Source organism: Homo sapiens, chromosome 4 (genome assembly GCF_000001405.40).
Source record: "Homo sapiens chromosome 4, GRCh38.p14 Primary Assembly".
NCBI classification, from domain to species: Eukaryota; Metazoa; Chordata; class Mammalia; order Primates; family Hominidae; genus Homo; species Homo sapiens.
This window is the reverse complement of record NC_000004.12, coordinates 180,887,763-180,959,851: the sequence shown is the minus strand read 5'-3', so window position 1 is coordinate 180,959,851 and position 72,089 is coordinate 180,887,763. Positions and strand designations below refer to the sequence as shown.

The window sequence follows — 72,089 nt, the reverse complement described above, 5'->3', positions numbered from 1 at the left end:
CATATTCATTAATATCTGTGTTTTTACTCAATTAGTTATTTAGTAAATATTTTTTGAGCATCTGGGTTAAATATTGGGGATACAGTGGTAACAAAACAGACTAAGTACCTGCCCTTATTGGAATTTACATTCTGTGGGGAGCCAAATTCACGAAAGTATTTAAATAGTATAAAGTCATGTAAACTACCACCAAACAACATAAATTAAAAATAGCACAAAAGAAAAACCTGGATTTCACAAGAAGCCAGGAATAAAACTGAAAAACAATTTCATTCTAATCTGTATTATTTCTAGGGTTTTTAGGGAGAATCAAAGTTATATGTCATATACTTTGTACAATACCTAGTATATAACAGTGTTTATAAAAGATGTTTAATATATTGATTATATTAACGTTTTAGTTATGAAGATTATTATTGTTACTATGTATGGATGCCACATACATTTCTGTGCTTCCAAATAGTCAGTGCAAAGACATAGATAAATTTAGTAACTCAAACTTTTGCAATTGCTGTCATATAGTAAAATAAACAATTACTCTTGAAAAGCATAAGTAGTATTCTTGGCCCTCAGACTACACTGTAATTTCTCCCACTATTCAAAGGAACGAAGACAGTGGTTGATTAAAACATGACATCTTCTTAATGTTAGAGGCCATAATGAGTTGATGTTTTTCATAACACCCCTCAAAAATACTGAAAGGCACCAAGTAACTATAATCAGGGAGGATATGACAGGATGCACTAAAATGGGTGTGTTATGCAGCTCCCTACATTGTTTAAGAGGTAGATTTGATCATATTTTACAGTACATGGACTACGTGCCCTTTAAGAAAAATCTCTAAAAAAAATTCTGGCTCAGAAATTAATAAAAATACAAGAGCTCAAAATGGCCATGAATAAAAATACCTGGATTACAGTTCTTTGTTGCCAGCTAAGTAGAGGTCCACACGATGTCATAGATCATTTATCCAGGGACACAATCAATGTTCCCTTTGAAACGTGTGGTATCCAAAAGTTCCCATGACAAAAGAAAGAACTTTGAATGTGTCTGTGCTGAGAAGGCTAAAAGTCTCCTTAAAATATAATTTTAAATCCACAACTAATAAATAGTAAATTCTGGATTTCAACCCAGGCCTGTCTGATGCCCAAGCTGATTTTTTATCTACTATACCTACATGCAAAATTCAGTGTTAGGACAGCAAATGACACAATAGTTTTTACTTTGTCCAATGGTTTTTACTTTTTAAAATATATTTTTCTTCTGAGTATGATTTTAACCACCTAAAACTTTCAACAGTAGTATAAAAAATTTAGTGAGAGATAAAGTTGTAGTTATAAAGTGTTAAGCATATAATTATATGTCTTTAATATATACAACATATTTTATATCTATTTTTTATTTAAATAAATAAGTCAAATATTTGACTTATTTGAAGCATACATGCATTAATTTATATCTAAGGAAAAGATAAAATTGATAGTGAATGAAAGTATTTTTTGATAATACATAATTAGTCCCTCTGTTTTTGAAAATAAAAACAAGGGAGAGCTTTTCTATATTTATATAGAATGGATTGGTAGTGATATTTTTAAATTACTTATTAAATTTTATTGAAGGCCAGTCTAATGGATAATTTTATGTACCAATATGCCTGGACCACTGTGCTCACATATTTGGTAAAACATGATCCTGGATGTTTCCGTGAAGGTGTTTTTGGATGAGATCAACATTTAAATCAGTGGACTTGAGTAAAACAGATGACCTTCTGTAACAGAAGTGGGCTTCATCCCATCAGTTGGAGACCTTAATAGAACAAAGGCTGACTACCCCTGAATAAGAATGAATTCTGCAGCATACTGTCTTTGGACTCAAAGTGCAATTCCTTCCTGGGTCTCCAGCCAGTTGGCCCACTCTGCAGATTATAGATGCATCAAGACTCTTCACTTACATGAGCCAATTCCTTAAAATAAATCTCTCTTGCTTTATAGATACATACATGTGTCATGTTGGTTCTGTTTATCTGAAAAACCCCAACTAATACAATCACAAAAATAATTTGCAGAAGAATCCAAATGTATCAGAGTTTCTTGAACCAAGAAATCTAAACACATAGTGTATAATGTCTTGGAGAATTTAGGTGAGTTGGTGGTATGAGTAAACATGAATATAAACTAAATATAATAGGATAATTAAATTACCTGAAAAGATACAAATTAAGTATTATATACAAATTTATATCAAGATCAGTGGGTCTAGAGTGGACTGACTACCAAGAGAGAAGAGTTAATGAATGAATAAAAAATGGACTGTTATTTATACTATCAGGTTTGACCAATAGAAAAATGTAAGTAGGTAATATTTAAACTACATTGAGCATGAAATGGTTCTTAGTATTGAGATGAGAAAAATCAGAAAAGATGAAGAATGAGATGAAAATATTTCCATAGAAAAGTTTTATTAGATACAAAACTTGAAACTAGCCACATTTTTGTACTTATAGGGGTTTCTATAAACCACTGGTCATAAAACATGCAAAAATATTTTCCCCAAACATTAAATTTGGCTCCATTATTGAGTGCCTGGTGTGTTGCAGATGCGGTAGTGAGTGCACCCTGCAATCCTATGCAATAGGAATCACATCTCCTTTCACAACTGGGTAACATGCAAGCCAAGCAACTAGCTCATGTCTACGTAGCTAGAAAGTGCTGTAGAGTTGCCATTGCTTTTGGTGTTTTGGACATGAAGTCCTTGCCCACGCCTATGTCCTGAATGGTAATGCCTAGGTTTTCTTCTAGGGTTTTTATGGTTTTAGGTTTAACGTTTAAATCTTTAATCCATCTTGAATTGATTTTTGTATAAGGTGTAAGGAAGGGATCCAGTTTCAGCTTTCTACATATGGCTAGCCAGTTTTCCCAGCACCATTTATTAAATAGGGAATCCTTTCCCCATTGCTTGTTTTTCTCAGGTTTGTCAAAGATCAGATAGTTGTAGATATGCGGCATTATTTCTGAGGGCTCTGTTCTGTTCCATTGATCTATATCTCTGTTTTGGTACCAGTACCATGCTGTTTTGGTTACTGTAGCCTTGTAGTATAGTTTGAAGTCAGGTAGTGTGATGCCTCCAGACAAAATTGACAAATGGGATCTAATTAAACTAAAGAGCTTCTGCACAGCAAAAGAAACTACCATCAGAGTGAACAGGCAACCTACAACATGGGAGAAAATTTTTGCAACCTACTCATCTGACAAAGGGCTAATATCCAGAATCTACAATGAACTCAAACAAATTTACAAGAAAAAAACAAACAACCCCATCAAAAAGTGGGCGAAGGACATGAACAGACACTTCTCAAAAGAAGACATTTATGCAGCCAAAAAACACATGAAGAAATGCTCATCATCACTGGCCATCAGAGAAATGCAAATCAAAACCACTATGAGATATCATCTCACACCAGTTAGAATGGCAATCATTAAAAAGTCAGGAAACAACAGGTGCTGGAGAGGATGCGGAGAAATAGGAACACTTTTACACTGTTGGTGGGACTGTAAACTAGTTCAACCATTGTGGAAGTCAGTGTGGCGATTCCTCAGGGATCTAGAACTAGAAATACCATTTGACCCAGCCATCCCATTACTGGGTATATACCCAAATGAGTATAAATCATGCTGCTATAAAGACACATGCACACGTATGTTTATTGCGGCACTATTCACAATAGCAAAGACTTGGAACCAACCCAAATGCCCAACAATGATAGACTGGATTAAGAAAATGTGGCACATATACACCATGGAATACTATGCAGCCATAAAAAATGATGAGTTCATATCCTTTGTAGGGACATGGATGAAATTGGAAACCATCATTCTCAGTAAACTATCGCAAGAACAAAAAACCAAACACCGCATATTCTCACTCATAGGTGGGAATTGAACAATGAGATCACATGGACACAGGAAGGGGAATATCACACTCTGGGGACTGTGGTGGGGTCGGGGGAGGGGGGAGGGATAGCATTGGGAGATATACCTAATGCTAGATGACACATTAGTGGGTGCAGTGCACCAGCATGGCACATGTATACATATGTAACTAACCTGCACAATGTGCACATGTACCCTAAAACTTAGAGTATAATAAAAAAAAAAAAAAAAAAAAAAAGAATTGTAAAAAAAAAAAAAAAAAAAAAAAAAAAAAGAAAGTGCTGTAGAGAACGTTGAAATTCAAATCTGACCAGCTTCCAATCAATCCTCCCAACGTGCTATGATGAAAAGTATACAAGTTACCAGAAAAGAGGTTTTGGATTCTCAGCCTTGAGTGATGCTTAAATAGGTGAACAACCATCGTCTGTCCTGTTTGAAATTAGGTCTTTCTGATAAGAGCATAGGAAACAGCTAATTTCCTGAGACCTTTTCCAGGTTTACTAGCGTCTAATTTTTCCTGCAACAGTTAGTTTTAGTGATTTATTATAACCTCCAAGATAATGCAAAATGAATTCTTTTTTCTTTCTAGATAAATGTGCTCAGGATATTTAAACTGGCAACAAAAGTTATCAAAATTATGCTATGAAAAAGTAATTTTATTTGTAGTTATGAAAAAGGTTTTTGTATATAAAGAGAATCTTCATACTATAGAGTACATGTTTTAATTTTTGCATACGTGTTCCATCATTAATCATGAAACTGCATTTTAAATCTGTTTTCTAAGAAACACTCCGATTTTGAAAATAGAACTGCCTTTGTTCTCATCATGGAAATAGTTTTCACTAACATCCACATAAACAATAAACAAATGTGAGTTTCAATATCATATACTGAAATAACTATTGCTGTCACAAGGATAACTGTAAAGGAGTTTATTCTACTTGTCATTAAAAATCAAAACAGGTCCAAACATTCATATACATGAAAGATGTAAGTCCATTTTATATAAACTGTATGTGCCAATACCTGCACAGATAACTGATCTTATTATACACAAAGGTAAGTTTTTAATATATTTTTTAAAATATCTGTTAATAACATATTTTAAAATATAACTTGTCCTCTTAACTATCTCAACGTTTTGTTTTATATTAAATTAATATATTTATTAACCTCCATTGGGTCACAGCAAGTAGGGACGAACACCATAGAAATAGCTTTTTTGTAATGTCTCACTGCTACAGGAGGGCAAGATTTGGTGAGATACTAAAATATCTAAAGAATTGAATAAGTTGCTTTGCAGAGTCAGGGTAACAGCAGATGTTAACATCAGTTTTTGTGTAATTCTGTTTTCCTGATAGAGTATGATCAAATAACCTAACATATATAAAGGTGGAGAAAGTGGTGAGGCATGGATATCATTAGAATTTCTGTATGACAGAAGCTTGGATGTCATTTTCCTATACACAAAATAAATGAGGAGGAATTGATTTAGAGGAGAGATAATGTATCCCCTTTGAGCACTTATAATTGGAAACTCTTATGAGATTACCAGATAAAGTTCAGTTGAGAGTTTGGAGTTGAATTATATATTAGGCTGAATCCCATGAAATTATGGATATTTGACCATTTGACCTATAAAAATGACAATTTTGGGGTTTCAACCTATGTGCAGATTTGAGAGAATCAGCATATGGCTTAGGAAGCATGGGTAAAATGGTGAAAGAAGAACTCAGGAGGAGAAATATTTGCATTTAAGAGGTTTCCGTTTGCATCGTGTTGGTTTTGTATACTACTCTCGGAATTATTTTTTAGTAGTAAATGAACCTGAAGCACACACTTTAGATTTTTTATATCAGTCAATAACCATCAAACCTAAAATTGAATTAACATGATTTCTTTAGCAATTAATCTCCATTGGGTCACAGCAAGCAGAGACGAACACCATAGAAACCGTTTTTTCGTAATGTCTCACTGCTATGGGAGGGCAGGATTTGGTGAGATACTAAAACTTCTAAATGGGAAAACTTTGGTTTACCACTTGGCCGGAGACGAGGAAAGGTGGCAAGGCTTGCTGGATATTTGTAGCTTTTGAAGTTCAGCCTTCCTTCAGAATCCTCTCCCATTTGCAGGCTCAGAACAAGCCCCTTAGGTGGAGCTAATGCCTCCTCCTGTTCCAGGATGGTTATATAATATAGGACTGGCCAATTTGACAATTGCCCCAATCTGGCTACAGTGATTGATTGTAGAAAGTTGTATGATCAAATTTAGGTCATGTAAATTAGGCCCAAGACTTTAGTTCACATTCTTGGGAAACAAGTATTACTCTGCTAGACTTGAACCTGGGAGGAGGCAGATCCGGAGACGTTGCAGTCTTGATTAATATGCAGAAAGCAAGAAGTTGATGAATAGAAGCAAGTAGGAAGTTATTAATTGAGTTCCTTCTAGATATGATCTCTAGGACCAAAAACTTCATGGGAGATCTCCGCATTGGGGATACCACGAGCAGACTTAAGCTATTTATCTTTCATTGGGCATAGTCTTACAAACTAAAAGCATCTTTACCCTTTAAAATCAAGAGAAAAGTCATTGTGAAATCAGACGTCCTTTTAGACCATATTTCAAACTGCACCTGCATAAGGACTGTAATGGAGATAAATGCAACTTCTATTGCATTCAGAGATCTCCATCATTTTTCAGAATCTCTTACTGAAAAATTCTATTTCCACATATACATTTCACAAATATATTCAAAACTTACCTAAATTTGAAAATCTTTCTCTATAAGAAAATAAATCATTTTTATAGCCTATACTTTCACTCATTCTGCTATCTGAAATGTACCTTTTCTCATAATTTTTCCATAAAAATCTCTTCTTTTAAACCCAGCTTAGAAACCAACAGTCAGTGAGATCTGGGTGGTTTTCGTTGTGGTTGTTTGTTTTGTTTTTAGCATATTCTAATCTCCCCCTCCAAATCCATCCCCCAAAGCCTCTGGAAATCATCATTCTACCGTCTGCTTCTACGTCAACAAGATTTTGAGTAGCATCTTTCTCAATCCACATCATAAAACATGTTTATATTAACTTGTTTTTTCTGTCCAAAATATTAATTAAATATTTATTAATGTGTCAAATACTGTGTTCATTAGTGAAGGTTTTTTTAAAATGCTAGAATATATCCCTGATCTAAAGGAACGTTTTGTCCTGGGGGAATGACAAGTATGTTAAGAATTCATTAACCTCTGAAAATAACTTCCAGTACATAATTACAAGTGAGAAAATCAGAAGAAAACGAGGTGTGTGAGGGCAAGAAAAAGAGGTAAAACCTGGTGAAGAGAGATTCTGTTAAGCAGAGAAGAGACAGATACAGATCATGAAAATACCTTCATACTCAAGTAAAAGGCTGGATTTTATCATAAAGAGTAATGGAGAACCATTAAATGATTTTAAGTAAGAGTGCATCAATAACCAGGTTGCATTTTAAATGCTCACTTTGGCATCAGGATGGAGTACGAATAAAGTTATCTTTCATTTTTATTTGCCTCAGACAGTTCTGGTTCATATCTATTGTATTGTTGTAATTACTAATTGTCCTCCTTCATTCTTAGATATGTCCTGGTTTAGATAGTAAATTATGTGTTCACCCTAAGAGTGGCCCAGGATTAGGATAAAGGAGGCAAGAGAAGCTAGTTAGTGGCCAGGGAGATGGGGGGAAAAGATGGAAGCATTTTATTCAACCATAGCCAATTACTTGTACCTTGATTTAGCACTTAATGCATTTTATTTTGTGTTAGGATTCATTATTTATATGTTTATTTTCCCCGTTCAATCTGAAATTCCTTGAGGGCAAGGACTACATCTTCCAGGCCTTTTTGTCTTCAGAGATTAGTAACAAACTGTTCACTGAATGAATACATATTGACTTGAAGTAATACAATTTTACTGGTACATTTTCTGAAGAGAAATACGTTATTAAAGCCTTTGGTTATTTTTCATGGGAAATGAAACTATAGCCACACAAGTTAATGATATGTAGCAATGCATAGTGTTAATCCTTTCCTCTTGTTCTACTGAATGACTTCTTCATATTAGACTATCAAATGAGGTCTCCATTAATTAAAAATAACTCAGAGTTAACAAGAGATGGGGTAGCTATAACCGATTAATGGCAGGGGGGCATTGGGCCTGGTAAAAGAGTCTCAAGAAAAAGCATTTGAATAAATAACTAAATTCTCCATTTTTGTGTCGTTGGCACAGATAAGTCTTTGCTGCTTCTTAACTCTCTTTCCAAACTATCTTAGACATTCTGTTTCATAGTTTATAATGTTGTATGATAATTACTTGGTCATGTGTCCTTGAGCTGCTCAAGGCAAGAACTATAGCTTATGTATCATTAAATCACCATTGCCTAGAAAAATTCCTGGTACTCAGCCAGGTTTTTAATCCTCTGGAAGCACTGACATTTAAGTGATTACCTTTGTAGAAATGGTGCTTTCGATTAAATCACCAAAATAACAGTTATTCTTTAAAACACTGTCCAAGTAAAAAGGATGTTATTTAGGAATAGTAAATTTGTTATTACATATAAAAAAAGGTGAACATCAAATAAGGTGGTCTGTCTACCGTTCACTGCATAAGTGGATCCCCATGTACTGCTGTAATTAACACACAATATGAACTTAAAGTGTTCAGTTTAAGCTTTTTTCCTCAAATTAAATTGCTTTATGGTTTCCTGGAGAATTGCTGTCTAAAGTTTATCAGCAAGATAACTATGATTCCATACACAGAATCCTACATTAAACAGCAAATTTGCTGCTACAGCTTTCAACATTTTTGCTTCTTTCACTATTGCAATTTTTCTCACTCAAATATATAAAATTCAACAATGGGCATGCTAGGTCATATGTAATTTGTAATGCTAGCAGCATTGGCAGGTATCCTCAGTGTAAATGATGCTGACACCCACTCTTTACATTTTATAACCACATTTATTTTCTGTCTGATTTTTCCAAAACTCAATAAAAATTATTTATGCCAAAAACTGCATGATAGATTTACAACTCCCTCATATTTTGACCTACTTTTCCCCAATAACCCCAAAAGGTCTTGACCTCTATTATCAAAATCTTGATGCAGATGGAAGCTCTGATGAGATTCTAATTAAGTGAAAACCTTTCTGTAATTATACATGTTCACTGTTTAATGAGAATCTTTCTATAATTAGAAATTTATTTGGACACTTTAAGATTTCACAGGCTGTTGCTGTGGTGTCCTAATTCAAACATGTTTCATTCATGTGGGGGCAAAGTTCTCTCGCCCACAAATGTATCAATGCCAAGGGAAATTTCTCCTTTAATTAAGTGTACTATATTGTTGACTGATGACTCACACAACTTATTTTCACTCTTCTTTTTCTCTTCTTTTACACATGGTCAAAACTGGTGCCCTAAGAGGTACAATAATTCAATATTTGTGGTTAAGTGTTAAGTGTTTATTAGTGTCCTAATACATTTCTAACTATGATTTTTTAAAAATTTGGTCAAATTTTACCTTAGAAAGAGCCACAAAAGCTTTTGAGTGTGTTGGGAATAATAAGGACAGTCAAAAGAGAGAAACACGAGGAGGCTGCATGGACAAATATCTTCGGTGGATAATGACGGGACCTGGGGATGGGGAGGCAGGAAGCCTGAGAAATTCAATTTACCGTGAAGATCCCTCCAGAGCTCTAGTTTCTTTTGGGTTCCTCTCTATATTGTAGAATGTTTCTTATTAATTCAGTGTTGTTAAATAGCTTGTCCTTGCTCCCGCCTTCTCAATACACTAGAGAAATCACGTTCCTACCAGAACTGTGCATCACAGGAAACCAAGTTTTACTCACAGGTAGAAAGTTCCATACTGTGAGTCAGACAGTAAGAAAGGGCAAAACCTGTGGCTGGGAAGAAAGCTGCTGGCATCATCCCAACCAACCAACTGGGCGGTGTCTGGGAGTAGCCTTTTCCATACTCTCAAAAACATATTTAGCACTTGCGTTTGTTAGCCTGTAATTGTTTAAAGTCAACGCTTTCCTCCCTGACTGGGAGGATATTGAACCTCTTTCTGTTCACTTAGAGAATCATAACATTTCCCATCATTAAGGATAAACTTTAGAAACTTTAGTGCAGTATCTGAGGGAGTGACTATCAGAGATCCAATAATTTGCTCCAAATCTCAAAGCTGCCCGTTCAATGGGACCAGAAGTCTGTGACACTCAGTTCAGCTGTGTTGAGAACTCTTGTTTTCTCAACACAGACTGATGAGGGAGCATACCAGCATTAAGCATGAGCTGACCTAACATTGGGCTTGTCTTTTGAAGATTCAGTCATCACACTGGTATCCGTGGCATAAAATGTAAATAGATGTAAATAGTTTGTGTAACTTTCTAGTAAATATAAACACTGATAACTTTCAGAAAATGTTGTCTTAATTTCCAGCAAAATAAACATTAACAAGTGCTGTGTGAAGATTTAAATAATATGGTGGTTGTATTAATCAAAATCCTTTCAAAATTGTATATTGAAATTCAAAATGAAATAAAATGTTTTATTCTTAAGACCATACTTAAAATATTCAGGAGAATAAATAAGTAAATGAACTATGCAAAAGCCTCCTTTATAAAATATATAGCATGAAATTAGAACACTTAGAGATATTTCTGGCAGTGCTTATGAACTTAAATTCTACTTGTTTATCAGGTTTTTTTGTTTGTTTTCTAGGCATTGGCCTATAGTATTTTACTTTTGATTTGCTATGACACTTTGCTATTTGTATCAAGTGTTTACTCTTTTCAATTCGATTCTTAAATCATTTGAGAAAGAGGATGTGCATTCTTTTATATCTTTCACAGAATCAAAGACAGAGTGATGGGAGTACAGAGATCGTCTATATTAGATGATAGTCGGGTAATTTTAAAGTGTCCTTTTTCAATATATTGCTTCACAGAACTCAACCATGTGAGAACAGAAATGGCATTCTAGTGAAAGCAAGTGTTTATTTCACATATTTTTCAATCCATCGGAGATTTCTTAATGTTTAGATGTTTTGATTATTCTAAATGCAAGTACATAGTACCCTATATTAGAGCTTTCGAAAAATTCTCAAACTAAAATACTGTCCCTATTATCAATCCTGGAGTATTTAAAGAGACTATTTAAATTCTTTACCTTTCAATTTACTTTCTTCAATGACTAGTATTTACTCCCAGAGAAAGTTCAAGTTTACGGATAACATCAATTTATTTATGACACAATAAATCTTTTAAATCTGATAAAAATTACAACGTTATAAAGTATATTAAGTTCCTCTAACAGATGACTTAACTTCTACACTTTCTGACATTTTCCGCAATAACATTTTATTTTAAATGCCAACCATACATAAATTCAATCTCGTCACAGACATAGAGATGTTCAAAAGTTCTCAATTTTAGACAGGGGTGGGGGATTGGAAGGAAGCAGGCCAGAGAGAGAGAAAGAGAGAATAACTTTAAAAGTCTGTATCTGAAAATGCCTCAAAATGTTCATCCCTGCTGTAACTTAAAAAAAAAGAAACAGCCTGAAATGTGGCAATAAATTATGCAATGCTTCATAAATTTTGAATTGCCGATTGTAACTGTGGCATAATGTTTCAGAACAATGTCATAGAGAAAGAAACTTCTAATACCGCTTCTTCCTGTGTTTGCAATATAATTTCTCTACTTTTAAAGAAAAAGGATACCACAAATTTAAATTAAACCAATCTATCAATATTTTAGGGTGAGATGATTCCTGAGATAGTCAAATAAACACATTCACCTCTGACTTCATAAAGTTTAGGGGTCCCCAAAATTAATTCATTTTAAGAGCTATAAGACCTTATATCAAGTTCTGATATGTAACAGAACAGAATCAGTTATATACTATTTTTAACTACTATAACATTGCTGATGTTTTGGACATACACAGTTCATAAATGAGCCATTTTTAATTAATTTCAGTTTTCAATATTATCTATATAAAATAATGTTTAAGATACTTTGTCTTAAAAATGTAGATGATTACAAAATACAGAACCAACTTAACAGCTGGCTTCTTTCTGAGAGCATGTTTATTTTTAAGACTGCTTTTTGACAATGTGTACAGTTTCTCGTACTCATATTCATTACTTTTTAGATGAATTGCTAGAATAGATCTCTATTTCTATTCTCTTTTTTCCCTGCTGGGGGCAATGTCCCTCCATTACTATTTAGGAAATGACTAGAAAGTACTTACAGGGAAACAGAACGTTCTTTTAAGCAACAGTCTCAGTCACTAAAGTGAAATGAGGGCAGTATGCCAAATATACGTCCTAATAAAACATTTTAACAATTGCGAATGCATAAAGTTTTATAGCGTATTTCTACAGTCTGCATAGTAAATTTTTTAAAATGATGCAATAATGAATAGAAATGAATTCTTTTTCCCACCTGCACAATAATTTTATATAGGAAGTGTTTATTACTAGAATTCTTAGAGTCCCCTAAAACTAGCTATACATTTTCTTTTTGGTACTTCTTATATCATAATTCATAAGTTGAAAAGATATAAGACAAGAAATGAATAACTGTAAAACTAGATCCATGTATTTTCTTTTTGGTACTCCTTATATGATAACCCATAAGTTGAAGAGATATAAGACAAGAAATGAGTAACAGATTGGAAAGAATAATCTTATTTAGCTACAAAATTATGATAATGTATGTAGTCACATTCTTATTTCATAAGTTGAAATTAGTACTTTGTTAAATTCAGTTGTATTCCTTTAAAATTCATTTTGAAATGTTCATAGTTATTCAAGAACTACGTACAGTGATAAAAGTGCAATCTATTTTTTAAATCTATGCCAAGAAAATTATAAAAAGTTATGATAAAATGCATTTCTTATTTGATATACCTGAAGTATTTTAACTTTGTTCGCATTTAATTTTGTATACAGAAACAACCATTAAACTCTTACTGTAGAATCATTAAATACACACACACAACTAAACACAGAGAAAAGTGGCAGAGCGCCGTGCCTCACAATTTCCAAAACCTCAATTAGCTGGAATTCAAACAACAAGAAGAATATTTTCTTTTTATCCATTAGTTCTTCCCCGACAATTTTGGCCTGGGGTTGTCTCTCTTCTTTTTGACCCACAAAAACATGAATTTCTGGAATTACGTATATGATCAATTGTAGTCCACCCTGTATTCCCATTCCTTCTGTTCATATTTGTCCTTAAACACATCTGTGATATATTCAGTTATTTTTCTTATTTTTCTCCTGTGATTTCCCCAATGCTTGCAAATGTGATAGTAGACATATGTTTTAAAAATATTTTTCAACAAACAAGATATGAAACAAGGTATGAACAAATCATCATTTTCTCATGACATTTTAGTAAGCACGCATTTCATTTAACAGAATGGCTGAGCACTCCAAAGGACAAGCAATTTCTTTTACATGCATTTAATATATGACATCACCACTTTAATTTTCTTAGTACTTGGGTAGTTTCTGGTTAGGAGAGGGAGGTGACAATGAGATGGAACCATTCTAGACATGGAAATAAAGAGAATTAAAGTGTCTTCTCAGAATCAATCCGCATGTGTTTGTGCTTGTGTGCGTGCGCACACACACACATACACAACTAGGTCAAAATTTGAAAAAAAAAATGTAATAAAGACAGAATGAACAACAGAAAAGAATGAGACTAAGAAATTAAAAATTACTACTAACAACAGTAACAGTAACAATCAGCCCTATGTGGGAACATTTGCATTACGACTCACAAGAAAAAGCAAGAATCAAATCAGATGCCTGTGACATTCTCTGGCTATTGTATCTATCTTCCAATTAATGATGGAGATTATTGTTGCCAGATCTGGCTGGCCTAGATTGTTCCCTCAATAAATTAGATTCTTGGTCAAAGGGGAGGAATTTGTCAGCCAAAAGGAGCTAGCTATTCAGTTACTGGACTATGAGGAACCAGAGTCCTATTTCTGGACCCTCTAAACAAACTTTTAAGTTCTGAATGCAAGAGTGTATGAGGATTACTGTCACAACATACATCAGGGTTCTGTCTAGGGAAATGTTTGTCCTAATGAATGAATTTGAGTCTTTAAGACATTGTGATGGTATAATGCATTGTGGAAATGAAAATGAAGTTATTAAATATTTGGATAATCTAATTAGCTTTTCTTGTTTTCAATACCATGCTGAAAAATGAACCATCTGATGTTTTTAAAAAATAAATATTTTTTCAACAGGATCCCAAGGCAGAGGAATTTTTCTTAGTGCAGAACAAAATGAAAAGTCTCCCATGTCTACTTCTTTCTACACAGACACGGCAACCATCCGATTTCTCAATCTTTTCCCCACCTTTCCCGCCTTTCTATTCCACAAAGCCGCCATTGTCATCCTGGCCCGTTCTCAATGAGCTGTTGGGCACACCTCCCAGACGGGGTGGTGGCCGGGCAGAGGGGCTCCTCACTTCCCAGTAGGGGCGGCCGGGCAGAGGCGCCCCTCACCTCCCGGACAGGGCGGCTGGCCGGGCAGGGGGGCTGACCCCCCCCACCTCCATCCCGGACGGGGCGGCTGGCCGGGCGGGGGGCTGACCCCCCAACCTCCCTCCCGGACGGGGCGGCTGGCCGGGTGGGGGGCTGACCCCCCCACCTCCCTCCCGGACGGGGCGGCTGGCCGGGCAGAGGGGCTCCTCACTTCCCAGTAGGGGCGGCCGGGCAGAGGCGCCCCTCACCTCCCGGACGGGGCGGCTGGCCGGGCAGGGGGGCCGACCCCCCCCACCTCCCTCCCAGACAGGGCGGCTGGCCGGGTGGGGGGGCGACCCCCCCACCTTCCTCCCGGACAGGGCGCTGGCCGGGCGGGGGGCCGACCCCCCCACCTCCCTCCCGGACGGGGCGGCTGGCCGGGCAGAGGGGCTCCTCACTTCCCAGTAGGGGCGGCCGGGCAGAGGCGCCCCTCACCTCCCCGACGGGGCGGCTGGCTGGGCAGGGGGGCTGATCCCCCCCCACCTCCCTCCCAGACGGGGCGGCTGGCCGGGCAGGGGGCTGACCCCCCCACCTCCCTCCCGGACGGGGCGGCTGGCCGGGCAGAGGGCTCCTCACTTCCCAGTAGGGGCGGCCGGGCAGAGGCGCCCCTCACCTCCCGGACGGGGCGGCTGGCCGGGCAGGGGGGCCGACCCCCCCCCACCTCCCTCCCGGACGGGGCGGCTGGCCGGGCAGAGGGGCTCCTCACTTCCCAGTAGGGGCGGCCGGGCAGAGGCGCCCCTCACCTCCCGGACGGGGCGGCTGGCCGGGCAGGATCCTGTTGATCTGTGACCTTACCCCCAACCCTGTGCTCTCTGAAACATGTGCTGTGTCCACTCAGGGTTGAATGGATTAAGGGCGGTGCAAGATGTGCTTTGTTAAACAGATGCTTGAAGGCAGCATGCTCGTTAAGAGTCATCACCAATCCCTAATCTCAAGTAATCAGGGACACAAACACTGCGGAAGGCCGCAGGGTCCTCTGCCTAGGAAAACCAGAGACCTTTGTTCACTTGTTTATCTGCTGACCTTCCCTCCACTATTGTCCCATGACCCTGCCAAATCCCCCTCTGTGAGAAACACCCAAGAATTATCAATAAAAAAATAAATTAAAAAAAAAAAAAAAAAAAAAAAAAAAAAGAATGGACTTTCCCAGGCCAGCTGTGGTGGCTCACGACTGTAATCCCAGCACTGTGGCAGGCCAAGGCGGGCAGATCACCTGAGATCAGGAGTTCAAGACCAGCCTGACCAACACGGAGAAACCCCGTCTCTACTAAAAATAAAAAAAATTAGCTGGGCGTGGTGGTGCATGCCTGTAATCCCAGCTACTTGGGAGGCTGAGGCAGGAGAATTGCTTGAACCCAGGAGGCAGAGGTTGTTGTGAGCTGAGATTGCACCATTGCACTCCAGCCTGGGCAACAAGAGGGAAACTCCATCAAAAAAAAAAAAAAAAAAAGGACTTTCTCAAAGAAAATGTATTTAAATGTCTGCACCAATAATTCCAGCATGTGTATGAATAAATGATATGTCCTTTAAAAAAATAAAAAAATAAAAAAATAAAAATAAAAAAAAATAAATATTTTTTCTATGAAATTTGGCCTATGGGGCCGGGCGCAGTGGCTCATGCCGGTAATCCCAGCACTTTGGGAGGCTGAGGTGGGCAGGTCATGAGGTCAGGAGATGGAGACCATCCTGGCCAACATGGTGAAACCCCGTCTCTACTAAAAATACAAAAAAAATTAACTGGGCATGGTGGTGTGCGCTGTAGGTAATCCCAGCTACTTGGGAGGCTGAGGCAGGAGAATCGCTTGAACTCTGGAGTTGGAGGTTGCAGTGAGCTGAGATCGTGCCACAGCACTCCAGCCTGGTGACAGAACAAGACTGCATCTCAAAAAAAAAAAAAGAAATTTGGCCTACAGGAAAATTATGTATTTTTTATAAGATAGAACCAACCTGTTATGTATGACAGCAGTCTATTAAAATCAGTAATTTGTTATTCTAGTTTATATACCAATCTCTTATAAGCTTTAGATAATGAGGGTCCAGCTTTGAGTGATGGGCCTGATCTCACTGTGTGGACATAATCAAGGTTTTCAACCTCTAAAACTGAGGTAAACTAAACTTACATTTGAATTGGCCATCAATCAATAGTCACTAAGAATGACAGCTGTGTTTCATTTCACTTTACTTTATATATGTTTATGAATGGAGGCATTAATAAACCCTACCAACTGTATCCAGATTTATTTAATCCTAGAGATAAAGGATGAATGGAAGCGTGTCTATAACACACTGCTTCTCCTGTCCTAATTTAATCATTTATTTCCAGTTTCTATAAGAGTTCTTTTGGACATTCCATCAGCAGCTCTATTTCACCATGTTTCACAGAAGCCAACATGTTCCATTGGAAATCTCGTACTCACTGTAACTGTTATTTACATGATCATCTTTCTAATTACACGGGCTTAAAATCAGAGTTACCTTTTAGCTTTTCCTTAACAGATCATGAGATATCGGAGACAGACAGATGTAGGTTCTATGACTACAGGTAATTTCTTTCACATCTCTCAGCCTTTATTTCTTTGGGTATAAAATGAGGATAATGACACAGCACTTACAGTATTGCTGTGAAGTAAAAAAAATGAGATGATGTCTGCATAAAGCTGAAGACAGTGCTGGCTGAAAAGGAAGGCTCAATAAATGCTCAAAGAAACCGGGAGTACATTATAATCTTGATATAACTGGGAAGCCACGTGTGCCACAGTTATGCCAGGAAGATAGCTGACATTTTTCTTTATCAAAATAAGAAATTGTGAAATGTCTGTGGAATGGTGCCTTGAGAATAACAGGCAGGAAGATTGTGAGCATAACACTGGTTTACGTCAGGTATCATTCTCTGCAGATGCTGCAAACATTGGGTGGATATTTATCTCTACATAAAATTGGACAAGATTCACCACTGAATGTAGAGAAAAACTGAATGAAAAGTGTCACCATGTTTAAATCATAAGTCTCCAAATAGAAATGATTTTGAATTTGTCATATGGCACGTTGATTCCAACCTTGTAACCCCAAACTGTTTTAGATATTTCAAAGCAGTCGCACGACATGTTAGAGCTGAATGGAATCTCAGATGTCATCTGAATTTTTTCACTTACAGTTGAGGTTGATGAGAATTAGTAAGGCTCAATCAGTAGTCACCCTGTTGTTAATGACAGTGCCTAAGCTGAGACTTGCTCTCGTCCCTCCTGAGTCAATGGTCTTTCCTTGCATTATTCCACTCGGTCTCCTAAACCTGACATTGAATGTCAATAACCATATTTCTTGCATCTCTCCCTATTCAATTTTATTCTAGGGTCCACTGGTATTTTCTTGACTCTAAATACAATGTAATAATATGGTATACATTTAAAGACCAAGATCTCAAACATGGAGGTCGAACAAGAAACATGTTCAAGTAATAACTTCCACATCTTCATGGTCGGATATTTTTATCCATTAAAAAATATTACTCTTTAAAAAGATTCAGGTCTACTAAGTATTGATTATGTATTTTTAAAATTGACTTTATTCCCAAGAAACATATATCATATAATAATACATATAAGATTTGAAATGACTAGTGATCTTGGAAAATAGTACACTTTTGCGTGAGGTATAGGTCAATTTGATAATAACAAATTTCTGTTCACAATATCTCCTTGTGTTAAGTAGCTACTAAAATTATAATGACATTAGAAATCGTGTATATGAGAATTTTTCCTTCCACACAGAAAGCCAAGGTGTTAATTGAATACAAAATTGATCAAAGTGATTTTTAGTAGGAAAAGAATCATGAGAACCAAAAAAGATAGATTACTATAACTATCATTCACAATTTCTTTCAGGTTTTATATATTTATTGCTCATTTACTCAAATACATGCTAATAGCTTTAAATCTTCTGTGCTGTGGTAACTTTATGATCCATGGTTCTTGCCATTAAGACAAATATTTTGATTTTTAGAAAATAGAATTACCTCCATATATTTTCTCTATGCACACTGTACTATCATCTGAGCTGTCAAGAGATTTTGAAATTTAGTAAACTCTCATGACTTACAGCCAGATACTCTAATTTTCCACACGAGAAAGCTGAGACCCTGAGGGCTAGGTTAATTTGTGGCAGGGTTATAACTACTATTAGATCTACTAGCTCAATATTCTTTGAGGATGCCATGTTGACTGTCTGTATAGTTTTTGATCTCTAGATTTATTCCTGAATAGGTTTTATTCAGTATTTCATTTCTTTATTTTTGTTCAACTCTATATCACTTTCATGGGAAAATCTTTGGCAAGGGAAAAAAAACTGTTAAGCAACCAAAATAAAATCTAACTATAGTAATCCCAACAAAATCCTCTATTGTGACAAATTTGAAAGGAAGAACTCAGAATAGTGATGTCATTTAATTGGGTAAACCATTAACAGTTTTTCTGTTTACCTCCATAATTTTGTTTCATCATCTCCACTTGGAAGGTTTTCTCTCTAGGGCTTAGCCCATTTCTACCCATCCTTTGAGACCAAGGTCAACTAGTACCTTCTCAATTACGCTTGCCTCAATTTTATAGTAATAAATTGTTTCTAAAGTTTTCCAGCACATTTTTAACCACTCATACACTGGTACTTATATATGCCTACCACACACTACATGGCATTTTAATTAAATAAATATGACTTGTTCCCCTTTCGCCTGAATTTTAGACTCGTTTGAAGGCAAGGATTACATCGTATATATCCCCTCTCCCTCACAATCATAACTACCCTGATGTTGTAGATGTTCTGAATAAAAGAGGCAGCTGTCACGTTTAAAGGGGAGGAGCAATCTGATAAATTTAAGTATAGCAGATTTGTCTCAACCATTCATAGTTTATATAAAGTAGTTACAGTAAATTGGTATATCCTTCTAAGGTTTCAAAGTAAGATAAGTATTCTATATTATCCATATGAAAATTATAAACCCTTTACATTCCATTCTTAAATGGAATGTATTCCATTTAAGCTTCATTGAAGCTGCTAAAAGATAAAACGCATGCCCTTAAAAAGGTGGGAAGGACAAGCAAGAGACATTATATGGAACTAACTTAAATGAGAAAGAGCGTGATAATTTTTTCCTAGGCTTCATGTTTGAGGCAGGAAGAAAAGCACCGTGAGACTAGCAGTGCAACCATACAGAGGTGGCCAGTACCTCTGACGGTGGAGCCCATACTGTCAGCAATCTGCCCAGGCATCCTTAGGAATCACCTTCACAGGACGAAACCAGCTATTGGGAAACACCTGTGACACCAACTGGAGTCAGCCCCATCAGAACGTTAATGCTGCAGGAAGAAGCCCTCAACCAATGATGGGTGCGGAGTTGGTAGGTGACTATTCCAGTGGTTTGGGCTTGTTTAGGATAACTCTAGGAGTATATTCTACCATGTCTCCAGGATGCCCTATCATTCAGAGCTCCAATTGTGCACAATGGCAGCTTGCTTTATATCACAGCTTTGTGCTACCTTCTCTTCCTCTTACTTCCTCAATCCTATACTATTAATTCCTGGGATGCACAGCTCATTTGCACTCAAATTTTTTTTTTTTTTTTTTTTATCACAGCGTGTTCTTCCAAGGGCAACAAAGACAGTATATTTTGTTTGTGATGCATTTCAGATAAAAATTTTGTGGCTATTTCTATTAAAAATGCTCATTTTGAAAAATCTCCTTTTGGTCTTATAAGTCTTTTTTAATACTCACAGTCTGTAAAGCCCCTCATGGGCTAACATGTTTCTTATCTAAGTTAGAGTCCAGAGTTGGCTCTTTTTGACATTTATAGATGACCCCATAGATTATGTCACTCACATGGCCTTCCGATTACAGGTAACGGCAATTCTATAGCCTGATAAACCATAGTTCAGGCTCAAACCGGAAATTTGACAAATCGAAATATGATGTATAAAATGTACTAATGCTGCAAAATTTGATTCATGAACAGAAAATAATCGGCCCTACTAGATATGCAAATTACTTTTTTGTGAATATCAAAAATCTGGGTTGGGAAAGCTTTTTAAAATTGTATCATGTTACATTTTAGGTGAGTGCTGATTCAAGAAAGATTTTATCATACAACTGCAAATTATAGTTAGGTTATCAGACTAATTGGAATAATGTTTTCGTGTATAAGTCTTTTAGATTTTATAAATATGCTACTTGAAAATTGGCTTTCCAGTTTAAAAAATGCATATCTCGTAACCATACTAAGACAGTATATTCCCTCTCATTTGTAGACAATAGATGTATATTTTCTTTCATTCATTAACTGCATACATTTGTTCATTCAAAAACATGAGCTCAGTACCTAATATCGCCGGCATTCTGCTAACAAGGAAATAGGCATGGTCTATGTCATTCAGAGTTTTATAATCTAGTGGATTTTTAAAATTGACCTTCCTATCACAAATGCTGAGGAAATACAAATGTCAAATTTTACTTTAGTTATCTAAGAGATTTTATGGGAATATATATTAAACTTGAGTAAATATAGCTTTTAGGCAAAAAAATATGAAATGTTATCGAGATAGTTGTTCATAGATTTATGAAAGATCTTGCCATTAAGAACAAAGTTATAGCAGAGGTATTTTATACCTTGGGCATTTATTAAAATAACAAGAGATCTTTGTATTTATTTTGTCCTGAAACATTAATTGCAACAGATTTATGAATGACCTAATTCTATATTAAGCTATAGCAATAAAAACTTTATTGCAACACTTGTTATGAGAAATATGACATAAAATTTTAAAAAGCAATTCTCAAATATTGTGTTTATTGTCTCTGCCTTGAAAGGTATATTTTCCCATGATTAGCATGCCTATGTAATTTTAAGCACTTCTCCAGTTTATGTTAAATTGTATGTTTAATAATTTAGGAAAGCACAAAAGCCACGATAAGAATTCAGAAACAATATCTATTCTATTCCCCCAAAAGATCCATGAATCTATTAAAATAAGTGTTTATACTTTTTACCATCCCAGAGTTCATTCAAAGTATGTTAAATCACTAAATTTATAATGCACAGGGCTATAGCTCTTCAGATCTTCGGAAATGCTGGTTGCTTTCTTAATTTAAACTCACTAAGCATAGGAAATAACAATATATTTGTTTTCTTACAGGTAATTTTTAACCTTTACAAAATCTCATATGCTCTAATTTAAGAAACTCTAAAATCCCATCTGCCACTACAATCTTCCAGGAAAAGAAATAGGATGAAATATAATTTGTGAACCTTAAATAATTCAATAATGTTATCTGATCAATTTTATTGGAAAAAATGAAAACACAGTTTAAGGGAAATGCTGATTTTAAAGTTCTTAAGGGTTTGAATGTTTATATTAATGAATGTTAATTCAGTGTTTATATTAATACATAGTGTCTGTTACATATAACAAGAAAAGTCTAAATGGGTTCTAAATAGATGCAAATAATGTAAATATGTAGATGAAGAAAGTTAACAAAGGATAGGAATACTGCTTATTTTCTTTGCTCTTCAGAGTCTATATTCCAGGAGTCAGCCATGGCAGATTATCACTCAGTCAATGTTAGCTAAAAGAACTTCTAGGTAAGAGGAAGTAGCGAATGGAGAGGGAATAAACTAATAATGGGAAATTGCATGCAAAATGCTCCATAAATAAAAATGTTTTATCAATTTGAAGTTTTATCCAATAAGAAGCATGCATGTCTCTCTTGATGTAAGTCATAGAATAAATGTGGTTTTACTGTATGAATTCATAAGAGATTAGACATAACCTTTTAAATGTTTTTTCATAAACCCAATATTCTTTATGCATTTACTCATTTAGAGGAGGTCTGGATATTTGATTCCTAAATAAAGATGTTTCCTGTTTACGTTTGTAGATCTTTGCCTTATTGAGTTGGTAGAACAAAAGACAAAGGAACTGCAGAAGATTTAAATCAACTATTTTATTTGTTCAGGAGGGAGGAGTCAAAGGACCACCTAGAGTGAGACATGGGTTGATTGATGTATGTGTTACTCTAGGGGACCCACTGCAACCATCTTTCGTTTATATCTTTACAGCTGGAAAAACACTTTCTATAAACCGTTCCAGCTTCCATGCTACCAGGGGTGATATATAATGATGTTTTTCCAGACATGAAAATGGACTGAGAGAATAAGTATCTTACTGACTTATATAAAGCCAGAAAGTGGGGGAGACAAGACTCTGAATTCACTTTCCCGACTGCTTCTGACATGCAGCTTCTCAAAAAGCAGGCACTTGTTTAGAAATACACATTTGTGTGTGAGTATATGTGTGTGTGAGTGTGCGCACATAGGAGTGTGCCCATCAAGTACTTTATTATTGGACACGAATGGCATCACTAGGTCCCATAGTGTCCGAGGGTACCACAAATTAGAGTAGGAAGTTGAGATGAAAAAATCCTGACTACAGAAGAAGAGCTTAGCCGAAAAGAGCAATCTTGCTCTGTGTTCTTTTTCTAAATTGATCTTATTTCTGAGCTTTGAATTACAGCAACACTGATGAGTCTCAAATCTGTACCACTAGATCTGATTAAGCTTAAATTCTCTATTTCCGTGTGTTTACCAGTTATTACCATGTTTTCTGCTATCACTTCACATGTTTGAAAGAGCCCCATCTGTTTTCTTCTCTGTCCCCAAACTGACTTCACTCCAACTTATCTATTTTCTCTGATTACCTCGTTATGCAATCATTTAAATCTGATATTTTATCCATCAACAGTCCCCTGAAAACTGACAAGTTCAATCTTTTCCCCGTTTTTTCTTCTATTGTCTTAGATTTGCTCCCGATCATCACAAATTTCTATTCTTTCCCCCTCCTCTACCTCCTCTATTCCATTCATCTAATTCATTTTAAAGGGCATAAAGATTTTACAAAAATATAAATTTTATTTTTTCCTCTACTCTCTTTTTCCTCCAACTATTCCTCCTGCTCCATTTTAATATTCTCTTTTTTCTCTGTCATCTTCTTCCTCTCTGAAGTCATCATTATCATCATCCTTTTCATTTCCATCACCCTCATCAATATTCACTGATCTTGTATTATATGATAAATTCTCTGCTGAAAATCTCACATACGTGACCTCATTTAAACCTCACAACTATTATGTAGGTCAAAATTGATATTGCTATTGTTCGAAAGATGCTCAGATGCTGAGATTAATAATGCATTCATTTTTACATAGACAAATACTGACAGTGTGACTCCACTAGCTCATCATGGCATCTTGTTTCATCACTGCTGCTCAGCAAAACCTTCTAAAAATGTCCTTCATAGAAAACAGAATTTTCTTCATAGAGAATTCTTCTTCAAAGAGCCATTAAATTCCTCTTCCTCCAGAGATAAGAACTCTTATCAGACTTCTTGTTCTTGTGATATATAATTTTTTATCATTTCTTTTTGCCCAAAATGCTAATTTTGGCCTGTAATTGTATATTTTCATCTGCTTTGAATATTCTTTCTTTTAAGCCTCCTACAGAATAGAGATTATTATCTAAGCTTCCATCTATTCCTGGGTGCCAAGAGGAGGGCTTGCTCATAGCAGGTGCTCAATATACACAGGTTGGGCACACCAGCAGGCTTCCCCCAGTTCACAAACACAATCACTGAACAGTAAGTAGTTGAATAATGATCGTTTTCATCGAAGTCTCTCTCCGTGGGTATGCCATCACCTGGAGGCATTCTGTGTTTCTTTGCCCCCTGTACATGTCAATCATTTCTCTTAAATGCTGATTAAAAATTATCCCTTCAAAAATCCCTTCCCTTGATAAACTTGCTTTGTATCAATACAGCATTTGTTCTGTTTGCAGAACTATTTGTGTTTCACACCTTTTTAACCTTTTATCCATGTTTATATACTTTGATTACCAACGCTACTGAAAATATTTGAAGGTAGGAAACATGCTTTATTTCTCATGAAAAATACGTAGTTTTATGCCCTACATATGCTCATTAATTTTTCTTAAAAAGCCTCTACACCTATTCTTACCTATAGAAGAAGCATAACTGACACAGAGCCCTAAAAGTATAAGTTGTATTAGTCATGATACGTTTTAAACTCTACATAAAGCATATGAAATATTGTATATCTTTTTGTATGTCTTTTCTTCTTAAGTTATGCATAGGTTTATATGTTGAGCTTTTTTTTTTTCTTTTGAGACAGTCTCACTCTGTCACCCAGGCTGGAGTGCAGTGGCACAATCTTGGCTTACTGCAACCTTCGTGTCCTGGATTCAAGTGATTCTCCTGCCTCAGCCTCCTGAGTAGCTGGAATTACAGGTGTGCACCACCACACCAACCTAATTTTTTGTATTTCAGTAGAGGCGGGGTTTCACCATGTTGGCCAGGCTGGTCTCGAACTCCTGACTTCAAATGATGCACCCACCTTGCCCTCCCAAAGTTCTGGGATTACAGGTGTGAGCCACCGCATCTGGCCTGTAGCAAACTTCAACTGAGCATCTACTATATGCAAAGAGCTGTGTATTCCTGTGGGATAAAGGCCTAAAACTTGTCCTGAAGGATTATCTGCTTGATTGTGGAGTATAAAACCAGCACATGGATTGGTAGGAGCAAAGAAGAAAAACAATTAAGTGCCAATGACAACATAAAAGGATGTTAGCGTTCCTTAGCATGCTGTATGCATTGTGGCAGCAGCAAGTACATCGAGAAAATTGTGTGTTGCAGGAACAATTTTTGCAAGGCCTTTAAAGATTTCTAAGGTCGTATCAATTCTCAGAACACATTTTGAAATAGACAAATGAAACAAGTCACTTAACTTTTTTTTTTTTCCAATTTGAATTTCGGATTTTGAAAGCCATGCAACTTTTGTTTAGGATTTACAGCATTTTCCATATATTTAACCTCTTTTTATATAGTGTGTTTGCTATTGTTCTAGTATTGTTTCATGTGTATAATATATGAGAAATAAGGTTGTAAATATTCTAAGGGCAGGAACCATATCATATACTTTTTTTTTTTTTTTTTTTTTTTTTTTTTTGAGACTCGCTCTGTCGCCCAGGCTGGAGTGCAGTGGCGGGATCTCGGCTCACTGCAAGCTCCGCCTCCCGGGTTCACGCCATTCTCCTGCCTCAGCCTCCCGAGTAGCTGGGACTACAGGCGCCCGCCACTACGCCCGGCTAATTTTTTGTATTTTTAGTAGAGACGGGGTTTCACCGTTTTAGCCGGGATGGTCTCGATCTCCTGATCTCGTGATCCGCCCGCCTCGGCCTCCCAAAGTGCTGGGATTACAGGCGTGAGCCACCGCGCCCGGCCCATATACTTCTTTTATGTCCCTCACAATCCCAAGTAGAATGCTATGCACATAACCCTCTTCTCTCAAAGTGTGATTCACCTGCATTCGAGTCATCTAATGTGGTGTTCAACTTCCAGGTGACTAATGCCAACATCCAGGTGACTAATCTCCATTCCAGACCGCATGAATCAGAAGGAATTACAATTCCTAGTAAGAACCTCAAGTAATTTTCAAGGAACATGAATGTATGAGAGCCACGAATAGAAAAGGTGTTAAGAACACGCTTGTTTTCTTTCTTTTTTTGTTCTTTTTGAGACAGGGTCTCATTCTTTTACCCAGGCTGGAGTGCAGTAGTGCACTCATAGCTCATTGCAGCCTGGAACTCCTGGACTCAAGAGATCCTCCTGTCTCAGCCTCCCGAGTAGCTGAGACTACAGGCATGGGCCACCACACCTAGCTAACTTTTTATTTGTTGTAGATAGGGGGGTCTCGCTATGTTACCCATACTGGTCTTAAACTTCTGGCCTCAGGTGATTTTTCCACCTCAGCCTCCCAAACTGTAATTACAGGCATGAGCCACCACACCCAGCCCTCAGAACACACTTATTGTGTCATGCAACAAAATGATATTGCTCAAACGTTCAAAACCCTTGTCTTGACAATCTACTAATTAGCATTTGTTTCAAACCGAGCATTTGCAAAAACATTTCTATTTTGAAGGATTTACAAACTTATGCTGGAAAGGCTGTCTCAAAATTTAACCTACATATTTCTAGGCAAAGACAGTGAAGTGAAGCAAGAAAACAAGGGAAGACAAGTGAACAAAAGATTCTAATTCTGTGTGTTATGCTAAAACCCCTAACTCGTTCCCATCATGGTCCTCAACCCCACGCCAGAACATAGTATAGAGGAACACGGATGAGTTCATAACATTCTGAGAATTTTCATCAAAACTTGTATTTCCAATTTGAAGAGATGTGGACTAAGAATAAGTATGCAGTCTTAGAAAATTCAAAGAAAAATTTTGAGAGAGGAAGCCCTGAGGTATCTCCCAAGGACCTCAGCACAAATGGAAAAAACTAACATAGGTTTCTCAGATATTATGTTATCTTAGGGTGTGTGTATAGAGGGAAAGGAGGATAAGTCAAAACCAGTCACAGTGGGACATACTATTGAGCAAGCAAAGCTGCCCTGCGAGAACTCATTGATAATATCTGGAAGAGAGAGCAGAGTCCAAGTATCTACTAGCCAGGCCTGGACTCAGCCCCGGTGTGGATCTTCTCCACCAAATTTACATGCCTGCAGACCAGAAAAAATGGTTGGAAAATAATATCCAGACCTCAAATAGGAACTAGAGCTGGGAAACAAACTGTTCTCCAAAAACAAGTCTCAGTGAAAAATATGCTTAGTCTGTATCACGTTAACCAGAAAGCCTGGATACAGCTGCTGTTCTAATGTGTAAGCAGGAAATACCCTGACAGATCTAGCCCAGCACAGTACAAACGAAAGAAGATCAAGTGGCAGGGTTGAAAGAACTGAAAGGAGGAGGAAAGACAAGGGAGAGAGGGAGAAGAGAAGAGGGTGATAAAACACCCACAATTGAGATGAATTATTTATTTTGAAATTTCAAAAAGAACATAAATTATCCAGATGAGCTTCAAGCTCTGGAAAAGTTTTAAAAATACAAATTTAATAAGACATTGTTAACAGATAAGACAAAATGACAGAAGATCAAAAGGGAGATTGCAAGCCCAGAAAATAAGCAAACAAAAATCTTTATATATCTTAATTTATTAAAATGGTGGACTTCATTGGAACTACCTCAGAAATTTTAAAAATGCCAATGTCTTGGATGCCTCAGAATTTATTAATGTAACAGCTCTGGGATGTAACCTGTCCTTGAGACTTTTAAAACTTCTACAGGCAATCCTAATGTTCAGGCAGGATTGAGAATTATTGAATTAGAAACACAAACCTATGATAGACATGCATGAAAACTCAAATAATGGGAAAAATAATTGTTTAACAATTCATAAATAAAGAGAAAAAAGCTAAAGATATTACATCAACTAGCAATTTATGCTATACACAGAAAACAAAGAGTCTCTAACATAAAGACTACTGGTATCTCTGAAGTGGAGACACTAAAAGAAAGAAAACTGTAATCAAAAATATAATAAATTAACATTTTCATAAAGTCAAGAAACAAGTGAGTCTGCAGATCAGAATTACACATTACACCAGGAAAGTTTTATATAGAAACATCAACATCAAGAAATCTACCAAATAATCATTCAACTTTAAGAACTAATAAAGAAATTTTAGGCATTCTTCAGAAAAAAAGAAAAAAAAAAAACACCACCCACAAATGATGGGATGCCCATAGGGGCTGGAAGAGAAGAATCAGATTTTCGTTCGAGTTCACCATAGCCTTTCAGTAACTGAAGATCGTGAAGCCATATGTAAGGTTGGAAAGCATAATGCACAAATACTATAGCCAACTAAAATCAGGGGCAACAGTAATTAGGTTTTCTCAAACATAAAAAGAAAAAACACAAAGAGGAAACACAGCACCCATGAAGTATTCTTGAAAAACTGTCACTCATGAAATCAAGACCACTACCTTGAGACTGGCTGTGCGCATTGACCCCACCTAGGCGTCAAAGGCTAAAGAACTGAAGAAAGTATGGAGGTGGAAAAGCATATGTCATTTTAAAATTAGCCGGGGGTGGTGGCGGGCGCGATGGCAGGCGCCTGTAGTCCCAGCTACTCTGGAGGCTGAGGCAGGAGAATGGCGTGAACCCGGGAGGCGGAGCTTGCAGTGAGCCGAGATGGCGCCACTGCACTCCAGCCTGGGCAACAGAGCAAGACTCTGTCTCAAAAAATAAAAAATAAAAAAAGTATATGCCATTTTAATCAGCAAAAATAATAATGAAATTAAAGCTGTAAAGTGATAGACAGTAATTTTTCTTTTTTTCTTTTTTGTTTGTTTTAAGACAGAGTCTCATTTTGTAGCCAGGCTGGAGTGCAGTGGGGGGAATCTCAGCTCACTGCAACCTCCACCTCCCAGGTTCAAGTGATTCCCATGCCTCAACCTCCCGAGTAGCTGGGACTACCGGCACGTACATCTGGCAAATATTTTGTATTTGTTAGTAGAGACGGGGTTTCACCATGTTGGCCAGGCTGGTCTCAAAACTCCTGATCTCAAGTGATCCGCCAGCTTTACTCTCCCAAACTGCTGGGATTAGAGGCCTGAGCCATCGCGCCCGGCCTAGAGAGTAAATATTTTAAGCTTTGTGAGCCAAACAGTCTCTGTCAAAACTTCTCAACCTGGCAACAGTTTTGGCAAAAAGCAGCCAGAGACAATCTGTGTGGCTATGTTCAAATACAACTTTATTCTATAAACGCTGCAATTCATTTTTACATACTTTTTAATGTATCATATAGTATTATTTTAAAAAAGAAAACTTTCAACCATTCAAAAATGATGAAACCATTCTTTTTTCACAGGCTTTTCCAGAATGGGAAAATTGGCCAAATTTGACTCATGTGTCGTAGTTTGGCAACCTCTGTTCTAGACCAAGGTTTCTCATCTTCAGCACAATTCACATCTTGGGATGGATCATGCTTTGTCGTAGAAACTGTCCTGGGCATTGATAATGCATTTTAGCAACCTCCCTGGCCTCTAATCAGTACGTGCCAATAGCACCCCTTAGACCTTGCCAAATGTGTACTGGTTGAGGACCATTACTAACCCAGTATGTACTGGGTGTAAGTAATCTCACATGTAAACTTTATTAACAGAGAATTCAGAGGGATTTTTCACTCTATGTGAACACTGACTTCATTAGGGCATATTATAATTACTTTTGCTGCCATTTTAACATTCAGATAAATGTTAAGATAAATTCCACATTTTTGTCATCACTTAAATCAACGTCAAGTCAATCTTTCAATCTATATATTTTTTAAGAGATTCCATTCACATTGCCTTTTTTGGCATATCAACATAAATAGAAATTGGATATGTAGAATCATTTAAAATACGAAAGCAAAGGGTATAAATGTCTTCTAGCAAAGCCTTTGGTAATGTCTCCTTTGTGAGTAGAGCAATTCCTGTCAATAATAGCTTAAGGTGGAAACTTATGAAGAGAAAATGGCTTAAGCATTATCAGATCTAAATTTTAGTGGCTTTCTGATATATTCAGCAAACAGGATTCTAAGTAAAACTTTATCTGCTTGGTGCAGTCAAAAAATGTAAGCACGTAAAGAAGATTCTCTCTCAATGAAGTAATTTAAGTAAAAACACCTGATGAAATATAAAGCTATGAAAGCAAAGGCTGACATTTGCACGTATGTATGTGTGTGTATGTATATTTCCAAGAGTGAATTTCTGTGTGTTCCTCGTGGTTCCAACTGACTTGGGCAACACAATTAGCACTAAATAAGTGCTTGTTAGTTGGCATAATACACATTGCAATATTAACAGTTCAGATGACTTTTCCTTTTCTTTCATTTTTATCATTACTTATAAATAACATTTTAAATGAGCTTTACATTTCAATGTTAATCCAATCATTTGTGAATAAATTAATGATTTTATTCATACGTTCAATTAGTATCAATTAGTTTTGGCTACTGTGCTTAGTATTGGTGACTACCATGAAGTATAGAGAAAAATTACCATCCTACAGAACTTACATTCTATCAGCAGAGTTATTGTGATGTCACTGTAGAAGTCTTCAGATTTCAGATCAGTAGTAAATATTACTTAAAAATAGCAACCACCTCCTCTTCTGTCTCTTCTGTTTTCCCTTTATACTTTCATTCCATGTACCAAAATGAAATACTCCAATTTTTTTTTCCTCCTTTCTTCCCTAGCTACTGGAGACACATTCACTCTTCTGTTTGGTGATCAAGGGATTATCAGTGTTTAGGGTTACATGAGGTTCTACATGCCCTATTGATGAGAACTGCAGTACCAACATAGTAAAATTCATGAGAAAAAAATCCAGTCAGTATTATGTGATGCTAAACTATGCCAGCTTCAGAACATATTTCCCTTTTAAATAAATAGTCCTCATATTGTGAACATGATTTCTACAGCTTGCTCTAAGGAGACGTTTTCTCCAGGGCAAGCTAGAATCCATATGAATATTTTATATATAACTTACAGAATTAAGAACATCACTCAGTAGTTCTCCAGAATTTTAGAGTAATTGAGGTCAACATGGAATCCTCTGGATGAGGGAATCTACCCACAAGCAGGAAAATGCAACAGAAAATAAATGAAGAAACATGGTTCATCGGACAGTGAAAATCAATGATGGGGAAATGGACCATTTTTGCCTCAGACATTTTTCACTGCTCACTGAGTCCAGTTCACCTGCTTGTGGTTGTTAACTTGGCAATTCTTCTACTTTGGTAAGTCTTTTGGTGTTAATTATGACCACCTGCTGTCAACTACTCATGAGGCAACTAAACTCTGGTTGTTTTGGTGGATAAGAGACATCAGTTTTTGAATTTCAAGGAGTTTTTTTCTAGCAATATTTCTGTGAATTAGTATGGAGAAAAAATCTTAGAAAATAAATTTTCAAATACATATTTTGATCATCTTAATGCATCAGATTGCTTTAGTAATGAACTGTTTTCAGGACATTTTACACGATGTTCTTCTCTCATGTCAATAATGAAAGATACTATCCATTTTAGTCTTAATTTCCTATAATGACTTTTGCCACATTTCTCCTTCAGGAAGCAGGTGTTATAGGCTGAGATGTTTGACAACCAATTGTGACACTGACTATAACACTTTTTTTAGAAGAGATGGCCTAGTTATATATTATTCCGGAGTAAGGTCTGTAAAGGTTCTTTATAGCAGAGGACATTTACTTGCTAAGAATCAATTTTGTATAAACCAGGTAAAGTGGGATTATGAAGTCTTCAGAGTCTCTTATGAAGTCTTCAGAATCCCTATCATTTTCTGTATATTAACCTTTAAGAACATATACTGTCTGGAACATAATGGTGAGGAAAGAGTTGCTAAGATGTTTAATGTACTTAAGAAATGTTTGCTTGCAACCCTTGAGGACTCCCATGTAGAAACTTCTCAGTTATCCAGATTTGTTCTCTAGTCTTAGACTCTAAAACTATCACTCAGTAGGCACCGGAGGAGGGGATGTTATCTGTTTCTCTTCCCATGACACACTCATTATGAGGCAAGGCCTAGCGTTATATTTATCTTCCCTCGAGAAATGCTTGTAAGTAACATGGATGAGAGCTTTTCAGGTCTTGTATTGAGATTTGAAGGTGCTATTATTTCACAACAGCCCAAGGAGCAGCCTTAGGGAAGTAACCCAGGGCGAAGTGTCACGGTCTACTTTTTAAGTTAACAAAACTCCAGCTTCATGGAGCTCCCTCCAAGATGTCTCCAGAGTTCTTACTGCCCCAGGGTCTCAGCATCACTCTTGTGGGTAGTCTTTCATCCATAGTAAACCTAAGAGTACCACTGAGTTTAGAATCAAGATACTTTTCCCATGTATTTTACAGAATAGTGACATTGATTGTGGTTCTCCGTCGGGATGAGTAAGCATTCAAAGGTAATTAAGTCAAGAAGCTAAATATGTTATTTTTATTCTGTCTTCATTTATGTTCTTAAATGATTTTTGGGATTACAACCTTAAGAATAACCAAAATTTTTTATTTTTTCCAATTCTCCTAAAGTTTTTAGGTTGATTTTAAAAAGGAAGGCATATAATAATAAATAATTTTAAGATACATATTTTCATAGAATCAAACATTTATTGAGTACCTGGAATGTGTTGGCATTATAGACATAACGTATATTTGTTCAAAAATTTTCCTTACCATTCTGTAGCCTATGATCTATTTAAGAATAAAGAGAATATGTACAGCACAGGGCAAGTCCCTAATGAGTGACTCTGATGATTGGACAGAATGTCAGGGAATAGCATGCTCACCTTGCATCTGTTCACTGAAGAGATGAGGTTGAACAGTTTTTAGACCAATAGAATGTTTGAAGTTGAGTATTTGACATAAAAGAAACATTTACTAAGATATTCGCCTCAGTACTTCACACTTACCATAGAAATGAAAATTTGAAATAGCTGAATCAGCTTCTAAACATTTCCTCATTAATCAGGAACAAATAATTTGATTACAGGAGTAAGTATGTGAGAGCTATGCCTGATTCTGGATCTCTGCTGTTAGATTTGATAATCTGAAAATTCAAGTCAGTGATCACTTTGCTGGGAGAAAGTATTCATTCGAATGAAGAAACAGAACTCATTGAAATAGACTGTTAGAATTACTATTAGAAACATAAACAGAATTCAGATGTCAAGAACTGGGGAGAGTTTGAGACTTTACTATACTTGCAAGCTAACAGGTTAGACTGCCACAGTTTAATGAGTGCTGGCAAAAGACAGGAGGCTTCTAGGTCAGAAGTAAAGAACAGTTGATTATTCATATGAACAGCAGCAGCTAGTGTTTCAGCATTTGAATTGGTTCCCTGAACCCAGGGTGGGAGCAAACGGGGCCATGTGACACCTTCTCATGCAATGGATTGTGTTACTGGAGAGGAATCCTCAACCTAGAAAACCTGAATCTTCTATATAGGAAATAAACAACCTGCATTCTGCTCCAAATGGAGGAATTACCTCTGTTTTCAAAACCATTCACTATATAAAAACCTTGAAAGAATAATCCAGAAAAAAGACAGTTGATATCTCTGCTCATAAGACATGCAGTGACACAATAAATCCATGAAGATTTCTCTCAAAATCAAATTAATAATTAACATTTATAAGCATCATCTCCTTAAGCATTTCACATGTGTTAATGGAATATGAATAAGCAGCCTATGAGGTCACTGTGGTTTTTCACATTTAAAAGTTACTTGTCTTTATGGACACCGGTGGAAAATTGAAGCAAAGAGATTTCAGCAACTATCCCAAAAGTTAAACAACTTTGCATTGTTGAAACTAAGCTGAGAGCCTGTTCTCATTACTATCAGTTTCATCTGATGAAATGCATCTCCTGCCACCATAGATACTAGTCATGTAGCCACGGGTGACTCACATAATTCATACAGGTTAAACTAGAAGATGGAAAACTAGGGCTCTGCTTGAAAAAAGAATAGGATTATCTATTTACTTGCATTCAGATCTGCCTCTGTGGTTTTCCAACGCAGAATATAATGCCTGCTCCAAGTTTCCAGAATTCAAGTACAATATTGTCTTTAGGCTTTCTTAATGAGCCCTGGTAACACAATATTGAACGTCAGGAAACCTGGGTTCTAGTCTGACTATATTATTACATAAAAATATTTTCTCCATCTTGGGTCTGAGATTTCTTACATGTGATACAAACGGTGTTCTCTAAAATCATTTTAAGTCTACATTCAAAGAGATTGTGTATCTCTCCTGATTCTAATATTTAAAATAATTCTGTCACTATGACAATGTTAGATGCTTAGTAGGCTATCTGAAATATTAACTATATTAAGGAACAAAGCCTTTTGAGCACAAGAAAGAGAATTCCCGTGGTCATGCTAATTGACCAGAAGGCTCCCAAGCTGAGCTTGGGTATAGCTTCAGAATTCCTTCAGAATTTCAGGCAGCTACTGGATATTGATTAGAATTGTTCTGTAAGATAAAAGTACTTTCTGCCCCCTTTGGAAGACATTCTAGATCAACACTCTTGAATTACCAAACTTAATAGAACAGTTCTGAAGAAATGGAATGATTTTCTGTTCACTTATTTTTTTTTAATGGGGAAGTTCTGGGATGAAGACGACTGTGGCTCCCTTGAAGGAACTTAAGAGTCAACTGTGAAAGAAGACATATGAGTCAAATCATGTGATATAGTGAGTTAAATGCTATAACATGGATATTTATAATTAGCGGAGATGATCAAAAGAAGGGAGACATCAAATGTGCTTAGCAGAAGACTTCAGAGGAGAAAAATTACATAGGAGAGTTTATTAATTGGCCTAAGGAAGAGAGTATTTCAACCACAGAAAATATATCAGAGGAAAACAGCAAGTTGGATAATTTCATATGCCTGGTATGGAGATGACAAAGCCAGCAAGGAACAAAGATGAGGCCTGGTCCATGGTGAGGACTTGCATGCCATCAGTACTATAGGAAATGGCAAATAAGTGGTATTTTTAGAAACAAAGAGTAACATAACCACATTTTGATTTTGTAACACTTATTCTGCCTGGTAACATGATGAAAGATATTTTAAAAAGGATAGAAACAGAGCCTGGGAACTAATTAAGAGATTATTATGAGGCCGGGTGTGGTGATTCACATCTGTAATCCCAGCACATTGGGAGGCCAAGACAGGAGGATCACTTGAGGCTGGGAGTTCAAGACCACCCTGGGCAACAAGCATGACCACATCTCTACAAAAAAAATAAATAAAATTAAAAACAGCAACAATATTTAGTTGGGTGTGGTGGCACATGCCTTGTAGTCTTAGCTACTCAGGAGACTGAGGAGGCAAAATTGCTTGAGCCCAAGAGGTCAGGACTGCAGTAACCTGTAATAATGCCACTACACTCAGTCTGGGTGACAGAGTGGGACCCTGCCTCAAAAAAAAAAAAAAAAAAAAAAAAAAAGGTTATTGTAACCATCTAGGAGGGAGATGCATGGAGTTTGACCTTGGGCAGAAGTAATAGGAATGAAGAGTGCATGGCTGAGAATCATTTAAGCACCCTAGGTTCCTAGCGGACACTGGGAAAGGAAGGAGAGAGGAATTGAGGATGACAAATTTCTGTCACTAGTAACAGAGTGTTTGGTAGAATTACCAATGAGGAGACAGCATAAAGCAAAAGGATAAAATCTGAGACCCAAGTTAAGGAGAAACATGACAAACTCGATTTTGGATATGTCCGTATTAAGATATTGAGAACCCACCAAGAAGACATAGCTGACAGAAAAATGGATTTGCAGATCTGAGCTCTGATAGGAGTTTCATACTACAGAATTGCTTCCCAAAAATAATAGTTTTAAGGTTAAGAACTAGGAAGTGTATTTTCTAAATTCCAAAGGAAAGCAGTATTTCAAGAAGTAAGGAGTGTTGAGAAATTAATAGAAGGAGAAAATACCCCACCTGGGAGTTAGCAAAAATTCCCTGGTGATCTTAGCCAGAACTGGGTTTTTTTCTGGAGTTTTGGTGAAGAGGTGAAGTTTGGAATGGGCAGGAGATTGAATAAAAGTGAATATTGTGGTCCACTAGAGCTACATTTAAATTGGGATGGTTTGTGATGAAACCAACAGAAATCCAGCTCAAAATAGCTTTTGGATGAGGAGAGTTATGATGTTACCTAACAGGAATTTAGAGGCAATGTAGGCTCTGGCATTACTTAATTCAGCATTTCAGTGTAACCAGGGCATTTCTCTTTGAGCTTTGCCCTCTTCACCAAGCCTCATCCTAAAACTGATTCTCTAATGGCTTGAAGGCAGATTATAGGAACAAGGTTTTATTTACTTATATTTCAGAAAGAGATGGAGAGAAGCTGAGATGGAGAGAAGCTGATACACCAGCATGGACTATACACTGGGTTCTTCCATTTTTTAAAAGCAAACTTTAAAGACATATCTACCCTGGTCCAATAACAATAACTAGAGAAAATTCAAGTGCTGTTAGAGAGAATCCACCTCTGAGGTTGGGTCCAGTGGAGAGCTGAACAAAATTACAGTTCCATCAGTAAAAAGGAGGGATCACAACATGCTGGGGAGGCGACCAAGAGTGTCCATTTTAAGCGATGAAGGGGAGAAAAAACCGATCCCTAGTGAAAGGGGAAAAATACACAAGTCACTGGATATTGCGCTGTGTTTTGTTCTTTTCCCCATGGTTGTTTTGTGAGATTTGAGCAATGTTTCTGCATGAAGAAATGTGTCAAGGAGGGGGAGGTTGAAGGTGGAATAGAGATAGTGTGATCTCTGGAATAAAGCCTCCGGGCTGACAGGGCCTGACGGGGTGCATAGCACAGCAGAGATCTCCAATGAGGAGGAGGGACTGATGGGCACGCAGATGTATTTAAGGTTTGGGGGAAAGTTGGGAATGATGTTGTGAAATTCCTGACCCCTGATGGCCTTTATTTTTCCTGTAAAGCAGAAAGGGGCAATAGCCATTTGGGAAGAGTGATGGGCAAATGGGTACTAAGCAATAATAAAAAAAAAAAAAGTTCTCTTTGCTTCCACTTGTAATCTGTCTTCCAGCTCTAAGTCTGAGTGTCAGTGTGACACCCTTCACCTTCCCGCCATGCTCTTTGGCCCACCCTGTCTCACAGTTTTTCTCTTGGGCCACTTTGGTGCGATCAGCTTGAATCCTGCGCCCTTCCCTGCCTGCTTTAGCGCCTTCTGCCTCCTCTAATTTCCTGCTCTTTGTCCCCTTTGATTTCCCTCTGGGGCTTTCTGCTCACATCCATATTTCTCCACTGTCTTCTGTCACGACCTTCAACCCCCTTGTCTGAGAGAAAGCTGAAGATCCCATTTGAAGAGGTTGAAAATAATCTTATTTTATACAAAATAGCTTACTACAAAGAAAAAAAATGGTGGAGGGAGGCTGGCTTTAAGACAGACAAAAATGCCATCAAAATAACTTTTCTCAGTGTTTTTGTTATAGCTCTATTATTATTTAGCACTTGAGAAATAATGCCTTTATACTAAAGAATGGTGAGACATTTATTGGCACAAATTAAAATAGATCAAAATAAAATTTCATGTCAAAATAATGTATTTAGTGATTATAGCACTAGGTAAGTATCTAATGCTCTCATTTTCCCCATCAGTTCATAACTTTAGATTTACTCAAAATGAATGGCAATCCATGCTAGTAATTTCCTCATTTGCCTAAAGTATTTACTAGTAGTAGAGTAAAATCTTTGACTATTCTCCATAGGTTTTTCATTTGGGCAAATACTACTTTCAATATGACATTATAGAAACAGCTGGATATTTCAGTTCATAAAGTGTTTTTGAAATAGACAAAAGAGTAAATTTTGGAGTGGGCCCATTTTGCTCTCTTTTTATAGGAAATGGACATAGACTTATTCTCCTTTCACTGGTAGCATGACCTACATAAATTGTGTGTGGCTGTGATTTTCTCATTTTCCCCAGTGAGACGGAAAAAGTTCCCCTCCCCCATTGCCCTCCTGCTGCCACAAAAGGGGAAAAAATGATCACAGGAGCTTTGAATACAATTTTTTTGAGCTTGTTTTTTTTCCTCACCTTAGGTGACCAGATCGATAGACCATCCAGCAGCTGAGAAAATATCAGATGACTGGCATACAGCCAGAGGCAGTTTCTGTTGTGCAGTGAGAGTCCATTCTGATATCACAAAATTGGAAATAAATGGTATATAAGGAGATACTCATATCTCAATAAATTTTAAAAGGAAATGCAGACGTCAAAATGTGTCATAGTAACACTAATGTCAGAATTCCTTTTCCACAAAAATCCAATATAATAACACAGAGTTTCCAAGGCCATGAGAGGTTTCCCATATTTAAAAGTTATTTGTCTGTGTGAATGGTTATTAATATACAATACCTGCCATGTGGTCAATGCTACTCTATTGGGCTATGATAAAGATGGCTGCTCCCATGCCTAACCTTTTTACAACAAGTGGCTTATGTACACTGGGTATCAAAATGGAACATCTACCATAAAAACCAGTATGTTGCAACACAGTTTTTCTTCTTCCCTTCCTGTCTGCATAAGAGACTTAGTTCATGAAACTTAACTAACTCTCAGAAAGGGGAGGGGACTGATATGTCTAACCTTCTTCTCCATTCCAGAAACCTTTTTCCCCCATTCCAGTATCCATTTATTTAAGAGCATTTGTTGAGCTTCTAGATTAGATAAGGCATCACAGAAACAAACAAACAAATGAACAACAACAACAAAAATAATCACAAAATCTCAGGGAGGTAGGAATATTAAAGCCAGCTTCTGGGCCCAGAATATGCATCTATATCTTATTCATTTGACTTTTACTAGTTTGTTTTAGTTTTTTAAAAACTAAGTTGTTACTTTTCTGGAAAGTCTTAGTTGACATCATTGCCATTGCCCTTCTAAAAAATTCTGTGAAAAGTGTCTTCCTTACATGTTTTTATGTTTTGATTTTACCATAATTTGTAGGGAAAATAATAATAATAGCAACAGCAATCAACATGTATTGTTCAATACTTCATGTATAGCAGTAAGTACTCTATTTGCACTATTTCATTTAATGCTGGCAACAACCACTTCTTCGGTGAGACTGCCACTCAGTTCTCTGTGGAGATGATAGCAATTCATGGGACTCAGAGTGTCCCCTGTGAGGTGAGCCTTTCTCAGCTGCCTCAACACTGCAAACCGTTCCAGGAATGGCGGCATTGTCAAGGAGGCCTCAGCTCATGCATTTGGTCACCACATCAAACCCTGGAGGAAAAATGAGTGGCTAAGCCCTTACACTTTCCAATGTGAGCTGACTAGCCACCTTCCTGTAAATATAAGAGTCTCTCAGGACTGTGCTATGATACCTTAAGTCCCTGTTTAGCTCAGTTACATTAAAAAGGTTTTCCAAATTTATTCAGCTACTTTGATCACTCTTTAGAATTCATCCTTCTAGAACTTGTAGGCATTAAGGAAGGGATTACTAGTTACTGAATGCCGATTACAGGTATTGTTTTATTTAATATTCATATCTACCCTGTGAAATAATGCTAGTATCTTCGTTTTATATAAAAGGAACTGAGGCACAGTGGGATAAAGCACCTTGTCCAGGATTCACAACAGAAAATGGTTGTGAGCAGGATTCACGCCAGCACTGTCTTGACTCCACAGCTGTTGCTGTCTTTACCATTACATACCCCTCAGCTTTCCCATGCAACAAGGCTGGCAATGCCTTCAAATGTACTCATAGAATGAATGTAAGTTGCAGGCCCCGTGCCTAGACTCACCATACGAGGAGAAGTTCCTTGAAGGCAGAGAATGTCTGGTGCTTCACTGATCTATGCCTATAGTTCTGCAGGCAGACGGTAGCCCGTACATATCCATGACTCCCTGACAAACCAGCAATAGCTTTCCTGTGGTTTACATCAATTCACTTGAATTTAAAATTCCAGGGAAAGAAAATGTGGCCCTTCCCAGAAATCCTTGAAGTATGCTAACTCCAGTAACTTCTATATATCATTAAGAAAGAGTGTGTTTTATGGACTGAAATTTGAAAACAATTGAGCATCTGGTAAAAAGTGTAGGATACTAAGTTCAAAAATTCTAGAACAAAACCTAACTTCACAAGAACTAGTAATTATATGCCTACATTTCCTAAAATGGCAAATATACTGTTTTTTTGTATGCATCATAAAGATATTGCAAATTAACATTGCATACATAGATATATCCACTGTACCTGACTTGACTATGTCCTTGAATAGAAAAAGGACTCATTTTCTAATTTTTCTCATATTTAATACTAAATGTTCTATATTATATATGTGTATAATGTGTACACATATATTAAAATAAATATATATAGATATGTGTATATCATAATGATAAACAGGTCTGTTCCAAAGGATATACCTATTTGAAATTTACATCTAATGCTTTTTTAATGATCTGAAGTAGACAGTTACAGTATTTTTCTGTTATGAAGAATGATTTTAAGAATATCTCCACAATGTGCATTCATCAGACAATTTAAAATGTTGTTAATAAGCAATTAAAGTATCTTTGGTATTTAGATGCTGAATCCATTTGTCGAAGATAAGTTCATCTTAATGTTTTAGAGTGTGCATTATATCTACCTCATTCTTATTCCAGGAACTATGCCAAAATTCTCTCTTCAAAGAAGAAAAATAAGAGGCATAAATATTGGCTTGAAATACGATAGAATGCAAGAACTTTTGCTTTGGCAGTAGAACAGTTTTATAAGAATTGAGGCTAATTTCATAATCTTTAGCAATGCAGATATGTATCTTTAGTCTCATGAAGATTGTAATTCCTTGCCAAGGTGAGCACTTCAGGTACGTTTTAATTTTTTGACAAAATTAAAAAAAATAAATTTTTGGTTAAGAAAGCCTACAGGCCGGGCGCGGTGGCTCACGCCTGTAATCCCAGCACTTTGGGAGGCCGAGGCGGGTGGATCACGAGGTCAGGAGATCGAGACCATCCCGGCTAAAACGGTGAAACCCCGTCTCTACTAAAAATACAAAAAAATTAGCCGGGCGTAGTGGCGGGCGCCTGTAGTCCCAGCTACTTGGGAGGCTGAGGCAGGAGAATGGCGTGAACCCGGGAGGCGGAGCTTGCAGTGAGCCGAGATCCCGCCACCGCACTCCAGCCTGGGCGACAGAGCGAGACTCCATCTCCAAAAAAAAAAAAAAAAAAAAAAAAAAAAAGAAAGCCTACAATGGACACACAGATATAAATAAACAGTACTAGATTTTCATCACATAAATAATTTGAAGAAGAGCACGTTAGTAGAAAATTGTTATATTGAAATATTATTCCCTATTGAATATTTTAAAATTACTCCTTAAGAGGAGCATTTCATAGTGTAACCATTTTCAAGGGGAAAAACCTCCCACAAAATTCATGTTCAACTGACTCAAATAATAGTGTTAAATATTCATTCATTTTAATTCTACCATGAAAAAAGTTGGTCCCAGTGTAATGAACCACCACTATTTATTTATTTCAAATGCAATTTATTAAAAATGCATTCATCGCCTAAAGGCCTCTGGGAACACACATAAAAACACAAAAATACGTGAATTAAATAAATACATGAACAGCTCAACTCATTAAAAATAACAGGTTGAAAGAGTACCACATCAAAGAGAGATATTTTGTATCTTATGTATACACAATTTAATTATAATAGCTTGCTCACTGTCTGTCTCTACTGAAATTGATATAATTATTTTGTTTGATTTTGATGTTATTGGTTGAAGATGGCTGAGTAAGAACATTATTTAAGTAATGAAGCAACTATCAGCTAAGATCCAACAGAATAGCTATTAGGGAACTTTTCTGGTGCCCAAAAAGTGTTTCGGAGCCTTGTACAGAGCCACATTTAGATCACTTAACTATTTTCTTTGCACACAAGTATAATTCTTTCTCTTCTCTCTGCTCTCTGACTTTAGGTTCATGGTGGATTCTATTAACAGACTGAAAATATTCAGCATCTACACAAAGAGACAGATCTGTTCGTAGACAACGTAAGTGGAAGCCTCTTTCCTCTTTGCTTAAAGTTTCATAAGACTCTATCTGCCCCAAATATCTCCTTTGCTGGTTTAACCTGGCACTTGAATTTTCAGATGTCATCCTAAATACATGCTCACACACACAACTCACATACACAAACACACACACGAGAAAATATTTGAAACAAGTCACTATAGATTGTGTATATGACACAGGAGGGGAGGGGTGATGGTCAGCTGCCTTTTCTGTTGGCAGAATTGTACAGATGAATGTATTTGATTGTCTAGCTTTGTAATAATCAATATCTTGAGGAAACTTAACAGGTGGGTTTGGGTTGCGATGGTGGAAATGTGAAGAAACAGCCTTCAGCACTGTGTTGGGAGACTATAACAGAAAAGGGTGGGAGAAGGGACCTAAAGTAGAAAAAAAAGTGTATCAAAAGGAAAGAAAAGTAATCATTTCCCTACTTCTCAATTTTGCTTAAGGCTAACCCTGTTCTAATAACACATTGGTTTACTCATATATTTTTTACTGTGTCAAACTTTAAGCAAGAAAGATCACATTGTTATTATTTAAAAACCCTAATATCAATAGAACTTTAAAAAATTTTGATGGGCACCTGGGAACCTGACAGTAAACCATCTAGTTATTAGAGGTCTTTTCCTGCCCAGATGACTATCTGGGTCTAAAAGAGAAAGCTGCTCCCACTTGGATACGGTAAAGTCTAATATCACCCGACATGTACCAGGGAACAAAGGGGATAATGAAGGCAAGGCTTGATTTAGGACAATGGAATCAGGATCTCAGAGTTCTAAGAGTCCCTAGAAGGGCCTTAATGTCATTGATTTTAGGAATCTGTACTATGTTCGAATAATTTCACTAGCATCTCTAACCAAGTTGGCCTTCAGCATACACCTGAATACCTTGATGGTTGGTGAAACAGTAGGTGGTCAAGCAGCTAGCTCATCATGCCAAGATCCCCAGCTCATCTCTATGTTTCTTTTACTGCTTACCCTCCTGGTTTACTGTCCTATGCCAGGCCAATCTTTTTGCTGTTCCTCAAACATAACAAGCCTGAGGGGCCTTTGCACTTGCTCAGCCTTCTGCGTATGCCCCCATCTTTCTGTGCGTCTCCCTCTTTTCTTCATGTCTCTGTTCAAATGATATTCATTAGCAGCGTCCTCCTTGACTGCTCCAGCACTCTCACCCCGCTTATCTTCTGTTACTTTCTTCCAGAAGACATACTGTTACCGGGCATGTTGCATATTTAATTTTGTATTCCATTAATTTAGGACTTAATGTGTTGTCGGACAGCCACATCCCCAGTGCCTATATGGTTGCTAATTCATAGTCAGTGTTTAGTAAATATTTTTTGAATCAAAGATTGGAAGGTACCACCACCCAATTGTAGAAGCCAGAAACCTGGGTGCATTTATGTTTTGTCCTCTTTTTAAGGGCCTATATCAAATTAATTTTTAAAGCCCTACTGGTTATACCTCTAAGAGAGAAATCTATGTCCCCTTACTGCCACTTCTGTGATCAAAGCCCCATCATCTCCTGTCTAGATTAACACAACAGCTTCTAATTGACAGCAATGGCTTCCAACTTCCTGCTGCAGGTCTATCTCCTGTACATTTGTTTCTATAATGCAGCCGAAGGATGTCTCTAAAATACAAAAAGCACCATCCCCTTCCTTGCTTAAAATTTTGTAATGCTTCTCATTCCCCTTAGATAAAATCCAAACACTTTAGTGTTTCTTAGTTTTTTAAAAATCAGCAGCCTCATCTTTCTCTGAGATTTTCCATTCAAAGTACAGTCATATGCCACATACTGACTTTTCAGACTATGTATACAATGGTGGCCTCATACGATTATAATACTATATTTTTACTGTTCCTTTTCCGTGTTTAGATATCTTTAAATGCACAAATACTTACGATTGTGTTACAATTTCCCCAATTTTTCATTAGAGTCACATGCTACGCAGGTTTGTAACCTAGCAGCAAGAGGCTCTGCCATAGAGTGTAGCTGTGTAATAGCCATACCATCTAGGTTTACAGAAGTACACTCTTTGATGCTCACACTATGATCAAACCACCTAACCATGCATTTCTCAGAACATATCCCAATCCTTAGGCAACGTGTGGCTTTCTGATTAGACTCACTTTCTCTGAGCAGTCTTCACCAATCTCCCTGAACTATGTCAGCTAGTGCTACATTGTGTTTTCTTTCTTGTTGGACTTATCACATTACCTTATATTTTGCTATGGATTGGATATGGTCTGCTTGGCACCACTGAGACTCATGGTGAAATTTGATCCCCGGTGTTGAGAGTGGAGCCTGGTGGAAGACATGTGGGTCTTGGTTGGTGCCATTCTCGCTGGAGTGAGTGAGTTCTTTTTTAGTTCTCATGAGTACAGGTTGATAAAAAGAGCCTGGAACCTCCCACTTCTCTCATAGTTGCTACACATGCAGGCTGCCCTTCACTTTCCTACCAGGAGTGAAAGTTTCCTGAGACCTCACCAGACACAGATGCTGGCACCAAGCTTCTTGAGAGCCTGCAAGAACCATGAGCCAAATAAACCTCCTTTCTTTATAAATTACCCAGCCTCAGATATTTCTTTATAGCAACGTAAAACCGACTGAGATGTATTTGCTTTGTTAATTATTTCTTTGCTGCTAGTTCAATACTATACACACTCTGCCGTCAAAGAGCATGTCTGTCTGTTCATCATTGGACCACGAGAGCCCAGCATACAGTAAATACTCAATTCAATACAAATGTTTGAAAGAAGAAAGAAATTCAACCCTGAATCTCATAATGTCACCTTAATCTTGGACTGGACATTTTGATGTAGTTACAGAAATAGGATTTATTTGTCTGGGATTTCTTGATTTTGTCACTAGCAGTCTTGAAATGGTTGATGATGTCTGGGTGATAAAATGGTGTGGTCAAATAGATTGTATAAGCATTTGTTCACTTGGCATCTCTGTATTGAGAACCAACTATACATCGAGCACTTTTCTAGGTGCTAGAAGGGACTTCTAGAGATAAGTGGTGGGAACCAGACAGATAAGGTTCCTGCTTTCCAAGATTACACGGGGTAGTTAGAAAGACAGACAGTGAACAGGTATATATATAAATGGACAAGATCATTTCTGATAGCAACAGCGGCCTTAAAGAAATTAAAACAGGATTTTGTGATGGAGAGTAACTGGGAGGGAATATTTGCAGGTAGAATAGCCAGGGAAGGCTTTTTCTCCCTTAGGAGTAACTTTTTAAAAGAGTTTTAAATTTTTGTGGGTACACATTAGGTATACAAAAGACTAACTTTTGATCTGGGTGATAATATGGATCCAGACATGCAAATTTCTAGAAGGAAGAGTTTTCTTAGAAGAAGCCCTCAGTGGGCATAAGGTTTCTGTATTTCATGGACAGAAAAGGTGGTGCAATTGGAATCTGAGAGAAGAGGTGAGGGGCCAGATTATATACGGCTCTGTGGCTACTGTGAGTGAGAGTAATTTTATTTTAAGTTGAATGGGAAACCATTGGTGCACAGCCACCACTTATAAGACCAAAGTTCATCTACACAGAGTCCAATATATCTCAGAACTAAATAGTGATTCATGCAGCACACATACCTAATACTACTTCTGTGTAGTAAGTCACAAATCATTATAATTAGGAGGCTAGTGAAAATACTGCACTCTCTCCCTCCCTTTTATTTCTTTCTTTCTTTTCTTTTATTTAGTAAGCTCTGAAGTAAGTAGCCCTGGGGGGAGATCAAGTGATGAATAACCTCATTCAGCTCAAAGAAACAATAAAAAATCCCCAGTCGAATGGTTCACTGCAAATGGCAAAATAGTCATTGTTTAGTGGATAAGCTTTCCTCTCTTTAGTATCCAGGCAATGACTAATGATTTTCCTCCAAAGCTCCCACTTTTAAGAGAATGAATAAGCCCCAAAGGCCTCAGAGAGATAAGTATTACATTCCTCTTGGTAGCTCAGTTAGTGGCTGAGATGGAAAAAGAAACTGGACACTATTTCAAAGCCAAGATCTATAAACGTGATGGTAGATACTGTACTTCTGTACTCCTAAATCGTTTGGTACCCAAATGGTTTTTATGCCCTTCTATGTATTTTTCCACCTTATCCATAAACTCACTCATCTGAAGTGAGTTTGCTTAATATATGTTTCCGGGTGCCCTCCCATCAGTATAACTGCATTTCCTGTGCTTCCCAGAGGAAAACCACTCCTGTGGCCTGATCCACTGCTCAAAGAGTAATACGAAATTGGATGATGGGTGGCCATGTTGCATAAGTCACAGCTGGACCACACAGTTATTTATTTACATTGTCTTGTTTTCGAGACATAGCTTTCAAAAAACAACAACAAATTACTACAAAAAGTTACTTTAATTTCTAAAACACAAGAGCACATTGAATGCTAATATAAAGTTCAATGCATTAATTTCATTCTCTAATCTCTATTAGGAAAAATGTCATGGGTTAATATATTTGTGCCCTATTGAGAATTAAAGAGGAAACAAAATGGTTAGCATTTGTAACAAGGCCATGCATTATTATAGGAAGGCCATGCCAGGTCACGTATAATAGATAGGGCTACATTATTTTACACGGTAGCCAAAGGGGACTCAACTCAATGATGGGCAATGTTTGGAGAAATATTTGTTTTTGATGTGAAAAGGAAATAGAACTAGAGCATTCTGGTTGATGGGAACCATAAATAAGATTTTCCCACAAAGGCTTGGAAAGCAAAAATACTCTTTTCACAGGTCCTGTCGCCTCAAAGTTCAAGGACCGGGTGAAGAGATCGCAATATTTCGTGATGGTAGTGGAATACATTGCACAGATTTCATATGTTGACATTGGCTTTAGTGCTTGGGAGAAATAATCAGATAAAATTAATTACATATTGGTACTGAAGGTTTCACAGAAAGCTGCAGAGAGACTAAAATCCTAAATGGAGCAAACCTCCATATATTTTAATTCATCAGCTAAAAATTAAGATGGGTAATTCTTAAAATTAATCTGATTGACAAGTTTAGTGTGTGATGGCTTCCAAATCTATTTTGGGGAAACTAACGTGGTTTGAGATTTTTTAGAGGTGACAACTACAAACAAGCACCTTCAGCACAAAGATGAAAATTGAACATATTGTAATTATAACAATAAATATATATTAAAATTATCATTGGAAAATTTAAATAGTGTTTGGCATGTTATGAAACCCTTTACTACACATTATATAATAAAAGTCCTAGCAAATAAATGTAGCAAATTAACTAAAGAAAAACAGAAATAAAAACAGAAATAATCTGAAAACAGAAATAATCTAAAAAAATTAATTCATAAAATGGCCATTAACTATATAAAACATGTTAAATATCACCAGCAACCAAATGAATGATACCAAGTCTTTTTAAGAAAATAAATTGATAAAGATTAAGAAGAAGACTAAAGGTAGTACTGAGGTTGACAAGAATGTAAACATTTCTTATGGGGAGGATAATTCTAAACACCACTTACAGGCATTCAAATGTTGACTGCCTTTCTGGAGGAAAATTTGCCAATATCTATTCAGCAATTCAACATCTAATAATTAATCTTAAGAAATTAATGATAAAGAAATGCAAAGACATAGACACAAAGATCAGAATATTGCCTACAGTAATGAACATCTGTAAACAAGTGTCCAACAAGAAAGGATTTATTTAGACACCGATGTTACATTTGTAAAACAAAATACCACACAGCCATTGAAAATAATGCTGTATTTCGGTGGAAGTGAGTGGAGGTATGTCACCGTCAGTTCTTATGTTTTCCTCCAGGTAATTTAATTAGTAGGCACTCCTGGCTTCTCTCCATCTTGTCATATCTCCTTATCATGGAGAAATGACCGGCTTGGATTAGTAATTTTGGAAACAGGAAAAGAGTATAAAAGCCCTGTCTTTTCCTCTTGGGTGTCAGTTTTCCTACAGATAGCATTAGCTCTCTTTCACTCCTCCAATATTTGAAATTGTCCAGGCAAGACTCTTGTAGAGCAAAACTTACACCCGGCTAGGACCATCTATTGCCCGGTGGATATGCTGTTTAATTTGGGCTTCAGTATCAATAAGCCTCATTGCCTGCATTGATAAGACACCTCTTGCAACCTAGTCTTTTTCAGCATTAAAAATTACATTTCAACCCCAATCTGCCAACACTTTCATCATATATCACAGCTGTTTAGAACCTGGGTAAGAAAAAAAGTTCTTCTCAGTGGCTCCCTTAATACATCAACATAATATAACAGTATTTAAAGTGACAGAAGGGCTCACAACGTATTGCTAATTAGAAACAAACAGATATGAAGATCACAGAGTATAAGGGTTTATGCAAAATATTTTAACAGTATTTATATCTGCTTATAGATGGATAAATGCTTCTCATTTAATTTCTTGTGCTTAAGTTTGTGTGTGTTTTTAATGTTTCCTGCAATTAGATTTTGAAACTTTTCTAGTTAGATTTAGAATTTTACTTTGATAAGTTATTGCAGAATTCTATAATCTTCTTCCTAAGAGATTATTAATACACAGAAGAGAAATTTGCCCGTGTGAGATGATGGCCTTGATTCTACATGAAGACAAGGTAACAAGTTAGCAGGAGTCTCAAGTCTGTCCCAGAATTACGACGAGTCGCCATATATTTGATGAATCCTTGGTTGAAAGGACATCATTACTACCTTGTCAAATTGCTTTCTCTGAGTTTCAGCATAGGAAAACCGAGTATGTATGGAAACTTAACTGCCTGAAATATTCGTTACTCAACCAGAGCTGTGAGATGTTGTGGCCTCGTACTCAGATTTATCCAAGGCCTCTTCTCTTCGCATATGTGGCTGTTCAGAGGTTCAAATGAATGCTTCAGATTTCATAAAGCCATTCTTTAGAAATACAATTTGTTCATTAGCTACTTGAAAATACTTTAAATGTTTGCAGTTTTATTTCATAAATGTATGCATTAAATTTTGTAGTGTGTTCGTAACTTCAGACTAAAAACCCTTAGTAGCACCCCATGAAGACCTTTTCCCAACTCAGTCCAATGTAGCCCAGCTCTTCTGGGTAATAATCTCTCAGAAACATATATTTGTAAACGTGCACAGAACAAATTTAAATTTCAACAACTCTGGGTATGCACACGTCAAAAAGAAATTATGGGAATATAAAAGCATAATTAGCAAAGTTTAAAAACGGCACATTTAAAAATCTTTAAGCTTCCATACAACTGCCATATTTTATCATATAGTCAATCCAATTTCCCAACTTGAAAAATGTTTCCAGTTGCCCCTGTATGATTTCAGAAATTGCATTCATAATCCTAGTCCTGTGCTCTTCCAACATGTTTAGCTATGAAGAATAAACAGCAATTTAAATGCTTGTTTCCATAATATTCTTGCTTATAGAAATTGGAAATTTTACACTTTAAGAGACATAAACATATTGCATAACATTTACAACTTCCTTAAAAATATGAAGGAACTCTTCTGAGGCTTCTTATTAGAATAGTGGATTTGTGTATCAGTAGCCAATATCTAGTGCCTTTATCTGCTCCGGAAGGAGATCTGATGCCTTCTGTTGTTTACATTATATATGAGCTTTACCAATGCACAATTGCTCAAAGACAACTTTCATAAGAAATTTCAGCAAACACACAGGGTCCCTCTCCCCTTTGACAAAGAAAGTTTCTGGGCTAAAACATACCGCTGTGCAGTTTGTATGTAGCACAACTCCAGGGGCGACACTCCTAGATTAGGAGGTGAATGGAATCCCCAGGGTTGTTGACCACAGTGCTCCAGGCAGGGCCTTTGTGAGATATGAAAAGCTTGGCAACCCCTCAACTAGTCTTTCATATCTTTCCCTGGGCCCATCCCTCAGGCTTCCTTTCAGCTCTAGGGTTCTACGACTTTTCTTTTCCTCATTTTCAAGGCCAGGAGAGGGAGAGGTATGAAAACATCAAACTACCTGTGTTCAGGTATCCACATCTCCTTCTAACCGCATACAAGTTTTAAAAAATATAATGTACTACTAGAAAATTTGAGGTACAGTAAGGCCAACAGATCAGGAAATAGCTGCTATTGAAAAGATAGTTTGTTACCCACAGGTCCCTGGAAGAGGAGGCATGCCACACCATGGTGGGGGACATGTGAGAAGGTACTGGGGTCCCTCAAGAGGCAGAAGGGAGAGAGGAAACTGTAGGCAAAAGCCTTTGTTGTGGTTTCCATGGGAAGGAAGAGGAAGGACAGGGTAGGCAGGCCCCCTTTTGGTGAGTTTGCATAATTGCAGCAAGCTCTGGGGCATCTGTCCTTAGTTGTCTGGTGTTGGCTCTGGTGTGATGAGGGCAGGTGCATGGTGGCCCAGCGTGTGAGAGCCCAGTAAAGAAGGTGGCTGGTGGTGTGAACTCTGAATGCATTTATTTGTATTTGAAATTTGAAAGGCATGCCACAAGGAGGAACTGTTATTTCAAGGATGGGGAGTGATCAGGTAAGCAGGGGTTCACGGCGGGTGACTCAGGCATATTGGATTGTTGGATTGTCCAGAACAAGGACAGCATATGCATGTAGGACAAATGTTAAAGCATCAAATTTACTGAAGCTAGAAGCATGGTTAATATAACATCTAGGGAAGACATTCTTGGGGACCAGAATCACTCCTATCTCTTCTATATGTATACCCAGTGCTAGACTTCCATTCGAAAGGGCAGAAAGCTTACAGCACACAACTAGCAAAGCCCAAAGCCAGAAGAGCTAACTCTGGTTGTGAGGGGAACCAGACACACCCAGAAGAGTTCTGAACAACTTAAGAGTGGCTGATATTACCCAGTTAGTAACAGCACTATCAAGCCAGATCTAAACAACTATGAGTAGCTTTGTATAGTACTTAATAGTTCATATAGTCAGAGGAAGCAAAGACAAGAAGAAAAATGGAAACTGGCATGAATTGACTGTTGCTATTTATTGATTACCTTTTTCAGGGTAGTACATATTGTTCTTACAACTTTATCTCATTTTACCAAGAATTTAAATAAACCAACTATGTGAATTAAATAATAATGGAGGCAATAAAAGTTATTATAGAATAACGAAAAGAAAAAAATGTAAAGAAAAGGAAGAGGCAACATGTAGGGAAAAATGTTCCCTAAGTCAACAAGCAGTTATAAGGTCTTCCTGGCCTTAATCTAAGTCCCAAATGGTCAAAGGAAATAAGCTCTCTCATGTTTTTATTATGTTAAAATCCAGTGATCTGAAAAAAAAAATCCAGGCCGGGCGCGGTGGCTCACGCCTGTAATCCCAGCACTTTGGGAGGCTGAGGTGGGCGGATCATGAGGTCAGGAGATCGAGACCATCCTGGCTAACACGGGTGAAATCCCGTCTCTACTAAAAATACAAAAAAATTAGCTGGGCGTGGTGGCGGGCACCTGTAGTCCCAGCTACTCGGGAGGCTGAGGCAGGAGAACGGTGTGAACTCGGGAGGTGGAGCTTGCAGTGAGCCGACATCATGCCACTGCACTCCAGCCTGGGTGACAGAGCAAGACTCCATCTCAAAAAAAAAAAAAAAAAAAAAAAAAATCCAGACCTCCCTAAAATGATTCCCTTCCCATTGATGGGAATATGCCTATTTGTTCAATTTTTCTTTGTTGAAATACTCTTAGATTTTATGTCAATATACAATTAAAAGCGGATAGCAAAAAAGAAACAGTAACTCTCATTTTATTTCTGGATTAGATTTCAGCATGTGGGTTGATGTTTGAGGTGAAAAGAGTAATAAAACACAAGGACTATCATTCATCCTTGCTGAAAACAAGGCTAATCAGGGACCAATGTCTGGCAAATGAAAAAGACTGCCTGATTAATTTACATAGTCTCAGTATGTTCTAAAGGACGTTAAAACACCCAACACCTTCATAGTATCTCCCATTTTTATATCGAAATCCATTTAGGTAGATTATTCTTAAGAAACTTTAGTTAGCCAAGAAACGGATGGGGCTGGTGTAATTCCCCCTAACTGCACTCTCCCTCAGGTTGTTAATGACAAATGCATTATAGTTATTTATTACAAATAGATTAAAGATGTCAGTATGGTTCCATTCATAGTGATCTTATACTTTTAAAATTCATGGGGAATTGGGCTTCTTCCCAATGCTGACAATGCACATGATGGCTTTCTGGTGAACTAGATTTCTCAGGAGTACTTTTCTCTATGTTTATTACTTAAAAAAAAGAAAGTACCATCTGCTCTTGCCTCATAGTTGTTTAAATTGTTTAGAACCTCAGGTCATAATGAGAATAATCATGGTGCACTTCCCTACAGTTAATTTCTCTGCAAATAATTAGCTACACAGACTTTTCTTTTAGCCCTGCAATGGGTGACAATGAACACAAAATGACCTGTGGAAGCTACTTGTTTCTCAGGACTGATGAACACTTTAGACCCCTCTTAGTGATCTGATGTCGTACCAGAATGTGGTTATTATAATGTACCTCCGTGTCATAAATATGCATATGCTACACAAGTAAAATTCTTTATGATCAATTTATGCTACATTATGTTATACTTGCATATATACATATTCTACTTAATCTTTCTTGGGAAACAGTTTAAAACAAGGGACAGACATAAGTCAGATTCATTTTGTAAGAAATAATAGTCTTTAAAATATAATTTCATAGGCGTTATACAGACTATATAACATTCTCCTAAATAGCTAAATAATGCAAATAGTCAATAACAAACAGAAATATGTAAAATGTTATGTCAAACATTAAATGTATTATAACTGGCTTTTAGTCTGGAATCTATAAATATCCTGAAATTACAAAAATTTGGGGTAGTTATGTGTTTGTATATTTCTCTGAGAAGACTCCATCCATAGAATTTATCAAAGTTTTTAAACTGTTATTTAATGTCAAATAAAATAAATGCAATAAATTTTAATAAAATATTGTTATTTAATTATTCAACTATGCTAAAGTTTGTTTAAAATAAAGCACTGTTTAAACATAGCAGGTACATGAGAATAGATTCCTAGGACATCTGTCTTTTATAAAAGAATGGTAAACTGCAGGGGAACACAGGGAATTTAATAAAGGAAGATAGTTATAAGTGTTCAAACTGTTAGACAAATAGACTAAATGAAGCGAAAGCTAAACATTTGTTATGTGAATACTTCTCAGCAAGAAATCTGCATTGAGTTTGTAGCTGTGGCACAGTTTCATTTGATTCATATATTTAAAATAACAACAGGTTTAAGTATATCATGTTGTTTTTGAAGCGTTTCTGCACAGATATTAGGCTGATAACTCTAGCTGGCATCATTGCATATATACAAATGACTGCATATATGAAGAGACTGAACAGAAGCGGCTTATTTCCCCTTATTCAGAACACTTTGTTTCTGTGGCTGTTAAGTTTACTTTGGGCCCATCAGTTAAATGTTTATGTTGCCATATTCATATTCTTAACATTTTCACATTTGACAGGTTCTTTATTTATTAATGAGGAGAAAATTATACTATATCTCAGTACTCCACGTGAAGATGGATTTTACAGAATCATAAGTTATTTTTTTAGAGGAACAGATTTAATCATCTGCAAACAATAAGCTTACCTGAGGGCTGACTGGGGGACTAGGGTGAGGGATAGAGTATTGTACAGTTATCATGGCTTCCCTTTTCCTGATAACTATAAAACCAAATACCTTCAAGATAACCATATCAGATGCTTCAGGGAGAAAAATTGTAAATGAGAGAGGGCAGCTTAAGTCCCCATCTTAGTTAACCATATTCTTGTCCAGCTCTGAGCCGTGTATCATTTCCTGCTGTTCACCAACACAAGCAGAGAGGCCTTTCTTCTTTATTAAAACAGCTAAAGCATTTTATTGTTATTAATATTGTTGTTATTATTATTTATATTTTTTGTCCTCTAATATTCTCATCCAGTAAATCTTATTAAGAGAAGAAATTTGAACCCTTTAACCAGCAGTGGGCCTCTACCTACGGTCTAATGCGACCTGGTGGCATTGAACTTGGACGCAATAACCTGAGTAAGACTTCTAAGAAAAAGTACAGTTGACACTTGAACAATACAGATTTGAACCGCGTGGATCCATTTACAGATCGATTTCCTCCCAAGTCAGCAACCCCTCAGAAAGCAAGACCAGCCCCTCCTTTTCCTCCTCCTCCTCAGCTTACTCAACGTGAAGACAAAGACGATGAAGACCTTTATGAGGATCCACTTTCACTTAATAGTAAATCTATTTTCTCTTCCTCATCATTTTCTTAGTAACATTTTCTTTTTTCTAGCTTAAGAATGCAGTATATAATACATGCAACATATAAAATATGTGCTAATTGGCTGTTTATGTTGTAAGTAAGGCTTCTGGTCAACAGTAGGCTATTAATGGTCAAGTTTTGGAGGAGTCAACACTTATTAAGATACCTGGATTTTCAATTGTAGGGGGATCAATGCCCCTAAACCTCCATGTTGTTCAAGGGCCAACTGTAGTTTGAACTTTACATTTGAGAGAGGGTGTTTTCAGATAGAGATTTAAACAGACGCTTGAGTCACAAAATATGTTTCAAAATGTTATTTCAAACTACTTATAACTTTTGACAGCCAACAATTACATTTTGTTGAATCTTAAAGCCTAATGGTTCATTGATTTTTTTTTTAGTCCAGAGCATTTTCAAAACATGCTTCATTAAAAAAAAATAATAAATGTCCCTAGGGCAAGTAGTATGTATATAAAAAAAGAAGAAAGTAGGTCACAAGCAGAAAGGATATAGTTCTATCTGTTTTATATGTCTGCATTCCATAGAACCTTTCTCTTGATTAAAGGGTTTTGCGACCAATATTTTTAAGAACACTATTTCAAATCCCGCACGTGAGGCCAAAAAAGGCCAAACGATATTCCCCAAGCCACGCACCTAGGCAGTTATATTTTTGGGCCTAAGGCGTTTTGTTTAAATTGAAAATTTTTACTCACTCAACTAAAAAATGTTACACGAGCAGTTAATAGTTTATAATTCTAGTAACTTGGGCTGGACACAGTGGCTCATACCTGTAAAACCAGCTGCTGGGGAGGCTGAGGCAGGAGGATCATTTGAGGCTAGGAGTTTGAGACCAGCCTAGTCAACACAGTGAGACCCTGTCTTCACAAATATAAAAATAAAAGAAAATTAGCTGGGCATTGTGTTGCAGGCTGAAGTGGGAAGACTGCTTGAGCCCGTGAGGTCAAGGCTGCAGTGAGCCATGATAGCGCCACTGTACTCCAGCCTGGGTGACAGAGTGACAGAGTGACATCGTCTCAAAAAAAAAAAATATAATAACTTGTACCTATTACCCTATTCAAGTGCAAACTATTACATGCACAAAATCCACCAGGAGAAGAATGAAGAGAAAAATGAGACTTCTTTCAAACTCAGTGAATTTCACTCAACACTGGCTACAGATAGGCAGCTCTGGGTTTAGAGACTCTCCAGCTTTTTACTATCTCCCAGAGCTAGCCAGAAGGTCATTTATATAAACTAGTCAAATATTTGTTAGGTTCTCACTGAGTTTACAGAGCTTGATACTACAAAATGGAAGTAGCAGTGTGCTATATCTTAAGGAGAAAGAGAATGTTTAGAAAATAGAAAGAATTTAAAATACAGTTCATTGCCTGCTTTTAAATAATTTTATTGTTGTTCAACTGATATTCCTTTTAAGGTCTTTCACTACTTTAAGAATCCCATGAATACTTAAGAACCTGGAGAACATAATGTTAAGTAAAATAAGTCAGTCACAACAAGACAAATATCTCGTGATCACACGCAGGAAATCTGACAAAGTTGAATTCATAGAAGTAGAAACCAAAATGGTGATTATCAGGGGAGCGGTTGGGGAGATGTTGGTGAAAGAATATACAATTTCAATTAGAAAGAAGGAATAAGTTAAGCAATCTGTTGCACAACATGTATTCTTTAAAATTACTAAGAGTAAATTTTAAGTGTACTCAGCACAAAAAGTTGATAAATATGTGAGGTAATGCATGTAAATTAGCTGGATTTAGCCTTTCCACAATGGATGCATTTTTCAAAACAGCATGTTGTGCATGATAAATATATAACATTTCTATTTGTCAATTAAAAAAATAGGGAATCAACTATTTATGAAAATGTACTCTGCTTCCTGGTTGAGTTCTATGCCTTGCCCTCACCACAGCACCACTGTAATATGAAATAAATAAAACTTGTAAAAAAGAATCTCATAAATTCTGGAGCTTCTTTCCAGAAAAATGCCTGGCTGTACAGGTGCACAAGTTGTTTAACTTACTTGCAGTGGAAGTTCTTAGGTTAAGAACCACCGCTGTATGGTTTTAATAATCACCACCTCTGAGGAGACAGAACTCAAATCTTTGCTAGGCAATGACAACAAACAGTAAACATTATCTGAGCGCTATCCAGATGTTATGTACAATGTTAACTGCTTTGCACACATTCTCATTTAATATTTACAATAATCTTAAGGAAGTTCTATCATTGTCCCCATTATACAGAGAAGGAACCTTGGGTTAGAACATTTAAATAACTTGCCCAAGGTCAAAAAGCCAGTGCGTAGCAGAACAAGAACTTGAACCCGGGTCTGGTACTATCTGGTACCAACATGATCTTGAATCTAATGCATTTAAATATAATATGACTACTATTTAAATAATTCTATTTTTGTTAATACATGAAAACACCCAAAAAAACCCATCATTTGAGGACGGGTGGAGCAAGATGCTGAAACAGAAGTCTGCACCCTTTGTCCTCCCTGCTGGAACACCAAATTTTCACAACTATCTAGACACAGAAAAGCATTATCATGAACCAAAAATCAGGTGAGCAATTACAGTACCTAGTTTTAACTTCATATCACTAAAAGAGGCATTGGGGTGGGCAGGAGAGACAGTTTTGAATCTCCGACACCACCCCTGCCCCAGCGAATCTGTACACTTTGGGGAGGGAGAGTGCAGTGACTGGGGCACTTTATAATGAACTCAGTGCTGCCCTGTCACAGCCCAATAACAACGCCCTTCTGGGCTCAGCCAGTGCCCGTGCATGGAGAGAGCATTTGGACCAACCCTAGCCAGAGGAGAGTTGCTCATCTCAGCAGATGGAACTTGAGTTTCTCCGCAAGTCTTGTCTGCTGTAGGGTCCTAGGTAAACTTGAAAGGCAGTCTAGGACACAAAAACTTCAATTCCTTGGCAACTGCTAGTGCTGGACTAGGCTTAAAGCCAGTGGACTACAAGGGCACATGACCTGGGGAGACCTAGCTGGTATGGCTAAGGGGGGGCTTGTGCCTTCCCTCTCCCAGGCAGTGCAGCTCGCAGCAACAAAAGTGACTCTTCTGTATGTTTAAGGAGAGGGGAGTAAAGAGTAAAGAGTGCTTGGTCTTGCATCTTGGATACCACCTCAGCCACAGCAGGACTGGGCAGCAGACAGAGTCAGGAGGTCCCAGTTCCAGGTCCTCACTCCTGGAAGACATTTCTAGACACACCCTGGGCCAAAAGGGAATGTGCTGCCTTCAAGAGAAGAACCCAGTCCCAGCAAGATTTATCACCTGCTCACTAAAGAGCCCTTAGGCCCTGAATAACCAGCAGTGATACCCAGGTAGTACGCTGTGGTCCTTGGGATCTGAGGTGTGTTGACTTCATGGGTAACCCAGCACATTCCCAGCTGTGGTGGCTACGATAAAAGACTCCTTCTGTTTGAGAAAAGCAGAGGGAAAAGTAAAGGGGACTTTGTCTTGTACCTCAGGTACTTGCTAGGCCACAGTAGGGTAGAGAAAGAAGCAGGCTCTTGGGGTCCTGAGGTCCAGGCCTAGGCTATTAGACAGCATTTCTATGCCTGCTGTCATGTCCTCAGAAAATCTCATGTCGAATTGCAATCCCCAGTGTTGGAGGTGGGGCCTGATGGGAGGAGACTGGATCATGGGGGTGGAGTTCTCACCAATGAGTTAGCACCATCCCCCTGGCGCTGTTCTCATGATAGTGAGTGAGGGAGTTCCTGTAAGATCTGCTTGTTTAAAAGTGTGTGGCACCTCCCCCCGCTCTCTCTTCCTCCTGCTCTGGTCATGAAAGACGTGCCTGCTTCCCCTTCACCTTCCACCATGATTGTAAGTTTCCTGAGGCCTCTCCAGAAGTAGAAGCCACTATGCTTCCTATACGCCTACAGAACCCTAAGCTAATTAAACCTCCTTTCTCTACAAATTACCAAGTCTCTGGTATTTCTTTATGGCTTGTGAGGACAGACTAATACACCTGTTCTGGGGCAGAGTGGGGACCACTGCCCTGAAGGGTGAGTGCTAGGCCTGGCAGCATTCACCACAAGCTGACAAAAGAGACCTTGGGTTTAGGTGACCATTATCAGTGGCCTGGCAGAACCCCCATGGACTAATGGTGGTGGTGGCCACAGAAAGAGGCTCCTCTCCCTATGGAAAGGAGAGGGAAGCACAGGAAAAGCTTTGTATTATGGTATAAGTACCAGTTTAGCTGCAGTTGAAACATCAGGTAAACTGCTAAGATTTTTGACTCCAATCACTGGCTCCCAGACAGCATCTCTGAATATACCCAGGGCCTAGAGGAACTCACTGCCCTGAAGGGAAAACTCCTGGGCAAGACCCAGGGCTGTGCTGGCTTCACGTCCGACCCACCACAGTCCCAGGGTGGGGCCACACGGGTACTTGCATCATCATACTCCCAGCTCCAGGTTGCTCAGCACAGAGAGACAGAGACTCTGTATGTTTGGGAGAAAATAAGGGAAAAGAATAAGAGTCATCGTCTAGTAATCCAGAGAATTCTTCTGGATCTTATCTAAGACCACCAAGGCAGTACCTCTATGAGTCTGCAAAAACCATAGTGTTATGTGGCTTTGGGTGCAGTTCCCTTAGAATACCTGGAAAGCCTTCCAAAGAAGGGCAGGCACAAACAAGTCCAGACCATAAAGACTACATAAATACCTAACTCTTCAATGCCCAGAAACTGATGAACATCTACAAGCATCAACACCATCCAGGAAAATATGACTTCATCACACCAACTAAATAAGGCAACACGGGCCAATCATGGAGAAAACAGAGATACATGATTTTTCAGACAGAGAATTCAAAATAGCTGTTTTGAGGAAACTCAAAGAAATTCAACATAACACAGAGAAAGAATTCAGCATTCTATCAGATAAATTTAACAAAGAGATTGAAGTGATTAGAAAGAATCAACCAAAATTACAGAGTTGAAAAATGCAATTGATATGCTGAAGAATGTATCAGAGTCTCTAATAGCAGAATCGATCAAATAGTAGAATTAGCAAGCTTGAAGACAGGCTATTTAAAAATATACAGTCAGAAGAGACAAAAGAAAGAAGAATAAAAGCAGTGAAACACACCTACAAGATTTAGAAAATCGCCTCAAAAGGGCAAATCTAAAAGTTGCTGGCATTAAAGAAGAGGTAGCGAGAGAGATAGGGATAGATAGTTTATTCAAAGAGACATCAGAGAACTTCCCAAATCCAAAGAAAGATATCAGCATTCAAGCACAATAAGGTTATAGAACACCAACCAGATTTAACCCAAAGAAGACTACCTCAAGGCATTTAATAATCAAACTCCCAAAAGAGAAGGACAAAGAAAGAATTCTAAAATCAGCAAGAGAAAATAAACAAATAACATAAAATGGCACTCCAACGAGTCTGGTAGCAGACTTTTCAGTGGGAAACTTACAGACCAACAGAGAATGATATGACATATTTAAAGTGCTGAAGGGGGAAAAAAAATCCCACAAATTTTTAACTAGAATATATATTCACTGAAAATATCCTTCAAGCATAAAAGAGAAATAAAGATCTTCTCAGACAAACAAAATCTGAGGGATTCCATTAATACCAGACCTGTCCTACAAAAATGCTAAAGGGAGCTTTTCAATCTGAAAGAAAAGGATGTTAATGAGCAAAAAGAAATGATCTGAAGGTATAATGCTCACTGGTGATAGAAAGCACACAGAAAAATACAGAATAGTATAACAACACCATAATGGTGCTGTGTAAACTACTCTTGTCATGAGTAGAAAGACTAAATGATGAACCAATAAAAAATAATAACCACAACATCTTTTCAAGATGTAGACAGTACAAAAAGACATAAAGAGGAAAAACAAAAACATAAAAAGCAAGGGGATGAAGTATAGAGTTTTTTGTTTTTTTTTTAGTGTTCTTTTTGCATGTTTGGTTGTTTGTATATCCAATTAGTGTTAAGTTGTCATCAGTTTAAAATGTTGGGTTATAAAATAGTATTTGAAAGCCTCATGGTAACATCAAATCAAAACAACATACAATGGATACACAAAAAGTAAAAAGCAAGAAATTAAAGGCATACCACCAGAGAAAATTACTTTCACTAAAAGGTAGACAAGAAGGAAGCGAAGAGTGCCAAAAATCAGAAAACAACAAAATGGCAGGAGTAAGTCCCTATTTATCAAAAATAACAAATAGACTAAACTCTCCAACCAAGAGACACAGAGTGGCTGGGTGAGGGGACTCACGCCTGTAATCCTAGCACTTTGAGAGCCGGAGACGGATGGATTACCTGAGGTCAGGAGTTCAAGACCAGACTAGCCAACATGGCAAAGCTCTGTCTCTACTAAAAATACAAATATTAGCTAGCCGTTGTGGCACATGCCTGTAATCCCAGCTACTCGGGAAGCTGAGGCACGAGAATCGCTGGAACCTGGGAGGTGGAGGATGCAGTGAGCCAAGATCATGCCATTGCACTCCAGCCTGGGCAACAGAGCAAGACTCTCCATCTTGAAAAAAAATAAATAAATAAATAAAGACACAGAGTGGATGAATTGTTGAAAATTAAGACACAATTATCTGTTGCCTACAAGAAACACACTTCACCTATAAAAGCACACATAGACTGAAAATAAAGGGATGGAAAAAGATATTCCTTGTTAATGGAAACCAAAAAAAAAAAAGAGCAGGAGTAGCTATATTTATATCAGACAATATAGATTTCAAAACAAAAACTGGAAGAAGAGACAAAGAAGGTCATAATATAATGATAAAGTGGTCAATTCAGTAAAAGAATATAACAATTGTAAATATATATGCACCCAACACTGAAGCACCCAGAAAAATAAAGCAAATATTATTAGAGCTAAGGATAGAGATATACTTTAATACAATAATAGCTGGAGACTTCAACATCCCACTTTCAGCACTGGACAGATCTCCTAGACAGAAAATAAAGAAAAAAAACACCAGAATTAATCTGCACTATGGAACAAATGGATCTAATTGATAATTACAGAACATTCTATCCAACCATCCAACCGCTACAGAATATACATTCTTTTCCTCAGCACATGGATCATTCTCAAAAATAGATCATTTATCAGGTCACAAAATGAGTCTTAAAATATTCAAAAATATTTGATATAATATCAAGGATCTTCTTTAACCACAGTGGAATAAAACTACAAGTCAATAACAAGAGGAATTTTGGAAACTATAGAAACTAAACAATATGCTCCTGAATGACAAGTGGGCCAATGAAGAAATTAAGAAGGAAATTGAAAATTTTCTTGAAACAAATGATAATGAAAATATAACATACCAAAACCTATGAGATAGAAGCAGTACTAAGAGAAAAATTTATAGTTTTAAGTATCAAAATAAAAAAAGATGAAGAACTTTAAATAAACTAATAATGCATCTTAAAGAACTACAAAAGAGCAAACTGAAACCAAAAGTACACGAAAATAAATAAATTTGAAATGAAGAAAATACAAGAGGTCAATGAAATAATGAAAAGTTGGTGTTCTGAAATGTGTTTATCATTTCAATTCTGTTTATAATTGACACACCTTTAGCTAGACTAAGAAAAAAAGACAGACAACCCAAATAAAATCAGGGATGAAACAGGAGACATGACAGCTGACATCACAGAGATTCAAAGGACCATTAGTGGCTACTATGGACAGCTATATGCCAATAAATTGGAAAATATAGAAAAAAATGGATAAATTCCTTGACAAATATAACCTACAAAGATTTAACCACGAAGAAATCAAAAACTTAACTGACGGAAAACAAGTAACAAGATTGAAGCCATAGTAAAAAATTGTCCCAGTAAAGAAAAGCCTGGGATATAATGGCTTCCATGCTGAATTCTAACAAATATTTAAAGAACTCATACCAATCCTACTCAAACTATTCTGAAAAATAGACGAGGAGGCAATACTTCCAAACTCATTCTATGAGGTTAGTTTTACCCTGAGATGAAAACTACAGGCCAATATCTCAGATAAATATTGATGCAAAAATCCTCAACAAAATACCAGAATACCAAACTCAGCGATACATTAAAAAGATCATTCATCATAACCAAGTAAAATTTATTCCAGGTATGCAAGGATGATTCAACACATGCGAATCAATCAAGGTGATACATCATATCAACAGACTGAAAACTAAAAACCATATTATTAATCCGATTGCTGCCAAAAAAGCATTTTTTAAAGTTTAATATAACCTCATGATTAAAAAAACTCAAAAAACTGGATATAGAAGGAACATACCTCAACACAATAAAAGCCGTGTGTGATAGACCCACAACTAGTACCATACAGAATGGGGAAAAATTGAAAGTCTTTCCTCTGAGATCTGGAACACAGCAAGGCTGCCTGCTTTCACCAATATTATTCAACGTAGTACTGAAAGTTCTAGCTAGAGCAATGAAACAAAAGAAAAAAACAAAGTGCATCCAAATTGGAAAAGAATAAGTCCAATTATCCTTTTTTTTAAGATGGTATAATTTTATATTTCAAAAATCCTGAAGACTTCACAAAAAAACTATTAGAACTAATAAACAAATGCAGTAAATTTGCAGGATACAAAATCAACATACAAAAATCAATAGCATTTCTATATGCCAACAGTTAATCTAAAAGAGAAACAAAAAAAATCCCATTTAAATAGCCAAATATAAAATTAAATACCAAGGAATTAACTAAAGAAGTGAAAGATCTCTATAATGAAAACTATAAAATGCTGATGAAAGAAATTGAAGATACCAAAAAAATGGAAAGATATTCCATGTTAATGATTGGAAGAATCAATATTGTTAAAATGTCCATACTACCCAAAGCAATCTATAGATTCGATGTGATCCGTATCAAAATATCAATGACATTCTTCACAGAAAAAAAATCCTAAAATTTATATAGAACCGCAAAAGACAGAATAGCCAAAGCTGTCCTGAACAAAAAGAACAAAACTGGAGGAATCACATTACCTGACTTCAAATTGTACTACAGAGCTGTAGGAACCAAAATGGCATGGTACTGGCATAAAAAACAGACACATAGGTCAATGGAATAAGATAGAGAACCCAGAAACAAATCCACCCACCTACAGTGAACTCATTTTTGACAAAGGTGGTAAGAACATACACGGGGGAAAAGACAGCCTCTTCAATAAATGGTGCTGGAAAAACTGGATATCCATATCAGGAAGAATAAATCTAGACCCCTTTCTCTTGCCATATACAAAATTCACATCAAAATGGATTAAAGACTTAAATCTAAGAACTCACACTATGAAATTACTACAAGAAAACATTAGGGAACCTCTCCAGGACATTGGTCTTCAGAACTTCCTTATTTTTTATTCCTCATTCTTCTCTGGATAATCCACTTACCATCTCACCTGCTTTATCCATAAAGCTTCTGCATTCCTTCTTAGAATGTTCAACTTTTTGTAATAAAAATGATTATATCTTTGGGCTGGGTGTGGTGGCTGACGCCTGTAATCCCAGCACTTTGGGAGGCTGAGGCAGGCAGATCGCTTGAGGTCAGGAGTTCAAGACCAGCCCAGCCAATATAGTGAAATCCCGTCTCTACTCAAAATACAGCAACAACAAAAATAGCTGGGCATGGTGACACAAACATGTAGTCCCAGCTACTTGGGAGGCTGAGGCAGAAGAATCACTTGAACATGGGAGGCCGAGGTTGCAGTGAGCCGAGATGGAACCACTGCATTCTAGCCTGGGCAACAGAGTGATACTCTGTCTCAAAGAAAAAATGATTGTATCTTTAATGCTTGCTTTGTGTCAAGCTCCATGGTGATATTTTTAATGTTACTACCAAATCCACTTAGGTAATTTGTCATGACATAACCATATAACATATGATTATACCATAATAATTAGTCCATCTATGTCTTCTTGTGTTTCCTTCAGAGTACTGGTCATTATTCTGGACTGAAGAAATGAAGAACTAATCCCAACAGCACTAATACACTGGTTCATTGGCTCCCTTACCATCGATGTAGACACATTAGAAACTAGTGGATTGAAAGCAGAGTAACATTTCATTCAGCTGATATGCAACAAATATTGTAGTATGCAAACACTTTTTTCCCAGAATATCTTGATGTTACCATAATTTTATATTTTTAATGTAAGCCACATGGATGATAGGGTACATTCTTCCCAAATGCTATGGTTTGGATGTGTCCCCTCCAAAATTAATTAAGAGGTGGGAACTTTAGGAGGTTAGGCTGTGAGGGCTCTTCCCTCATCAATAAGGCCCTCATAAAAGAGGCTTCACACAGCATTCAGCTTGCTTTTCCTTCTGGCTCCTGCCATGTGAGAACACAGCAATCCAAGATACCAAACCTGTATGTGACTTGATCTTGAACTTCCCACCCCTGAGAACTGTGAGAAGATAACTCTCTGCTCTTACGAATTACATAATCTCAGATATTTGATTATATGAATTACATAATCTCAGATATTTGATTATAGCAGCACAAAAGGACTAAGACATTATTTCTATTAACTTCATAAGATCGAAACTACAGCAATAGAATATTGAAGGGAAATCTATGGTAAGCATTTCTTCAATTACAGAATGGGAAGGAGGAAAGGAGAAGTGAAATAATGCCTATGGAACACCTACCACCTGTGAGCCATTGGAATAAACTAGCTGGTTTACACATATCTTCTCATTGACTCTTACAACCAGTGAGACAGGGACGGTCCCTATACAACAGATGTGAAAATAGGGCTTGAAGAGGTGAGTGGTTGGCCCCCCAGTTCATGGGATAAACAGCAGAGCTTGCCGCTGATCAAGTACTGCATTTACAAGATGCAGGAAAACAGCATGGTAAGGATAAGACAGGGGCATCCAAATGTTGAGTCCCATCTCTCCCCTTAGTCATCTTTCTATCCACTTTTATACAATGGTGTCCTTGAAAAAAACTACTGTAAAATACCATACAAAGTGTTTATTTTCTAAGCCCTACGTATTTATTTTTCTTATACATTGTAAGTCAGATATTGGGTTTAAAGGTGTATATTTTAGGAGTTTTATTTGGAATCTCAGGTGACCAGCCAGATGAGGAGGGCTCAGATCTGTAATTACGCTTAACTAATTAGAAGTTAATAGGGCAAGAAAGTGCTGGTCTTTTGTTTACAAATCATTAACAGTGTGTTGGTAACAGATCAATTAATTATCTTTTAAAACATGTGCATTAAAGTTTACAACAACTTTAATAAAGTTATTTGCATTATAGAAACAATTTGAATCTGGATGACATTTATAGGTTACTTACTATTTGGTAATTAATAATGTCTTTAAGATAAAATTATACAATATAAGACTGAGAATTTAGTCTTAGATACAATTTAAAGCCCATTCCCTAACCATGTTGTAGATATGGTCTATTCTCCGTTACAGGTAAATTACCAGAAATTGTTTTTAATGATTCTGACTGTGGAAACTTGTACTTTATACAATGACAAATCCTATACTCCTGATGTTCTGAGTAAAGGGGAAAGGTTGATTGAGAGCAATTAATTCAGAGTTCACTGTCTAACCATGAACATTTTACCTCAATGGCAACTACAGGTAATTAATTCCACATCTGAGTGGAAAATTATAAAAGAAAACTCTATCGAAGTGAAGAGATGATAAATTACAAAGAACAACAACTGGGGTAGTGCTTTGATTTTCATACTTCATTTTGTAAAAGTGTAGAGAAGGCATTTCTTTCATATCATGTTTGTTCTCATTAAATCGAAGCTCTTAAAATGATTAACAATTTAGATCACATATAATTAATGATATAGATTTATTGTGGCAGTAAACACTTTAGGGAGCACTTCTTTGATAATTTAAGCTGAGAAGTTCATAAAAATGTGTATAATAGTATATACATATATAAACATGTTTGTGTACCTATATATATTTATATATATATATGTATAGATATAATGTATGTATACTTCTAAATATATGTAAGTTGTGTCTTATTTCCAAGAGCTTACTTCTCCTGTAAGGCTCTTTCTTGATGGACTCCATCAGCTCTGCTTCACCTAACTCCTCTTTACCCATCCTTCAGATTTCAGTCCAAGCAACATTTTTATTAAAAGAGAACTTGCATTTTACCAAATGCCTCAAACATTTACTAAATAATTCAATAGACACTTACTCCTGAGCTTTAACAGAACAGTTTGTGATATCTGCTTGTCTTTTTAATATAAATTTTCAAATAGATATGTTCACACTATGTCTTCCTTTCTCTTTCCTTCTTCCCCAGAAGCAGACCCACCCAAACATTGTGATCCATCATTACCAGACATGTTTTTTTTTCCTCTTGTCCATGTAGGATCTGTGAATAATAGATATTATCTTTGTGGGTTGCTTTTGAAATTTTTACATAAGCATTACCACGACATATGTATGGTTATACCCTTATACAGAACTTATTTCCCTTTAAAGAACTTACAACATTTTGTAATTCTATACTTGTTTGAGTACTTATTTATGTGACCAGAGTATGTTTTTTGAAGGTCGTGACCATATTCATTTTGCTTATTAATTATTAATTGTTGAAAGTATTTTAACTAAAAGAAATGTTATTGGGGAAGAAAGGGGTCCTTAGATTAATGACGCATGGATTATTTGAAGTCACACTCAAACAGAATAAGCTGAATAGTAGTGTTTGGGAAGACAATCCTGCTTGTTTAAGTCTTTGGCATTTTTCTTTCAATAGCATTTATTAATCACTCATCCTATGCCTTGACATTTTGTCAAGTAATGTTGAGGCCAAAGTAAAAGGCATATTTTCTGCTCTCAAGTAAACAACATTTTCCAAGAGCAATTAGGTGTTCATCTTTGAAACCAACATATTTGGTAGACTTTAGTTAAAATTTAACATCTTCCTTATTATTTATTAAATTGGGCATAGCCCAGGTCTACGTATAAGCCCACAGTAGGTATTTAAAAAGTGATGCATGATGATAAACTACAAATCTTAATCAGTAATTTCAAAAGCATTCCTATATAGTTGCTCACTTCATTACCTGTCTTTGTTTTCAAATCTTTGGGTGACTAACCATCAATGTTACTTTTAGGGATATTTGCCTGTAAGTGACTGAAAGCCTTCCAAATATAATGATGATCCATAGCCCCTAAAGCAGAAAGTTGGTTCAAGATCATGTCCTGCATAGATGTGCAACTGGATATATATGCAGAATGGCAGGAAATCAAACAAATGAATGAGAATGCTTATATTTATGTGTTTTCCCTATAATAAGCTTTTGAAATGAAAATGTACATCAGATTTGTCCATCTGCATAATGAAGGGGAAAATTTAATCTAATTACATTGTAGCTAAATATTGACACCTAATGCAATATTTTTAGTTTTTCAATATTTTACTTTAAAAGATAGTTTCCATAAACATAATATATTAAACCAGAAAAAAGCAATTCTCTCCAAAAATAATTTAGCATTTTTTATTCCATCATATATTAAAATTCACTAAACATAAATGCATTTCAAATCTATGGTTCAATTAGGTAATGCTATGAAAATACATTCTGAACTTCTTATAGATTCTTTTATAGAGATCACTCACAAAAATACTATTTAGAAATAATAATCTTTCTATTTAAAATGAAATAATATACATATTTTAATGTTAAAATTATCGTTATTAATAAAGTATATCACCTATTTGAAATTTGTATTCTATAATGATATTACTTAAAGCAATTATTAAAGGGTGACAAGTATTTTTGTTTTGGTGTGAATTTATTTAATATATAAATTACATTTTGTTAGAGCCTTCAATGTGAGTAACCTAATAATCTTAACAAATTTTTATTTTCAATTTAAATTAAAGTCATTCCTCCTATCTCATTATTAACTTAGTCTTCAAATTCTTTTCCTACCAAGAAAAATATATATGGACATGTTCAAAAAATAGACATTGTATGCATCTAGGACACAGATATATTTTTCTATAAAGTTTAATTTGATCAGTAATTTATTTTTAATCCCTTATGAAGACAAATCACACACACACAGCTGGGCTGTACATGAATTGTGAGTCATTTCCCTCTCTGCCATATGCTGTCTTTTTAAGGCAATATTGATGTGCTAATACAAAGGAAGGCTATGGAGGACCAGCTCCGGTTCTAATGTACAACTACTGCTCCCAATCACTTTTTTTTTGTTTGTTTGTTTGTTTGTTTTTTGAGACGAAGTCTCACTGTCTTGCCAGACTGGAGTTCAGTGGTGCAATCTCGGCTCACTGCAACTTCCACCTCCCAGTTCAAGCGATTCTTCTGCCTCAGCCTCCTGAGTAGCTGGGACTACAGGCATGCGCCACCTGTAGTGGCCAGATGAATGAACAGCATTTCCACAGGCAAGACAAGGATAGAAGAATTCTAGGCATTGGGAAGTCATGGTCAAAGGCTAATCATAGCAGAAGGGGAAGCAAACATGTCTTTCTTCACATGGCAGCAGCCAGTCCTGGCTAATTTTTGTATTTTAGTAGAGATGGGGTTTCACCATGTTGGCCAGGATGGTCTTGATCTTCTGACCTCGTGATCCACCTGCCTCTGCCTCCCAAAGTGCTGGGATTACAGGCATGAGCCACTGTGCCCGGCCCTCAATCACTTTTTAAGGATCATTCTTCCTTGACACATTTAGTTTTGAAAAGAAAATAAATGGGGGTAGTGGGAGGCAGGTAGAAAAAGAAGCAAAACACTTGAGGCTAAGACTTATGAGGAAACAAGGCACAGGTTTTATGAAAGGGAAGGGGCTCTTTGATATCCTGTGTTCTCTTGGAGAATTATGTTCACAGTCAAATGCTGTACGGACAGGCATGTTCAATATGAATATACTCAGCCAAGATGATATTGGTTTGTGTTAAGGAATGAATGACTATTCCCCCACCCCCCAAGTTTAGATCTTGAAGCCTTAATCCCCAAAGTGAAGGTATTCAGAGGTGAAGCCTTCGGAAGGTAATTAGGTTTAGATTACATCGAGGATGGAGCCCCTATGATGGAATTAGTGCCTTTGTAAGAAAAGGAAGACAGCAGAGCTTCCTCTCTCTGCCATGTGAGAATATAGCAATTAACTTGCTGCCGGAAGGCAGGAAGAAGGTCGTCACTAAGAACGGAATCTGCAGACACCTCGATCTTGGACTTCCCAGCCTCCAGAACTGTAGGAAATGAATATCCGTGTTGTGTAAGCCACCCAGTCTATGTTGCCTTGTTACAGCAGCCTGAGATGACTAAGACAGTTTGCTCTTTGTATTTCAAGTTTATCAGAAATAGAAGTTACCACTGGTAGCTAAAGACTTCTTTGTGGAACTTGCTAAGATTCCTTTAAAGGAGACTTTTGAAATCACAGTTATTATTCTCAGCACTCTCTCTGGGGCTCTGCTTTCCCATCACCTCAACTTCTCCCTGGATTTGTTTCCAGAAAGATCAAGCAGCAACTTTTGGTAATTTAGTATCTTCTTAAATTTGGCAATCTGTAGCTAAATGGTTGAAAAACAAAAATAAAAACAATAAATAAGAATAAAATTATATTTTCGGCCAGGCACAGTGGCTCAAGCCTGTAATCCCAGCACTTTGGGAGGCGGATCACCTGAGGTCAGGAGTTCGAGACCAGCCTGGACAACATGGTGAAATGCCAACTCTACTAAAAACACAAAAATTAGCTGGGCATGGTGGCCCATGCCTGTAACTTCAGCTACTACTCAGGAGGCTGAGGCGGGAGAATTGCTTGAACCTGGGAGGTGGAGGTTGCAGTGAGCCGAGATTGTGCCACTGCACTCCAGAGTATTAATAATTTATAATAGTAATAATAACTACTATTAACACTTACATGGCACTTATTATGAGTCAGGTGTTTTATACTAACTCATTTAATGCTTGAAACAACCCTTTGGATTAGATAGTATTACTAACCCTACTTTAAAGAAACTGATGAATAAAAAAGATGAGCATCTTGGCCAATAACACACAGTTAAGACACACATTTAACTTCTTTTTTTTTTTTTTTTTTTTTTCAGACAGGGTCTGGCTCTGCTGCCCAGGCTGGGGCACACTGGTATGATCATGGCTCAGTGCAGCTTTGACCATCTGGGCTCAAGTGATCCTCCAGCCTCAGCCTCTTGAGTAGCTAGGAGCACACGTGTGTACCATCCCCCAGCTAAGTTTTTTAAATTTTTGTAGAGACAGGGTCTCCCTCTGTTATCCAGGCTTGTCTGTAACTCCTTAGTTCAAGGGATCCTCCCACCTCAGCCACCCAAAATGCTAGGATTACAGGCATGGGCCACCATGTCTGGCCACATTTAGTTTTTAAAGGAGTTAAAGAATAGGAATAGTTCACTCAACTTTTCATTGCTACTAGAACTATACATATATAGATATATAGATATAGATATACACACACACACACACACGTAACTCTTAGCATGAAACTTATTTTTAATTTTTTTCATTAGATTTTTACATTTCTTAAGTACTTAGAGGTTGGTTGGTTGTTTCAGACAAGCTCTCACTCTGTCACCCAGGCTGGAGTGCAGTGGCACGATCATAGCTCACTGCAGCCTCAAACTCCTGGGCCCAAGTGATCCTCCCACTTCAGTCTCTAGAGTAGCTGGGACTACAGGCACCTGCCACCATGCCTAGCTAATTTTTTTTTTTTTATTTTTTAAACATTTTTCTTTTGTAGAGACAGGGTCTCACTATGTTGACGAAGTACTTAGACCTTAAGGTACTTTCAAAAGTAGAGAAATTAGAAAATGAAGGATGAAAGAACAAAATTAAAATTTGCTATGCTTCTCTCCTCAGTCTACCATTCCAGTTTATTCTCTAACAGCTATTTGTCTAATAACAGGATGAAAGTTTTCAAAATTTGGGCCAAATATTATTTACTTAAAACATGGCAGGTGATATGATTTTTTCTATGGAAAGCTTCCTGGGAATAAGCCCTGGCCTCATTTCTGTTATTGGAAGAAATTTAAGGTAGTTAACTTCATGCTGTAATTCAATATACAAAAATAAAGTCATATATTGAATTAGTAACTTCCCTTTTGGTAGTTGTGTGTATGGTCAGGAGAATTAATGCATGGCCTAGTTATGATAATTTTCTACTTCATTTACATCTATGCTTAGGATTACCAGATAAAGTACTAGCTTCTCAGTTAAGTTTGAACTAGATATAATTACTAAATTTTTAGTATATGTTCCATGTAGTGTGTGTGTGTGTGTGTGCATATTTTTTTTCCAATACCTAGCAACCCTATGTATACTGTGTTGTTTTATAATGTGCATGTGAAGTGTGTTCTTTGTGTCTTTCTGGTTCAGATGCCAGAACTTTCATTCTAAAGAGTTTTCTAATTTTATAAGATGAGCACTGAAAAAGAAAATGCCAAGGTGCCTAAGAATTGAACTTCAAATGAAGATCTGAATTAATCCAGGTAATACCTGCGGGTCTAAAGCCAGAACTGAAAAGGCAGAGCAAAACGAAACGATCAAAGTCATGGAGATTGATATTATTGTATGCATCCTATAGCCAGTATTAGAAATAAGTAAAATCACATGTGCAGAAAGCACGAAGGTGGGCTAATTACAAGGAGTTCAATTATAAC

The 72,089-nt window shown here is 37.0% G+C and overlaps 2 long non-coding RNA genes across 2 annotated transcripts, besides 1 other annotated feature; both read left to right on the top strand.

Moving 5' to 3' along the window:
- Positions 25,516–26,715: an enhancer, noted in NCBI's record as "P300/CBP strongly-dependent group 1 enhancer chr4:181854290-181855489 (GRCh37/hg19 assembly coordinates)". NCBI's record gives its function as "activates an origin of replication core promoter dependent on BRD2, BRD4, P300/CBP, MED14 and CDK7 cofactors, with strong dependence on P300/CBP, by STARR-seq in HCT116 cells {active_cell/tissue: HCT116}" and the evidence as "EXISTENCE:reporter gene assay evidence [ECO:0000049][PMID:35650434]".
- Positions 31,168–40,757, top strand: LOC124900821 (uncharacterized). The gene is made up of 3 exons (XR_007058399.1): positions 31,168–31,251; positions 38,096–38,216; positions 40,671–40,757. It is a non-coding gene; the product is annotated as an uncharacterized LOC124900821 (long non-coding RNA).
- Positions 40,758–40,772: 15 nt separating this feature from the next.
- LOC105377568 (uncharacterized) lies at positions 40,773–54,130 on the top strand. The gene is made up of 3 exons (XR_001741481.2): positions 40,773–40,860; positions 41,993–42,067; positions 54,050–54,130. It is a non-coding gene; the product is annotated as an uncharacterized LOC105377568 (long non-coding RNA).
- The last annotated feature ends 17,959 nt before the right edge of the window (positions 54,131–72,089 follow it).